Source organism: Mus musculus, chromosome 12 (assembly GCF_000001635.26).
Source record: "Mus musculus strain C57BL/6J chromosome 12, GRCm38.p6 C57BL/6J".
Taxonomy (NCBI): Eukaryota; Metazoa; Chordata; class Mammalia; order Rodentia; family Muridae; genus Mus; species Mus musculus.
The window spans coordinates 72743901-72815989 of NC_000078.6; the positions used below are offsets into that span (position 1 = coordinate 72743901).

General features: G+C 42.0%; 1 protein-coding gene across 2 annotated transcripts; it reads left to right on the top strand.

Annotated features, from left to right (window-relative positions):
• Positions 1 to 17310: 17310 nt before the first annotated feature.
• Ppm1a (protein phosphatase 1A, magnesium dependent, alpha isoform) lies at positions 17311 to 55919 on the top strand. Of its 2 annotated transcripts, none has more exons than NM_008910.3 (6): positions 17311 to 17731; positions 39783 to 40636; positions 42772 to 42889; positions 46733 to 46841; positions 48878 to 48935; positions 49812 to 51040. In NM_008910.3, the coding sequence occupies exons 2-6, from the start codon at positions 39803 to 39805 to the stop codon at positions 49839 to 49841; spliced, it is 1149 nt and encodes a 382-aa protein (NP_032936.1). In that variant the 5' UTR covers positions 17311 to 17731; positions 39783 to 39802; the 3' UTR covers positions 49842 to 51040. The 2 variants fall into 2 exon arrangements, with proteins under 2 accessions (NP_032936.1, XP_006515666.1); XM_006515603.3 differs by lacking the exon at positions 17311 to 17731 and adding an exon at positions 18002 to 18054 and having other exon boundaries at positions 49812 to 55919.
• Positions 55920 to 72089: the final 16170 nt, after the last annotated feature.

Sequence of the window (72089 nt, forward strand, 5' to 3'; positions counted from 1 at the left end):
AGGCCAGGGAAGTTAACTGGGGAAGGAGACAGAGGACAGGTGGGGGCGGGGAGAGAAAGTCGGGGGAGGAGAAAAAGAGGTTTAGAGACCAAAATGTCTGGATTATATAGGAAAGAGTCTGTGGGGCAGAAGGGGAGCCCACCTCCTGGGTTGGGAAGGTCAGGGTGGAAGATTGGATAAACCAAGTACAGGCTGAGGGAAGCTGAGGAGGCCCAGAGGTCAGGTCTGCTTCAGTAAGTAAGATATGTGCTTCATTCAGCCCTCATCTCAGTCTGAAACCCAACAACCAACCAGGCATGCGTGGCGGCACAGCTCTGTAATGCTAGCACTTGGAAGGGGGAGCAAGAGGTTCAAGGGTCAAGCTCAGCTACAGAGTGATTTGAGGTCATAAACAAACATACAATATGGCATATGCAGGAAAAGTGGAAACCGTTATGTTAAAAACTGAATAAGCCAGACTGAAAAAGACAAGCGCCACATACTTTCTCTCATATGTGGAGGTTCTATATATAAATGTACGTATTATATATATATGTGTCTGCATTTATGTCTCTAGACTCTGGAGCTAGAAAAGGGATCATGAGAATGGGAGAAAGATGTTAAGGAAGGTGATGTGTGGGGTAATGAAGGACAGGGAAGAAGGAAGCTGGGCTGGGCTGTCTTGGGCTTGGAAAGGTGGCACCTGGGGCATGGGGAATAAAGGAGACCAAAGCATAAAGATGCAAAACCTCTGAAGGCTTGAGATGTTGTTCATTACGTTTAACAACAGAGACAGCGTGAGAGACAGGTACCTCTTAAAAGCAAGGTAGAAACAAAGAGCAACCTTGATGTTGCATAAAATAATACTCAAACGAAGGGAAAGAGGCTCGGCATGGCAACTCCTCTTGTAAAAAGTATGCACCAGAGCCTAAGCCAGGCTTGGGAGAACAAGGGGGCCAAAATGCCTTCCTTCTTTTATCCCTAAAGGAGATGGTATCTGAGTCTCCCTCCATTGAAGGAAGCGCCACTTCACGATCTGAGGTGATTGGCTAACGTAGCAAAAGGGAAGGGGAAGGAAATACAAGCCCTTGCCAGGCTTGCTACCTTTGATAAGGAAAACGGTTTCTCACCGTGAGCTTTATATTTCTATATAGCTGAGCTATAACAGGGCCCCTGTGAAAGGTCAAGTGTGAGTTCCTGTTTTAAGAGCTAATCTTTAGCGAAGTCATTACAAATGGAAATGTCTTATAAAAGTGAGAAAATCCTGTTTTGTAAGTCAATAGTGTGCTGGCCCGGGAAATTCTTTAGCAGATCCCAGCAGGTCCCGATGACTCAGGAAATCTCATAATCACATTTTTTTGGCCCAGTTTTTCTCAGGGAATACAGATGGTATCAGGGTCCCCCTTTCCGCTAGGCTTTATTTTCATGGGCTGTGTAAATGTTTTCCTCTGATGAAGAGTTCTGTGGATTACTAGAGTGGAAAGAGTGGATCGGAAAGGAGGAAGTGGCAAGATCAGTGGACAAATGAGAATCTCACTTGAGAAAACTCAAGATTTCCCCAGAGTTACCTTTAGTTACGTTAGGTTAGTTATCGTAACCTTTAGTTACGATACAGCCTCCAAAAGTTTGAATTAATGGCCTATGGTTATTTTGATCGTTTCCAAACACTAATTTTTGTAAATTGCAATTGTGTCATCTTTGTTAGGGACCAGCGGCCGAGGCGTCTATTAACATATCAAAGCAGCGACTGCTGGCTTCCGGGCTGCGGCACCTTCCTGAGCATCTCATCCTACTCCCTACCTTTCACTCCCAGGGGCGGTGCTTCCGCTTCTCGTCCTCCAGCCTGACACTGTATAAATTCAGCCATTTTGGTTGCCCTGCCCTCTTGGCTTCTCGGCCTGAACCACCTCTCTGGGTCAGCAGCCCTTCTCGCTCTCCCTCTACCTCCTCTCCTCTCTAAGGGTCTGGTTTAGTGGGCCAGCCATGTTTTCGCCTGGATCTTCCCTCTGCCTGCTTCCTCCTTTATATCTGCGATAAAAATCTTTATACTTCATACCTCCTGCTATTTCTGGAAGTTTTAAAATTCCAGTTAGTCTGCCCATTTTGGATCTTTGATTCTGTTACCTAGGACTTCTAATTTGGTGCAGGGAGGGGGGAAGAAAACTTGCTTGAGTTTTAAAATTTTCTTCATTTTTTTTTTTTTTTTTTAAGACTTGGAAATTGAGTTACTGTAACTACACAATGTAAAACCGGCTGGGTACCACCTCTTCCCCACTGTACCTCAAGTGTATCCTGTACATTTATGGAACCTGAGGGATTGTTCCCTTTTGTATATCTTCCTGACTAACCCAATTCAAGGAGGAAATACATTGTCTTAAAGCCATCGCACATCTTGGATAGACCTCCTGACATCTCTAACCAGTTAGACTGAAGTATCTCTTATCTTTGGTGTCTTTATGATCAGGCATTCAGAATCGATAATCTTTATCTACATCAAACAGGAGAAGAGAAAGGAAAAATGAAGGACTAAATATCAGGTATAGTGGGAGGGAAAAGCCAAATGCTATTGAAATGCTATTATCTGAAAACAAATGAAAGGGGTTTCAAACAGCTAGCTCAGAATAAACAAATGAGGTGAGACTTTTCTTTAAGAAATCCACATGTGGGCTGGAGAGAGGGCTCAGCGGTTATGAGCACGGACTGCTCTTCCAAAGGTCCTGAGTTCAAATCCCAGCAACCACATGGTGGCTCACAACCATCTGTAATGGGATCAATGCCCTCTTATGGAGTGACTGAAGATAGCTACAGTGTACTCACATATAATAAATAAAGAAGTCTTTAAAAGAGGGGAAAAAAAAGGATTAGCTTTAAAAAAAGAAAGAAAAGAAATCCACACACATTTCTTACTTTCTGAGCACCTCTTAACTCTCATGCTTAAGTCTGTATTAAAATATTGGTATTAAGCCCCAGCTCTTACTAAAAGGAATGAATGAACCAGTGGGCCATCAGTTGAGACAACAGGGGGGTCTGGGTCCTATAAAGAAGTCACTGATATTCACTTGAAAAGACAGTGTGTATGGCTGGACAGACAAGGCTTGCATTGGTACCTGGCACCAGTATGAGTAACTCTTCTAATGGGATGGGCTGTCCTCAGGGCCCACATTGGCACCACAGGTGATTCAAAACATGGTGATTCAGAGGTACTTTATTCAGAGCCAAATGGCTTAGGAAGCATTGCCCGAATTAATGTGCTCCAATGCAGAAGCAGTTGCTTGAACTTGCAAAAGAAAGAAACAAAAGAAAGACATGAATCAGGGGGACCTGAGAGATGGCTTGGTCAGCAATGCTTGCTGTGCAGGCAAGAGGACCTCAGTTCATATCCCCTGCACCTCCATAAAAAGACGAGTGAGGATTGCCAGGTGTGGTGCCCATGACTTAGTGCCAGCACTCAAGACGCAGATCTCTGAGTCCAGACCAACCTGCTCTATATATTGAGTTTCTAGGCCAACCTGGTCTACATATGGAGTTCCAAGCCAGCCAGGGATACATAGTGAGACCCTAAAAGGCTAGGTTAGTTTTCGTTTGTTTTAAAGGATGTGGCAATATGTTCCTGTAACTCTCCAAAGCCAGTGAGACAGACAGAAGAATCCCTGGGGCTCATTGCTAGTCAGCCTAGGTAAGCCCCATTCAATAAGAGCTCCTGTCTCAAAACAGTAAGGAGGAGAGCAACTGAAGAAGAGACCCAGTTTTTGACCTCTGGCTGCTACATACACAAAGGCACCCATGTATGTATATCAACATAAATAAGGAAAGACAAAAAGGAAGGAAGAGATGAAGGAAAAGAGAAAGACATTTACCAAATAACTCAATGAGGACATTGGAAAGGTGGGTTACAAGGATGGAGAGAAGGCTCAATGACTAAGAACACTTGCTACTCCTCCAGAGGACCCGAGTTCGATTCTTAGCACCTACATGGCAGCTCACAATTAACTTTAACTCCAGTTCCAGGAATCTTTTTGTTTTGTTTTGTTTATTTGTTTTATTTGTTTGTTTGTTTTTGGAGACAGGGTTTCTCTGTATAGCCCGTATAGCCCTGGCTATCCTGGAACTCACTTTGTAGACCAGGCTGGCCTCGAACTCAGAAATCCACCTGCCTCTGCCTCCCAAGTGCTGGGATTAAAGGCGTGCACCACCACGCCCGGCCCCTATTCACTTTATTTATTTTTTTTTTTAAAGACTTTTTATTTATGTATGTATATATATATTTATGTATATATGTAAGTACACTGTAGCTGTCTTCAGACACACCAGAAGAGGGAGTCAGATCTTGTTACGGATGGTTGTGAGCCACCATGTGGTTGCTGGGATTTGAACTCTGGACCTTCGGAAGAGCAGTCGGGTGCTCTTACCCACCGAGCCATCTCACCAGCCCCCCTATTCACTTTAAATCTTGATTTACTCTCTTGCTTTACAGAGTTGACAGGTGGCTTCTCGTTGCCATTTATAAAGCAGAAGTAACAACAACACTTACTTTGCATAGTTATTGGCACAATTAAGTAAATGATCCATAAAGATTCTTAAGTTCTGACAGGCAGGAAGTGGTCACGGGTTTGTACTGTCATGGTGTGCATGGTGTTTAGCCTAATTCATCTCAGATGTCAAGGACTGTGACTCACATGACCTCAAACCTTTCATAGAGGACTCGCTTTGTAGTCTTTTACTTGATATGAAATAGACAAAAGGATCTAAGATGTCATGGAACATCATGGCTTTTACTTTTGTTACATGGTGTGTGTGTGTGCATGGGTGCTTGTGTGGGGTGTGAGGGTGCGTGCATAGATCAGAGGACAACTTATGGAAACTGATTTTCTCCCTTCTACCTCATGGATCCCAACCATCAAACTCAGTTCTTCAGACTTGTCAACGGGGACCTTTGCCCGCTGAGCCACCATGCAGGTCACTTAGTGTGGCTTTTAAATACCTTTTCCTAACAGTGCCTTTGAGAAGCTCAGTGAAAGGCAAGAGAAGTTTTACAGCCTGTCTGGGGTGTGCGTTGCATGTATTTCAGTTTCAGGAGGAATGGATCTGTGATGATGGTCTGACCGCCCCCGAACCAGTGTTTATGGGTACATAATCCAGATATGACACATGACTCACCAGGCAGTATAAGTCACTGGGACTCTGTTGAGCCAAACTGAGCCAAAACTTTTCTTTTGGCATTGCATGCCCCAAGGACTCACACTGTTCCCTCTGGCCTTTCTAAGCTCTTGTGATTGACGACACAAAAGAGTGGTGTGTGTGTGTGTGTGTGTGTGTGTGTGTGTGTGTGTGTGTGTGTTGCCTACTTGGACAAAGATCAGTTCTTTTGCTGCCTTCCTGGCTGGTATAGAAGTAGTTTAAAGAAAAGTTCAGATTCCTATACTTTACTAAATATTCAAGAATTTGGAATTGGAAAAAAAAAAAAACAGCAATAGCATTGATGAGGCTAAAGCGTGATTTAAAAAAGGGCATTACAGTATATTTGTGTATCCTTTCCTATTTAATGGTGTTTGACCCATAGGCGCTTAGTCAGTGCTTGATTTAAACAAGAGATCATTCTTCCTAGAGTGAAATACTTATTAGTGACACTACCTGTTGTGTTGGCTGAGCTTAATCCAGGATTCCACAGAACAGCTCTACTGATTCTATTGTGAAATATATCTTGGCTGATTTTAATGACTAACTATAAAAGGTCTAATAATCATAGTTTTTACCCACATGGCGGAGGGCAATGTTTTGTATTGCTTTGCTTTGAAGCAGATGTTCTCTATTGCATCTCTGGCTGGCCTCAAACTCACCCTGTAGTCTATGTTGGCCTTGAACTTGAATCCTCTTGTCTCAGCCTCCTGATGCTGGAATTACAGGCCTGGCTGTAGAGTAAAATTTCATCACTAAATTGGATGAAGGCGACAAGGCACACACACATGACTGTTCTGTCCTGGGCTCCTCAGACTGTTACTGAGGTTTGTGCTTGAGGTTTGTTTTTTGTTTGTTTGTTTGCTTTGACATATTTCAACAACACATGCCAAGGCAACTTGCTTCCCATGGGTTAAAGCTTTTCCTTCCACAGGGTCTTGTGTGAGGACAGCTTCGGTATCATCCTCACTAGAGAGCATGAGATAGAAATTAACCGGCAAATAATTTTCTTCAGCCATCAGGTTTATATTGAGAGCAAATGTAAACGGTCTAAGTAGTGAGATTGTTGCAAGAATAAGCAGCTGAACTCCTCAAGTGTGCCTCTGCCTTCTCTATACTTAACCCGGCATTTCCTAGGAGGTACTCATCCTTGCTACATTTTGCTAGTTTCCTAAGAAAGGTTACTTGATGAGTCATTGGCAGAAGTATCCAAATATAGCTTCCAGAAAATAGAATCCTGAGCCCCGGTAAAACAGAGCTTTGAAAAGGCTACAGCCTCACAGCCAAAGTGCGATCACTTCCTGCAGGAAACTATTTTCTCCTTTTCTTTAATGACAAATAGAATTGACATTAAAAGATTTTTTTTCCTTTGTGCTTTTGCTTTTGTTTTCCTAAAGATCTATTTCCTATGATACAGGAGAGCAAAATAGAAGTTGGATCATGCCATCCCTCAAAAGCAAAAACAAACAACACCCCCCAAAACCAAAAAACAAGAAATCACAAAAACAAAACCACCACCACCACCACCACCACCAACAACAACAACAAAACACCCTAACACCCCTAAAGTGATTCCTATGGGAAACTTTTTATTATTGCCCCTTTGCCCCCATCTATCACCACATACATACTCCTTCCATCAGCGTGCCCCAGACATCCCAGACTGGCATCTATTCCTGGACATGCCAAATTCACTCCCACTCCTGGGCCTTTGACCTTGTTGAGATAGTTCCTCCAGACATCACATGGCTGCTTTCCTCTGTCATTCAGGCCAGCTCAGCTGCCAGCCTCCTCCTCTGACAGACATACTCTGACTATCCATGCCAAGTAACCTGTCCTTTGTTCCTTCATCGACCCTGACTCTGTGTGGGCCTACTTTGCTCTGTTTATAGTGCTATCTATCTCCTTCTGCATTGACCCTGATTATTTTCTCTTGATCTAGGTAATGCTGAAATCTATTTCCCTTTACTGAGTGACCTGGAGTATCTAGGAGTCTAAAGTTTAGACCCAAAACCAAATGGGACCTTTGATACAGATGGCACAAAGGGGAAAACACAAACGTGGGCCAGTAGTGGTGGGGTAAGTGGAGGTCTACAGAACGCTCACTCCATGGGCCTTCACTAAGCTAAAGAGCCTTGCAAAGAGTGATTTGGGTCCTCTACCTGGCAGCTGCAATGGGACTTACAATAGAGGATCTTCGCTTTATCATGCTATCGCTGTTATTTAAAATGTCCCATTCACATGAGCTTAAAATAGCAATTCTACCTCCCAGCTCTCAGATCAGGTACAATGTGGTAGGATCTTATCTGTGACCAGAGGACTAATCTCTGTTCCAGATGAGGACATCGGGCTTGAGAAAGGTTAAACAACTTGTCCACCCCTAGTCACATCAGAGGTGGCCCTTGAACTCAGATCTCTTATGGTGGACAAGATGTAGCCTTTCTGACTCCAATACGTTTAAAAGGCTTTTGAATGGCAGTTTTTAGAATCCCCACCATTCTCTACTGTGTTACACTCAGTTTGATGTAACTAACACTGCTCCAGTCTGGCCTCTTCTCCAAGTGCTTGAGTTTTCTGGGGTTTTAAAAGTTGACTTAGTTTCATGTAGTGCCAGGAACGGACCCCAGCCTCAAGCAGGCAGGACAAGTCCCACCCCAGCCTTGAGCTTTCACTCTCTGATCCTAACCTGAATTCCTCCCACTACCTCCTGCTTTCTGTAGAGGCTCCTGCTGTGGTTCCCTCCCTTAAGTTCCAGCCTGAACATGGAAGAAACATGGGTGTTGCTTTTTTTTTTGTCTTATAAGAGTTGCAAGTATGTGGAAAAGAAACAGGAGAGAAGTCTTCCTGTGTGGAGAGACAAGAATGAACAGATGGCTGAAGGCAAAATTCTAGGAACAGCGACAAGTTTGCACGGGCCAGGAGAGGTTTTGCTGTGTAATGGACACCTCTTCCTTCTCCCCAACGCCGGGTTGGTGAAGATAGATACGGTCAGGATTGCCCCGGCATTTGCCGTTGTATCTGAGGGCTTGGTGAAGATATGGTCAGGATTGCCCCGGCATTTGCCGTTGTATCTGAGGGCTTGATGTTTTGTTTGAGGGCCTGTTCAGTCTTATTGTTTGCAAAATCTGAAAAGAGTCAAAAGGAGAAAGCAAGCCATTCTAAGAAATCCCGACTAGCTTTGTGACAGCAACTGTGACTAGAAAATCAAGTTGTCCTGTGTTTGCAAAGAAGCTCTTTCTCCTGACATTCTCTTTTGTACATATGTACAAATACATCTGTACATATGGTATGTATGTGTGTGTGTGTGTATATATATATATATGTGTGTATATATATATATATATAAATTTTTTTCTTGGCAAAGTTATGAAAATTAAATTTGATCACACTCATAAAGGGGCCTATTTTGAAGCATGTTATGGTCTAGGCCAAGTTCTGTCTGTTTCCTATATTGAAAGGAGATCCCACCCCCGACCTCTCTGGATTTTTTTTTTTAGACAAGGTTTCTCTGTATAGCCCTGGCTGTCCTGGAACTCACTTTGTAGACCAGGCTGGCCTCGAACTCAGAAATCCGCCTGCCTCTGCCTCCGGAGTGCTGGGATTAAAGGCATGCGCCACCACGCCCGGTTGTGGATTTTTTTTTGAAACAGGGTTTCCCTATCTATATAGCTCGGCCTACCCCAAAACTATGTAGACCAGGCTTCCCTCAAATTATGAGATCCACCTGCCTCAGCCTCTTGACAGCTGGGATTGAAGGCCTGCACCACAACATTCAGCTGGAAATTCTCAGTATTTGGTTCTGAATATATTCTGCAAAATGTAGTGACTCAGAGACTTTATACATCAAAAGGTTGCATTTGTTCAAGTCCTTCAAGAGAAAATGTATGTCTCTGCATTTAATTGTTCTAAATTTTAAATGACTTTGCTCTGTAATTACCATTTCACCAGACAATTAAAAACAAAAACAAACCTGAAAGATTTAAAGTGAATCTACAGTGAACAAAAATTCTTCAGATATTTAAGAGATAGGATCGGTGACCACCCGACTAAGGTACTGTTCCCAAAGGCAAAGGACCTGGTGTGCAGACTGACTTCATGACCTTCTGCCACATGCCACAGAAGAGCCGGTGCTCTTGCTGTGTGTACTTGAGTGCTCATAGTTATGAATAACCAAGTACAAAACCCAAAGTGGTTTTTATCAGTAAGAAGCATTGAACATCCCCTCTTCTGAGTCTGGCATGGTGGCACACGTACATCTTTAATCTTAGCACTCAAGAGGCAGAGGCAGGCAGATCTGAGTTCAAGGCCATTCTACCTAATCTACATAGTGCTCTAGGGCAAGCCAGGGAGGGCGATAGAGTGGGATGCTATCTGAAAGTTTACTAAATGATTAATCCCTACTTAAGGTAGGCAATTGCAGGGAGGCTGAGTGGTTTGCAGTCAGACTCATAGACTACCTATCACTCCTCTTCCCTGTGCTACTATTATCCTAGAAAATCCAGACATTCAGACTTGGACATAGACACACAACATACAACATGCCTATAGATAGCATGCTTTCCTCATGTGACTATTTTTTACAAAGCTTCCCAGATTCATCACCTCAAGATTTCTCAGGTCCTAGTGGCCATATCTATACCCCAAGTTGGTATTTCCTACCCTTTTCATGCCATGATACAACTAGACCATGCCTTCCGGATACAGAAGAGTTCCTGGATGAGGTAGCTGGCAGCTAAACTAGGAACCACTCAGGACTTGAGCATCTTAGTCTTGCTCTACTGTTCCAAGGGCTTAAGGCATCAATGCTCAGTCACACATTTTTGCCCATTTGAGGCATACCAGTGCATTCATAAATTGATATATAGTATTCATAACCTAACAATAATACTTCAGTGACAGACCACAGGTCTGGTTTTGTCTGTAATAAAGGGGACACTAAGTGGTGGTGGTGCAAACCTTTAATCCCAGGACTTGGGAGGCAGAGGCAGGCATATCTCTGAGTTCAAGACTAGCCTGGTCTAAAGAGTGAGTTCCAGGATAGCCAGAGCTACACAGAGAAACTGTCTCAAAACCATCAACAAGTATAGAGAATCCAGCAATATGGCTGCTTTGGCAAGAGATCACATCCAAAGATCTTCTATATCTATTTGATCCTGCTGGAATGCAGATATGCCCTGGATTACAGTATGATCTGGCTGGAATAAGACACATCCTTAGTGCATGCTTTTAATCCCTAACAGTTTGTTGAGTACATACACTTCAATACAGTTCAGACAATCCAGTGGAGTTCAGCTGAATGCAGTAGAGTTGAGTTTGTTTGTGGCACTTGTGCAGAGATAGTTGAAGTCAGAGAATAAGAAAGAGACAGAAGATTGTAACAAATTGCCAGAGTTAGTTTGAGGCCAAGCAGAGTAATTCAGTCAGAAGCCAAGGGAAGCCGGGTTAAACCAGTAAGCTTGGAAAGAAATTTGGGTCAGAACATCTGAGTTAAACCTCCCTGTCCCCAGCCAGAGTTCAGAAAGAGCTAGAAAGAGTATTAAGCTTCTAAGACAACAATTATATCAGGTGAATAAAAGATACATTTACAAATGTCTTAGGGTTTTTACTGCTGTGAACAGACACCATGACCAACTCAACTCTTATAAGGACAACATTTAATTGGGGCTGGCTTACAAGTTCAGAGGTTCACTCCATTATGAACAAGGTGGGAACATGGCAGGATCCAGGCAGGCCTGGTGCAGTAGGAGCTGAGAGTTCTACATCTTCATCTGAAGGCTGCTAGCAGAATACTGACTTCCAGGCATCTAGAATGGGGGTCTTAAAGCTCACACCCACAGTGACACACCTACTCCAACAAGGCCAGACCTACTCCAGCAAGGGCCACACCTTCTAATAATGCCACACCCTGAGTTAAGCATATACAAACCATCACAACATAGGAACAAAAATAACAACAAAAAATTATAAAAGGGCTAAAAAATTCATACTATCTCCAACATTATAGCTGTGATGACATCCTTGTATCACATATGACTCCTGTTTGAGGTAATGCCGGTATAAACGTATTGTCCTGTCAGCAATATAAAATAAGTATAGCAATATAATCATGGGCAGCATATAGTAACTGAAAACGGTGATAAAAATTGTTATTACTTTGTATGCTTTAATTTTAATTTTTTAATATATGCTTACATATAAAAAAAAGTCTGCTATGAAACACTGCCAGGATATTCTGGTGGTAACCTCCAATGTGTCCTGTTTCCCACATATCTGGATTGCATCAAGGCATGGAGTGACTGAACTTCGGCAGTTAGGTTTACAAAAGTACTCACACAGTGATGAGTGCAAACAGTTCTCAAAAAGCATCTCCAGACATTTAAGAGAGTGATGACTGAGGGCTGGAGAGGTGGCTCAGTGGTTAAGAGAACGCAGAGCCCCAAGGTTCTAGCCCCAGGGCTCACCATGTGGCTCACAACTGTAAACTCCAAGGTGAGTATCTGATGCCCACTTCTGGCCTCAAAAGCACCAAGTCTGTAGGTGTACTCTGTAGTGTACAGACATACAAATAGGCAAAAATATAAAGTAAGAAGCCAGGTAGTGGTGGTGGTGCACACCTTTAATCCAGCATTAGGGAAGCAGATGCAGGCAGGTCTATGGAGCTAGTTTCTGGGTGACCAGAGCTACACAGAGAAACCTTGCCTTCAAAGAGACGGGGTGGGCAGAGGAGAGGTAGGCATGACTGTACTCTGGTTTAAGACACTAAGATACAAAGGAGGAGATATCATATATCCATATACAAACTCTGAGAGAAAAAGCTGCCAATAGCGAGGAAGTTGTTTCTAGTGGGTACCGCCAACAATGTTAATCATGTTTGCCAAAGCACTTGATCAGACCTCTCTTAACCCTTTTGGTTTGGAAGGAAGCATCTGTGGAGGAGGAAACAGACGTTAATGATTTAAATGATTTACTTACGTTTAGTAATGTGGAGGCAACTTAGTTTAATCACGTGTAATCTTCATTTAAATGGACCTAACTGCATGCTAACAGTTAATTTGTAAATAATGGTTATGTTTAGCAAACAGCTCCCAACTTCTGTAACTTTGAGAATGCAGATTAGCTGTGCACAGCACTGCCTGACAGCAAGACCAGTGTGCTTTAGCTGTGCACAGCACTGCCTGACAGCAAGACCAGTGTGCTTTAGCTGTGCACAGCACTGCCTGAGAGTGTGCTTTAGCCCTCCTTCTTTGCTGTGTGTGTAACTGTTATGTAGAGTGGTGATCACCACCCAGAGACAGTCCTGCATCCTCCTAGCCATTGCTTTCTGTGGCCCTGAGTAATTGCTACCTCTCTGGAGATTGGTTTTCTCTTCTGTAAGGGAGGAGTACCATAGTCCTTGGCCTGCTCACTCGCAGAGTTTGACAGAATTACGCTGACAGGTCTCTGACTATGCTGATAAAAGACTTCATTGTGATGGTCATTTATTTCATCACTCCTTTCCAACCAAGCTGTCATTGGTGAGGATGAAAACTGTTGCCACTTCACTTCCAAGGATGTGGTTTAGTTTAGGATCTCGCACAACGCCAGGAATAGATGAGAAACACCAAGGTGAATTGTTTTCAAGGAGTCCCCTTAAAATTTGCTAGTAGTAACTAATTAAAAATAGTTCTCCAGGGCTGGGAAAATGGCTCAATCTGTAAAGTGCTTGGCTATGCAAGCGTGAGGTGCTGATTTCAGATTCTCCATATACATCTAAAAAAGCCAGGTGTGCCAGGCTTATACTAGCCAGGTGTAATCCTAGTATAGGGGAGATGGAGCCAGGAGGCAGCGGATAGAGGCTTCCACACATGCATGTGGCTGCACACCCACATATACGTACATACACATCCACTGCCCTCAGTTACCCAGCTACCTCCCATCCCCCTTTACTAAGCTTTCTTCTCACTCTAACATTTGTTTTCAAGTCACCTCCTCCACCATGGCACCTCATTTTATTTATTTACTCTTTGTGAATGTCCCTCATTATAAGGCCAGTTTGTGGGGGCAGGGACCATTCTTATTGATGTCACTGACCACAGGATCCAGCCCAGTGCCTGGCACACAATGACTATCTGTCAAACAGAGGCACTTATCTGATAAGAGCTAGTGTTAAGCCACCCGCTGGGTCGAGGGGAAACCTTTCACCAGGACTTGGCTGGTAGCGCTCACACTTCACATGTTTCTCAGGGACCAGGAGGCACAGAGGCAGCAGAAGATGGCTGGCTACCCCGCCCCCCACCTCAGTGGTGATGTCACACAGGGCATTGAGTCTAATCATTCCCACTCTTTAACAGTCCTGTAGACAGCTGTTTTTCATTACCATGATATGGTGAGGGGGGAGAGGGAGGGAGGGGATGGGGTGGGGTACCCCATCCCTGAATGAGATCAGTTTAGGGCTATCTCATATGTTCAAGTTCAGGAGAAAGTGGGTAACAGAAACTGCATTTTGGATTAAACTATTCAAATCAAGAAAGAGAAAAATGAGGGCAAGAAAGGAAAAGGAAATAAAAGGAGTACAGAAGAAAGGGAGAAGAGAGTCAAGAAGAAAGCAGACAAGAGGATACATGAAGTGGCTATGGGAGAAACAAAAGCCCAAACCAGGTAGTGAAGCAGACAGAGGAAAGGACAGATGGATCTCTGGCCTACTTGGCTTTGTGCTTGGGTAGTGCTCAGCTTGCTGTGGAAGGATGGTTGGCTGGCTGGGGGAGGGGGCTTCTCAGGCATCCTGGAGGATCATTTACATGCGGGGTGGGGGTGGGGGAGCACTCTGAGAGGCCTGGGTTAGGCCACCTCAGGACTGAGCCTCTGGATGCATCCATCATAGTTATTCAATAAGAATGTAACCCCCCAAATTTTTTCTTTTAAAATCAGGATTGTAGAGGAAAGGGAGAGAGTACTGAGTTTAAATTAAATACCTCATCTTTAATAACGGAGAGAGTATTGAGTATACTAGGCTTTAATTTCATATATTAATAGTTTTAGGGGTTTGTTTGTTTTTATTTTTTGAGACAGGGTTTCTCTGTATAGCCCAGGCTATCCTGAAGCTCACTCTGTAGACCAGGCTGGCGTCTCACAGAGATCTGCTGGCCTCTGTCTCCTGAGTGCTGGGATTACAGGTGTGTGCCAGCACTGGCCTACCCTAATAGTTCATGTTTCGTATTAAGTGTATTGGGCTTTAGCTTCCCTGTGTCTTTGCCTCAAGTCTCTCAAGTCCTAGGCAACGGGAACACAGTAAGTTCAGAACTTTGACACTTTACCTTTTGACTTCCTTTCTCTGTGTGTGTGTGTGTGTGTGTGTGTGTGTATACATATATATGCAGAATATGATGGTTTTAGATATGTAAAATGATCAAACTGATATTTAACCAAGACTTCAACAGGGGTTAGAGGATTAATTAAAGTCTTACAGTTAAAACCTGAAAAACAGTTATCCCTCTTATTTCCAAAGTCCCTTTCCTCATGGTGGTCGCATCTACAATCCCAGCACTCAGAAGGCTGAGGAAAGTGTGAGTTTCAGGACAGCCAGGGCTATGTGTTTCTGAGGTAATATGTGCATATTGTGTCTAAGTGTTAGAAATTCAGAGACTTAATCTTGGTGACTTGAGACTGGTCATAAAGGAAGAACTAACACCTGGGAAGTAGCAAACACAACAGATAAAGGCTTGGCTGTGCCTTCTTGTCTGAATGTAAGAATGGGATTGAGAAAGGCTTCCTGTAGGAACTAAGAACTTCCTGTAGGAACTGGGCGTGCCACATCTTTGACTTTTACTTGGCTGTTTATTTTTGAGACCCTGTTTCAACACCACCACCAAAAATTTGATAATAGAAGGGAATATCAAAATCAAATAACTTTCATTAGACAATATTAATGTCTAATTCCGAGTTCCTAAATGTTAAATTTATGGCCCACAAGTTTCCTCATTCACACTACAAATGGTGTCCAGAGACACAACTGACTGGCTGTCTGTGATATACTGACTGGTCAGACTCCTGGAAAAAGAAATCTCATCATTATATTTTATATATTACATACTATATCAAATTGTATTTTTTCTTACCTCTTCTGTTACTCAAGTTTTCTTACAAAGATAGGACAGAGAGACTACAGGAATGTAAACCTAAAAACCCAGACAAAAACCTCCCAATTTCCTATCATGTGTACTGCCACAGATGACTCAGCTCTTCAACGAGAAAATGTATTGTTTAAGAGCACTGTAGACAGGTGTGGTGGTAGGGATGTGGAAGCAGGAGGACCAGTTAAAGTAATCCTCAGTTTCACAAGAGTCAGCCTGGGAAAGCCAAGACTCTGTACACACACAGACAGACACACAGACACACAGAGCACTAAATGGTGGCTGTCACAACATGACTTTTGTATGCCCATCGTGCAGTAACTTGTTTTAAGTATTAATAGTAGTACTAAGAATTGAGTCAGGTATGGTGGCACATGCTTGTACTATCAGCAATCCAGAGGCAGTCTGGGAGGATCCTTGTATGTTTGAGGCCAGCAAGCACTACATAGAGACCTTGTCTCAAAAACAAAACAAGCACATAACAAAAACCCTAACCAGGGCTGAGGACAGAGCTTAATGGTTGAGGACTTGACATGGTTTTAATCCTCAGCATCCCCACTTAACAAAACCTAAACAACATATTGTATATAATAATAAAACAGCATTTCATTAAAAGATTTCGCACCTAATTTCATTTATTTCTGCACTTGTATAGAAAAGAATTAAGAACTGTATAGTGAATTTTATTTTTACTTTATATACCTGGAGGTGCTACAAATTCATCGTATTCCCAAAATACTGAGTGATTTGGAGGGTCAGTGAAGATAGTGTCTGCTGGGAATTGGCAGTCTCACATGTGGTCCTGCCATTGATGTCAGGTGTAAAAGTGAAGAAAAGGGAATCATCTTCCATAAGTCGTGGTGAAAATATCAGAAATGGTTACCACAACATCCAAAATAGAGAAATAGTTTGCGGGATGACAGCCGGCAAAAGCAGGTTGTATTTGATCTAAGAGTCAAGACAATGGAGTGGTTTATAAGAGACACGAAGTAGCGGGGTGGCAAACTGCAGTAAGCACCAGAGAAAAGGGGAAGGCCTTACTGAAATTAATCTTGTTACTGGTCTGAACTCAATTTGGCTAATAGTTTTAGTATTTTTTTTTTTAAAGCATTAGCCTATTTCAGCGGAATATATGCTTTTTCTTTGTATTATATCAGAATCTCTCTTAAACTTCTATTCCTGCGAATTTGGTTGTAAGGGTTAAGCTGGTGACTGAAAAGCTGGGAAGGCACACCCAACCAATGGGAACTCATACTGGTGATGTACTGCTTTCCAGCTCTGATTCATTGGCTGCCTAGGGTTTGTCATTCTATCCCGGCGTCGGCAAGCAGCGTGGGTCGGGTTTTCTGTGGTCGAGCTAGCTAAACTGGATTTTGGCCGCCTGCACGTGCAGTTACCTTTTGCTCATCTCTAGCTCTCCGTGAAAGCAGCTGTCACGTTTCTGATTATCCTCTAGATTTTGAAAAACCCTCGGTTCCATTAGCCCCACTGGAGGTCTTTGGAGGTGCCCGTTGAGCCCGAATCACGTGACCCCGTAACGTGCACATAAATACAATTCGGAATCCCTGCAGGGACTCGGGGACAACCCGCGAGAAGCTCTAGCTAGGCACGTGTCCCAAGGCGTGAACGGTTTGCACACGCACGTCTGCGGTATGGCCGCGGCACTCGTGTGCGCCTCGTGGGGTCGAAGGGGCAGGCTGAGTCCCCTGTGCCGGGCGCTAACCGAGACTGCACCTGGAGACCGGCGTCCGTAGGCAGGTGTAAGAGTCGGGTGCGGACGACGACGACAGCCGGGTTTGGAGAGGCCCTCTGCGCCCTAGCGCGAAGGCCGCGCGCCTGGCTCGCACCCAGGACGTCCACGCTCCCTAGGGATCGGCCCGCGGCAGCGACCTGAGGAGCAGCGCAGGGCAGTGACGTCACCGCCGCCCCTCCCCCGCCCAAGCCGCAGTTCCGGCCCTCCCACATCCGGGTCTCTCCAGCCCATGGGCCGCGCCGCAGCTGCAGGGCCGGGGGTGGGGGAAACGGCGGCGCGGGGCGGGGCGGGGCCGGGCGAGGGGCAGCGGTGTCGAGAGCGCGCGTGCGCGGGGCCGCGCTAGAGGCGGCGGCGGTGGCGGCGCTAGGGGCGGGAGCGCGCGCAGGAGCTAGAACGCCGTGGTCTCCGCGCCGGCCGGGTCCGCAGCTCGGGATCGGGTGGCTGGGGCGGGGGGAGGGGGGCCCAGGCAGGTGGGGCGGAAAGCGATGAGTCCTCGGCGCCTCCTCCGCCTCCCGCGGGCCCCGCTCTCTGCCTCCCGCTCCGACGCCCGGATGATCTGAGCCGCGAGGGCTCCGAGAGCCGGGGGCCCGGACCCAGCCCGGCTCCTCCCCTCCTCCGCCCGGGCCCGGCCGCCGTCGCGGGACCCCGTGCCCGGCCGCCGTCGCCACCGCCGCCCCGGCCGACCGAGGGACCCGCCCGCCCGCGGCTGCTCCGGGTAAGCGCGGCGCGAGGGCGAGGAAGAGGGCGAGGGCGGGCGGGCGGAGGGCCTGTGCGGCGGCGGCCAGGCCTGGGGCCTGTAAACAAGCCGGGCGTCTGCCCGGGCGATCCCGGGAGGAGACGCGACAACTCCACCCCCTGGGCGGCCTCCTCCCCGAGCCCGCGCCGGGTGGCGAGGGGTTAACACGCGGCGGGGGCGGAGGCGGGGTGTGTGCGGCGGCTGGGAGGGGGCGCGACCCTCGGCCGGGCGGGGCGGACACTGGCGGCCGCGGAACTTTCGGGGAGCCTGCAGCGGGGTCTCCCCTTGAAGCAGATCAGCCCGTGAGTTCACTGGATTTGGAGACTCACCCGCTGGGTTGAAAGTGAGGCCCCCAACTCAGTAGTGATGCCTCCATTTCATTCATTATTCCGGCTTGGAGCAAACCCATTGAAGTAAACTACAGGTTTTGCATCATTTTGGCCTGATATATTGGAGGAAAGTTCTTTATGTTAGAGTTTAGTTTAGGCTTGGCTCCCTTCTGCTTGTAGGTTGTAAACACACTCGGATCCCCTTCTTGAAAGACAGCTGGCTGTGGAGAGCCTTCTGCCAACTGGAGTTTTAGATCTTTTGCAAATTTCATCATCCAAAGTGTTTTTCTCTTTTCTCAAACACTACACGATACTTAGAAATCCACAAAGGTCAGAGTCTAAGCAATCTACGATGCCGCCCCCACCCCAAGTTTCCTGATAGTTGGAATAATGCTCCTGGTATATTTTTAACCGCGCGGTTAGAGTATAAGGAGATTGGCATTGTTTGAGAAGAATAAATGATTTTGACGTTACGAAAATGAGTAGTTTTCCACGGTTCAGAGAAAAAAACAAAAACAATCTTTTTAAACCCTGGCTTTCAGATTTCAAACATGACTACTACTGGATGGAGGAGAAGCCTGCTGAAGAATCATAGAACTTAAATGATTGTTTTCTGGGCCTTAGGATTTTAGGGTTTCTGAGGGCTCACTACATAGTGCTTGGTTCTCACCTCCCTTTAACCTTTTCTGTATTCTGGGCCTTTGCCAAAGATTATTTCTGTAGTTACAGATGAGGAAACTAAGGACCAGAAAGATAGTGAGCACACACCCACATACTTATCTTCAATACCGCCTTTATTGCCTTAATGTCTGCTTGACTGTTTAATAATTTGAAGCACAAAGCAGATCATCTTCCCAGTGCTACAGTTCTGGGCTGCATTTTTGTGTGTGTGTGTGTTTGTTTGTTTTGCATTGCTGGGGATAGATTTAGCTCGGGGCCTCTTGAATGGTGCAAGACCAAGTTCTCCTCACTTGTCTTGTATATACCTGATTGAACAGTCAGCTATGTTGGGATGACTGCTTTTAACCTAGAAGCTTACAGCAGTAATACCTTGAAATTATAATGAACTATATGTGCAAGTTTCTTCAAACATTTGTATTAATACTAAACACTTTTACATCTGGGGAGTAATTATGTTGGTGGTATCAAATATTAAGATGGATAATGTTTTATATTAGTTGTAATACATGTTTGAAAAATAGTAAAATTGGCCACTGGAAGCATCAAGTTGCTTCTTGCAGGGTTTGTGTCCCTATTTTTCACATGGAATGAATGACTACATTTCAGTATGAAGGGCTGTAGTGACCAGCCATAATTATAGTATAACCTGTTGTAAGGAATGGTGCTCTGCCAGAAATGTGCTCGAAAATATCTGTGCCCAGGGACAAGGCATTTGACCCTTTGAGCTTTGGAATCAGTAATGCCAAGGGGTAGATTACATCATCACATGTATATTTATTATTATTCTTTTGCCATTCTGTGACTGTTGAACATACCTTTAACAACTACATACCTGATAGACCTGCTACTTAGATGTTTTACCATTTTGAAGTTGTTTTTCTTTCTGGGCTCTGTTCTATTGAGTTTGTGGCCCGGCTTTAGGGAACCTTCCTGTAGTGGCCTTCACTGATCTTTCTTTCTCTTGCCATTGGGAAGCCTAGAAGATGTCCTGGGACATCTTTGGGGACAGCATGCACCTGAGACAGCATGTTTGAAGAAGCTGGGGTCCTCAGTGGTTGGATATGATGAGCATTATAAGAATACATTGTGAGCTTCTTTGTGTCTATGTGTCCGTGTGTCTGTGTATTTTGGTTCAAGCCAAGTGTTGTTGATCTTGTCTTAACTTAAACTTTTGTTTGGAAATTCACCTAATATCTAGTTGTCATCTTCCCCACCCCCCTACCAAAATGTATAGCATCCTCTTTTGTTGCCTTGTAAATATTGCTAAGTGCTTACTAAATGTCTGCATCTTTCTAATTTTTTCAAACCTCACCTTGGCTGTTTACTTTATGGCCAGTAGAATGTATTGCTGTTCTTAGTCTATACTGATACAAAAATAATTCTGATATATATTTGATGTTCCTTTCAAACAATCATCTATTGTCTGAGTAGTACCCGTGAGTGCTTTTCATCTTTAATCAAATTAAAAGACAGTTTAAAAAAAAAAAAACCGGGCTCAAGGGGAGTTGACACAGTTAAACTAAGCCTTGGCCCTGTGACATATGCAGGATGGCCCTCAGGAGAGCAGAAGCACAAATGTGCGGCTGTTAGATTTCCTGTATTGTTGTCATGCTTGCCCTGTCTTCAGGTAACACAAATACTTATCAATTCAGTGGCCTCATGGGTTACTTTGTTGTTTTTAGCAAGAATGTATGTATTTTTTGGCATGTTATAAACCATTCTCATTTAAGAAGCTTGGATTAATGTATAAAGAAAGGCTGACTATATTCTTTATTTTTTCTTTCTTCATGCTTTCTAATGTTTCATGTTCTGCATATTATATGACATCTAAAATTATTCATTTATCTATTTATTTATTTTGAGTTTTTTCGAGACAGGGTTTCTCTGTGTAGCCTGGAACTCACTTTGTAGACCAGGCTGGCCTCAAACTCAGAAAACCACCTGCCTCTGCCTCCTGAGTGCTGGGATTAAAGGTGTGCGCCACCATGCCCAGCTCTATTTATTTTTTGGGACAGGGTCTTACTACATAGCCTTGGCTGGCTTAGGATTCGCTATGTAGACAGGCTGGCCTTAAGCTCACAGAGATCCATCTTGTCTTGATGCTTGTCTCCCAGTACTGGGATCGAAGGCACATGCCACCACACTCAGCTATAAGTAACACCTTTTTGCTTCATTATGTGTTTACAGAATGAATGAATGAATGAATGAATGAATAAAAAAATATATATAATGATTGTAATCTTTATATTGCCTGTCTGAATACTACCAAGGCAAGAAGAGCCAGAGAAAGTATTGAGTGTGATAAGCTCTATCTACCTTTACATAAACATTTTTTTTATGTATACAAGCATACTGTAGCTGTCCTCAGACACACCAGAAGAGGGCATCAGATCCCATTACAGATGGCTGTGGTTGCTGGGAATTGAACTCTTGACCCACAAGAGCGAGCAGTTAACTGCTGAACTCTCTCTCCAGCTCATGACTTGACAAATGTTACAAGAAACTAAGAAGTGCAAATTTATATATGTTGAAAAACCTGGCTACGAACATTTGTTGTTTTTTTTTTTTCTTTTTTCTTTTTCTTTTTTTTTTTCAGTAAAGAACTGAGATTTGATTTCCAGCATATTATGGCTCATAACCATCAGTTCTAGTTCCAGGAAATCTGATGCCTTCTGATCTCCGCAAGCTGTGGTAATATAGGCACACATGTAGGCAAATACATACATACATATAAAACACAAGCTGTGGTATGTAGACACACATGTAGGCAAATACATAGATACATACATACATACATACATACATACAAAATAAAAAGGTAAATTGGACTGTAGATACTGTGTTCTTAATATCAATATTTTTTTTAAGGTTTCACTTTGTTTTTTATTTTAAGATTTATTTATTATACACTGTATAATTTATTGTATACTGTAGCTGTCTTCAGACACTCCAGAGGAGAGCGCCAGATCTTGTTACGGATGGTTGTGAGCCGCCATGTGGTTGCTGGGATTTGAACTCAGGACCTTCAGAAGAGCAGAAGCGCTCTTAACCCCTAAGCCAACTCTCCAGCCCAATATCAATATTTTAAGCACTGAGTGAGTGATAAGGAAGGAACTCCAGTTTTCATAATCATTAATTTTTTTATTTGCAACCCATTGATTTAAGTGTATTTGTTATTAATATTTAGGATCTGAATTAAAATTCATTAGTTTTTGTGGCAGGTAATAATTTGAAAATCATGACACATTATTTTATTTATCTTCAGGATAAAAAAGGGAAGTAATAAATTATTACGTACACCGCAATGGTGGTGCATTCCTTTACAGGCAGATCTCTGTTAGTTCAAGGCCATCCTCATCTACAGAGTTCCAGGACAGACAAGGCTACACAGAGAAACCTTGTCTCGAAAAAGACAAAAGGCCCCTATCCTTTATTGACTCTGTATTTGTGTAAAGCTTTCATTTTTTCACAACAGCCTTCTGAAATAGGTGATGATCCTTTCTCTGACAATTAGTTTTCCACCTCTCGCTTCAATCAACCTAGAGTTAAACTTTTTAAAAATTGCCTATGTTTCTAAACATTTATAGACTTTCTTGTATTTATTCTCTAAACCATATAGTTTAATTTACACAGTATTTCTATTATATTTGATATTAAAGTGATCTAAAGGTGATTTGAAGTGTGCAGTGGGTGAGATAGGTTACGTACAGCAGCTACACTATTTTAAATGAGAGACATGTGGAATCATACACAAATCCCTTGTTAGCAGCCATTGGATAGCTATATATGGGCTTAGTGAACCTAAATGACATTGCAGAATCATGTCAATAGATTTAAAAATAGTCTTTAAAAGGTCCTGAGTGGATTGTTTCAATTAAAAGAGCCTTGTTCCTGGAACCAGAATTTTAAAAGCTCACTGTTAGGGTTTCTGAAATGTAGCGTTCTGCCGTCGAAATGCATGCCTGTAAGTGTACACAGTTGTCTTCATCTGCAAGAATCTGTAGAGGTTCTGCCTCCCAGCCCCATGCTCCTAAAAATAAGACCCAGACTCAAAATATATTTACAGGTATCTTGGCCATATAGCTAGGTTCTACTCAGGCTAGATCATAACTAAAATACCCATTTATTTAATCTACCTTCTGTTATGTGGCTGCTTACCTGTGCTCAGGTACCATGCCTTCCATCTCTTCACAGCTTCTCAGGTCAATCTCAAGCACCTGGATCTATCCCAGAATTCTTTCTGTCTCCCAGATGTCCCACCTGCCTGCCTAAGCTATAAGGTCATAGGTTTTTTTAACTGACAGGTGATGCATCCATACAGTATACAAGGTTTTCCTTGTGTATTGAAGGGATATACAAGAATCCCTTCAGAAAGGATTATGATGATGCTTTTCCCCCCATTTCTAGGGCTTTAGAAGTTAAATCAAAAAAATTTGCCTTGGCTCACCACCTTTGAGATTGAGGTGTAGAGCTTATATTCATAAATGGTTGAGGGCCTTAGTGTAGAACCTGAGGACCTGAGTAGATGAGACCAATGCAGCCTCAGAGGAGGATCCATAAAGAAGTATAACACAACTATCCCTCAAAAGCTAGAGCTCAGCCCCCGCTTTCCTACATACAGGAGGTAGTCTTGGCTAATTTACTTGATTTCTCAGTTTTCCTTACCTGTCACATGGAAATGTCTCTTATGTGAGTGTCTTAAAGATTTGGTAGAAAAATTATATCAAGACATGTATTGGGCATGGTGGCCCACACAGCATGTGATGTGATCTCTTGAGTTTCATGCCAACCTGGTCTATATAGGGAGCTCAAGGCCTGCCAAGGCTACATACTTAGCAAGACCTTGTCTCAAAAAGAGGGGTGGGCCACTTGACATTTTCCATCAAAAGGAAAGTACCAAATAAATGGTAGCTATTGTTACTAAGTTTATGGGATCTTAAGATACTTGGGGGTTTGGGGTATGCTGGAGAGATGGCTCAGAGATTAAAAGCACTGACAGCTCTTCCAAAGGTCCTGAGTTCAATTCCCAGCAATCACATAGTGGGTCACAACCATCTGTAATGGGAACCAATGCCCTTTTCTGGTGTGTCTGAAGACAGCTACAGTGTATTCATATACATAAGATAAAATTAAAAAAAAACTACTTGGGGGAAATACTGACCAATAGTGAGTAAAAAATTGAGAACAGGTAAAGACTTGGTATATAAAGTTTGCATATGCACAGAATGAAAGTCAATCAAGACAAAGATTAAGTATGAGCATTTACTTGGCTTTCTGGAGTTGGAAGGGTCACGCCTCGGTTTGGAGTTGGTGATTAAGCAATAGTAGGTGGTAAACTTGGTGATAAAGAAGAGCAGTAATAGAGCAAAGGTGAGACGGGCCAGTAAGTAGGGAAGAGTTGACCTGGTATTTCGTAGAGCTAAATTTCATGGTTAGAAAAGAAGAATAAAGAAACCACATTATTCTACTGTTTTTACAAACTTGCCTTTGTAATGGATATTACGTTTCGTGCTTGTTCTGGGTTGTTGAAGGCTTACTACCTCTATCTACAGAGAGCAGTTCCAGTGCTCTACATGGAACTCTCCCATCCTGCACCCTGGAATTGGCCATAGTTCCCTCCCTTTAAATCAAAGCTCATTTTCAGTGGCATACCTGCATTTTTATGATTTGAAATCATGTATTTTACTTCTAGGCATGTATGCTAATTATGCTTAATTCTGAAAGAGGAAGTACAACAACTACTTCCTGAGGCCTACCACAGTGCTTATGGATAGTGGACACGAAGGTATTTGGTAAGGATAAGCACACTGTACCTGGCAGTGGGCATTAACTGCTGTGGGATAGCGGACATTTGTGTAAGTGTGAGGTTATACACATCTGAAATGGAGCAAGAGTGTTCCCTTGGTGTGGAGCTTAGGTTGGCTGGTTGTGGGCTCCACTCTTACTTCTTATCTTTTGGCTTTGAGGGTTAATAGGATATTTATAATCACATTTCTTTTCAGAGTAGCTGACATTGCAAATATTATTATTTCATAGTTATTCTTGTAATCATAGGGGAATTATGTAGTCACAGGAATTTGACAGTGCATTAATTAAAGAAGAGCTACCAACAAATTTAATCTGAACCAGATTGCTAATATCTACCTAGTCTGTTCATATACACCTCTAAGGTAGACTTTATAGCTGATCCCAAAATACTTAAGCTATTTCTAGTATTTAGAAAATAAGTTAATATTCTGTTACTAGATTTTAAGTGGATAATTTCTTGTAACTAGTTACTTAAATTCTTGGACTATAATGCTAGTGAGGTCAGAGCCATGAATTGGATCTTCATGTGCCTCTTTCTTTCCTGACCTTGACGAGGACTGTAACAACAAGCATTTTATATAACAGGTACTAGTACCTGAAGATATTTAAATTGTCTTCAAAACTTTGCAACATTCCTATCAGTTAGATAGCATTATTAGTTATATCCTAACAAATGAGAAAATTGAGACAGATTTACAGCTGGTAAATCCAAATGCATGTTCTGGGACTTTTGAAAGTAATTCTAAATGCAAATCAATGCCTTTCTTTTTCTTTTTCTTTTTCTTTTTTTTTTTTTTTCAAACTCTCTATTGATTCATCATATCATACACGCCAGGGAGTTCATCTCCCTGTCTCCTCATGTCTGCCTTTCATCTTTGCAACCTTCACCCAAAATTAAAACACACACACAAAGCATAGAGAATATGTCATTGTGGAGCTTGTAGTATGTCACAGTGTGTCCCCCAATGTGCAACATGTTCGTCACAGTGAGTGTTTGGTCTGACTTAGATCTCTGGCTTCTGTAACACCATCCATGGTGTATCCTCACCTAGACTCCTCCAGATCATTCTTTGCTGCCCTATGTCATGAGGTCCTGCAGCTTTAGGAAGCAGAACTGGCCCTTACACGCATCCCAACCATTCACAGATGATAAGATGTTGGGATGGGTCGACTCAGAGCCCTGGATCTGGGCCTAGGTGGCAGCTGAGCTGATTGGCACACCTGCTGTCCCTTATCCACACCAAACAGGGTGAGCTCTCCAGTACTACTCTAGCTAGGCCACCTAATACTATAGTCAGCAGGAGGCAGAGCTAGCTCCACTGTGCTGCCTAGTCAAGGCATGAGGTGCACTCTTCCAAGGCCCACTCTTCCAAGTGTTGCAGCCTGTGAGGTGGGACAGCTCTCCCATGCTCATACCCTGGGCTCATCTACATCTTCATAAGTGTCCGCTCTACTGTGTTGCCCAAGCGAGGTGCAGGGTCAGCTCTCTCAAATCATTGTGAGGAGCATTTGGGGGGAGGGCATCACCGCCACACCCATGCAGATAAGTGGTGAAGTCAGCTCTCCTGTGCCCTTGGGGTTTCTCCACCAGGGCTAGCTCTACTGATTGTACTTCTGTTGCTGTTGCTGACAGTCTAGTGGTGGTAGTGACATTTTAGTCTTTGTATACAAAGGGCATGACTTCAGTTCTATTGTATCCAGAGTGTGACTCTTGTAGTGAGTTGGAATCTAATGGCAGTGTATAAAGCATGTGAAAAACATATCTACTTACGTTTCCTTTAGAACTTTTCACCAGGCAGAGTTATATATATATATATATATATATATATATATATATATATATATATGTGTGTGTGTGTGTGTGTGTGTGTGTGTGTGCGCGCGCGCACACACACACACACAATTCTGGGGCTATGGTACAAAAGAAAGTCCTTGGAAACTGGGGCCTTGCTTCACTTACTGGAAATAGTTTCTCAGTGTGTGCCTATTTAATTGTTTCATTCTCTTTTGGTTTCTGATCACATGACAATAAATTAAATGTGAGCCAGAAATATGTCAGACTATGAGAAAGTATAGGTCATGTGCACTTCAGTTTAAATTTAGACTGGTACTTTGCATTTATCTGTCATCTCCAGCAGAGATGGGGGAAATCATTTTTACCCTTGCTATGTATATTTTAATTATTTTAGTGAATGTATGAAGTATATGTTCTGTTTCAAAGACTAACATAATTGATTACCAGCTTTGAATTCTTGGTGCTGCTTTCTGTAGTATGACTGGTAGAAACTTTCATCAGAGTTGTTATTACATCTATAGGATATGGTTTGCCTTCCATTGTTAACAGAATTCAGAAGCGAAAAATAAGGAAACCATAACTATGTATTTTGTCTTGTTCTTGTTTTCTGTGCAAAAATGTCAGAACTTGCCAGGCTTTAGAAAAGCATCTTTGCAGCCCCCAGAATTGGGGAGTGGAGAGGGGGGAGGGAGAGGAGTGCCCTGCCCTGGCTTGGAATATATTAGAGCCTTCCCACTGAGGTACAGAAGGCATGGATGTCTTCCAAGTGCTAGCAGCCTTTCCATGGTCAGTCCACAGCTTAGCCTATGTGAGACAGCTCTGTGATGTGTCTGCAAACATGATTCCTGTGCTGTGGGTCATTCAGCATGTATCCAGTTAAAGGACTGCTGGCCCTGCACTGGCTGTGGGCAATAGGAAAGTAGCTCTTGTACTACAGCTTCCATACTGTGTCAGAAGGGGCTCCCGCTCCCATAGTTAGTCCTTGTCATGTCTGAATTGCCTTATTCTTGGCTTTTCATAAAAAAATTTTTTTTCAGAGTTGTATTATGTAGGCAGTGTTCTGCCTGCATATATGCCTGCATACCAGAAGAGGGCACCAAATCTCATTGCAGATGGTTGTGAGCCGCCATGTGGTTGCTGGGAATGGAACTCTGGACCTCTGGAAGAGCAGTCAGTGCTCAACCTGTGAGCCATCTCTGCAGCCCATGAGAAGAATTTTTAATGACCACATCTATAGCTCTCTAGTTTGATGTTTTCCTGGGGTGGGGATCTATTAGGCTGCCCAGGCTGCTCTAAACAACTCCTCAGAAGGTGCCGCCGCCCTACTCATCTTCCCCACTTCATATGCATACTGCCATGCCCAGCTCAATGTTTTCCTATTTATTTGTGTTGCATTGAAACTGAGTGAACTATGCATTCTACAGGATAAACAGGATGGAAACGGTAAGACATGGTTTGCTGGCAGGTCAGCTTCCAGGAGAGTGTCTTCCTTTGTAGAGCAGATTCACTGCTGACAATGGGAAAGTCAAGATGGCAGCTGCCACTCATTTCCTCCACATGTACCCTATTCAGTGTTATCCTGTGCTAAATACTGGCCCCAGAGTCGTCTTCATGAATCTTAAATATAGAGACTGCTCTGACAGTAAGTGCCTCTCTGAGCGTGGTGGCTGATGTCAGACCCGTCTCCTGAGACAGGGAAAGTGGTGTGGGGACTTGGTGTTCCTTTGGGCCATGTCATTGAAGTGAAGCTATTCAAATATATGAGGCAGTTGGATGTAATTTTTTTCATCTTAAGTTTTTATTCCTTTCCCTGCATCCCTGTGCTACATTGGAATTCTCTGTGTCAGTGTATAGATTTCGTTTGTGCTGTTTGTTTTGGAAGACACATCTCTCAAGTCTTGTTAGAGCAGCTGCTTTTGGCTGTCTTTCCTAGAGGACACAATTATATGTAAAATATTTAGAATCCCCATGTATTCGTTGTGTTGATGAAGAATGTCTCACCTTAAGTGTTAAATAAGTTACATTTCTCCCTTCTTTTGACTTAAGTACACAAGGTTTTTAGCAAATGTTTAAGGTGTTCAGTTGAGGGGCTTGTTTTTCAGCAAAAGAAGAAAGAAAGCCCGCAAAGTCAGCTATTGGATTCCATTCTGAAGCAAGGATTAAAAATTAGAAAACCGGGCTGGTGAGGTGGCTCACTGGTTAAGAGTGCCAACTGCTCTTCCAAAGGTCCCGAGTTCAAATCCCAGCAACCACATGGTGGCTCACAATCATCCATAACGAAATCTGATGCTCTCTTCTGGAGTGTCTGAAGACAGCTACAGCGTACTTACATATAATAAATAAATAAACAAACAAACAAACAATTTAAAAACCTCGGGATTAGCTATTTTTTAAAAATTTGTAGTTATTATTCAAAAGTGATTAATTTGAATCTGCATATGAGGATACTTGAGATTAATCAACATTCTTAGAGAAGTTAACAGAGGAAGTAGCTCTATGCCATTTAAGTCGGGACTATAATCCTTAGAGAAAATGTGTTAGTCTCTAATTTTTAGAGTCACTAGATAGAGCCCTTCAACTAAATTTAGCTCAGATATTTTTTCAAGCAGTTATTTGGTTCTTGTAAAATTTCCTTTAAAAAATTGTGTGAGACACTTGTAACAGTTGTGTCAGTTACCTTATACACTCGCAATGCAAATCCCAGCAGGCCTAGAGGATGAAGATAGCTTTTAACGCATTAGGAAACACAGGCATTAACTCTATTATGCACGCTGACACTGAGGCCAACATCTGGACAAACTGATTGGCTGGAATACCTGTAAATTTTTACCGGCCTGGCAAGAACTAATTCTCTCAATAATTTAGGGGTTAGAAAAATAACCTTTAGCATAGTAGACCTTTGTCGTATTTTGATTGGTTTAATGAGTTGATTCTAGTTGCATTTTAAAACTTTTTAGAGCTTCTATCTGGGGACATATTTGATGCAGGGGTTCATTTGCATTAGAATTCTTTGAAGCTTTGTTGTTGAAGGAAGGTGTAAATAAAGATTTAATTGAAAAGTAAACATTTAGTGAGGCTATACAGTGAACGATTGGGCAACTGAGGAATTTTCCAGTAATTTGCTTCTCCTTTAGAAAAACAACTACAGATCTTTTCCATATTAGTATGTCTAGTCTTATGGCCATTTTTTTTAAAGCCAGTTTATGTAAAATAAAATGCAGAAAAACTGATAGTCTTTGTTTTTTGTTTTTTTGAGACAGGGTTTCTCTGTGTAGCCCTGGCTGTCCTGGAACTCACTTTGTAGACCAGGCTGGCCCCGAACTCAGGATTCCACCTGCGTTCCAGGACAGCCAGAGCTATACAGAGAAACCCTGTCTCAAAAAAAAAAAACCAAAAACCAAAACCAAAAAAAAAAAAAGAAATCCACCTTCCTCTGCCTCCTGAGTGCCCAGCGATTTTTTTTTTTTTAAACCATTGAAAACATCATTAATGCTCAAAAGAGAACAAGTTTTAGGTAAGATTATCCAACTAACAACTGCTTCTTTCCTGTCTGACTAGGGGGAAAACATACGCTAATTCAAAGTGTCCAAATTAAATTGAGAATGGAACTTGTCTCTAGCATAACTGAATGTGTGCATTAGCCTCTAGGGCTTCTTGATGGTCACTCACTGCGGGATTCCTCGCCTTTTAAAAATGCTACCATTTTGGTCTTGGTGGGGCTTTTGTCTTGTTTTCCCCCTCCTACTTCTGCTACCCAGGCTTTGCTAAGTTTCACCGAAGTGTTTGTCTCTGTGGCTGTCAGGCTTGGATTCAGGGGCTCCTTTCTGCCCAAGCTGAGAAAGGCGGACTTGAAAGCAAGACGTGGAGGAGGAGCATTGCTTGAGGTGTGGCTGAGTAGAGTGGTGAGCACAGGATTGCAGTGGCTTTCAGATTGCAGTGACACTGGGTTTTGGACAATAGAACGCAAGCGAGGTTGTTGAAGAGAAAAGCAAAGCTAGGCCATCTGGGGCACACCTATAATCCCAGCACTCAGGAGGCAGAGAGGCAAAGGCCAGCCTGGTCTATACCACAGGTTCCAGACTAGTCAGGGCTACATAGTGAGACCCTGAGAGAAATGGGGGGGGGGGGGTCAGAGGAACACTTGAGACAAAGATGTAGTGTGAAAAGGGGTAAAAAAAGAAGGGTGAATTTAAAAAATAACTCTGCTGTATGAAAATCATACTTCAGTGATAAACCAAATAAGTTTCTGATACTTAGTTCCCTTAAAATTTCTTTTTCTAAAATCTTGTGTAGAAATTTTGAAAATGAACAGTAGTCTTATCCAAGATACTCAGGTTGGAACCATGGAAGAGTAGTAAAGACATATAGTAAACTTGAAATAGGTTCTTGGAAAAGTCTCCCAGAGGGCTCAATAGCAGCATCCTTCTGGGTTTCCATATTAGAGGAAGCCTAGTCTGGATGCTGCTGTCCATACTGTGTTGGGAATCTGCTCATTGTGAGAAATAAGGTCTGTATATTTTATGTGTATGAGTGTTTAGTCTGCTTGTATGTCTGTATGTGGGGGTGTCAGATCTTGGAGTTCAACAGACAGTTGTGAACTGCCATGTGGGTGCTCTGCAAGAGCACTCAGTTCTCTTGACTACTAAGCCATCTCCTAACAAGGGGTCTTAAATGCCAAGACTTCTCTTATTTTCTTAGAGCAAATGGGGTTTGTTTTTGAGGTTCATTATTTTAACATTTCAAGTTGCCTGATTAATTGAGCTTGTAATAGAAACAGATTTATAATGTGTATACTATTTGTTGATACTTGGTAACCCTCTCCAGGCTGTCCTGGAACTCACTTTGTAGACCAGCTGGCCTCGAACTCAGAAATCCACCTGCCTCTGCCTCTGGAGTGCTGGGATTAAAGGTGTGCACCACCACGCCCGGCTTGGAAGTGGCTTTTTATACTTAGAAAAAGTTCATAAACCTGTAAGGGGAGTGTTTAGTGGTGTGTACTTCTGAGACAGGAGGGTCACACATTGAGGACAGCAAGACCCTATCTCAAAAACAAAATAACAGAACAGCAACACCAACAAAAAAAATCCTGAAAGATAGGCAATTTTAAGTACCTGCAATATATGAGACAAAAACACTTCAAAGGCCCTTTGAAGACAAAAACTACTGAGTTATCATTTTCAGACTGAGTCTACCATATCCAGGGCTCTGGAGCTGGCTGGGGCCTAAGCAGCTTAACGGCCTAATCCTCCAACATGCACCCCAAGGAAGAACACAAATTTCAAAGAAAAGGAAATGGATAAAGGATGACAGGCTGGTGAGATGGCTCAGCAGGTAAGAGAACTGAGTGTTCTTCAGAAGTTCAGATCCCAGCAACAACATGGTGGCTCACAACCACACTGTACTCATACATAAATAAATCTTAAAAAAAAAGAATACGAACAGGCAATTAAATGAATAAATAAGACAAATAGATAATAAACACATGGAGCAATGACCAACCTCACTAGTTATTACACAAACATATTTTTCACATATTGCCTTCTTTGTTTGTACAGGTGTTTTGTCTGAATGTATGCATGTGCACCACTTGTGTGTTCAGTGCTCTTGGAGGTCAGCATAAGAGGGTGTCAATCCCTTGCCTGAGTTCTTGGGGTGACCCAAGCCCAAGCATCTTACCTGAGCCATCTAACTACAGGCAAATGAGTTTCGGGTTTTTTTGTTTTTAAGTATTTCATACAGATAGACTGGGATGAATCATTCTTAAGGATATACAAGCTAAATTAATGACTAACAAACAATCTGCAGCTACCGACAGGCTCAAAGGAATGTTGGGTGCAGGTATATTAACTCCCTATGCTTCTGTGTTCCCGGGCTTGAGGCGACAGCAGAGGTCTCTAGAATGATTTGTTGTACAGACGCTCAAAGCCAGCAAAGCGTGCTGCCTCATCCACAGTGAGCCAAATCTCATTCAGCAAATGTTCTAATAGCTCTCAATACTTTATATCAAAGAGAAATCTGTGCCACCATATCCCCTGGAACTGGAGTTACAGAAGACTGTGAGTCGCCACGTGGATGCTGGGCACACCTGTGTTAGTAACAGACTTTCCTGCATGGTCTATTAGTTGGCAGTTTACAAAGCCAATGTTTTAGGATGTGACACTAATTTCCTTCTCAGATTTATATTCTCAGATTTCTCTTGACTTAATTATTATTTTAAAACAAAAAAAGAAAGCCGGGCGGTGGCGCGCACCTTTAATCCCAGCACTCGGGAGGCAGAGGCAGATGGATTTCTGAGTTTGAGGACAGCCTGGTCTACAAAGATCTGAAAGAGCCAAGGAAGATGCGTGGGACCCCGAAGAGTCTCTGAAACTCAGTTAAGCCTGGACTCTTGCTCTCACAAGAGGGTTTATCATAGGCAAGAAACAGCCTATTTGAAAAGAAATACGTGAGGCAGAATGAGTTCTGGAAGGAGTTTAATACCGTTTGCCGATCACCACTCCCATGTCATCTCCATTGTAACTCTTAGTTTTATATTTTTTTCATTTCTAGAAAACTGTCTCAGTATGCCTTTTTAAAAATGTCAGCATTGTTCAGTGTCTTCCTGTCTTGATGGGTAGGTTCTGATTTATAGTTATTACAATCTACTTTTTTAAACTTTTAAAAAAAGATTTATTTACTTATTACATGTAAGTACACTGTAGCTGTCTTCAGACACACCAGAAGAGGGCATCAGATCTCATTACGGGTGGTTGTGATGTGGTTGCTGGGATTTGAACTTCGGACCTTCGGAAGAGCAGTTGGGTGCTCTTACCCACTGAGCCATCTCACCAGCCCTTGACTTTTTTTTTTTTTTTTTTAAACTTGGTTTTTTGAGACAGGGTTTCTCTGTCCTGGAACTCACTCTGTCTGCCTCTGCCTCCCAAGTGCTGGGATTAAAGGCGTGAGCCACCACAGCCTGGCTTTTTTGACTCTTGATGAAAGACACAACCTTTTATGTATAAGGTGCTACACATTTGTGTGGTGTATATACATGTGTCCTTTAATAATAATTTTAGTTTTTTCCCCTCTTGGCAGTAGAGGTATTTAAGAAATGATGCAGACTTGTAGGCAGTGAACAATGTTAACTCTGAAGGAAGCTGGTTTTTGTTGTTGTATGTGTTCTCTCAGAACCTTGAGCACTTCCTGTTGTCTTTAACAGGCCTGCAACCCTTCATTTCCACGTGTATGTGGTAGCCACGTGCATGTGATGGCGTGTAGAATTGGAGTGTCCATCTAGAAATCTGGATCCCCATCTCAGCCTTACCTCTATTTTCCTGTGCCGCCTTGTTTTTGAAATAGTCTTTGACAGCTTACTTCTGTATTTATATCAGAATTATATTTGTAAATATAGATGTATTTCAGTTTTATATTCTCCTTGTAAGGTCTTTACTCCCAATTTGCTTTAGTTTTTTTTTAATTTGTTTACGTACTCCCCCCCCCCCTTCATTTCTATGGATGACCTTGAGGGAGCTGCCTTAATTAATCATGGCTTGGGAAATTAAAAAGTTCTTTGTGTGGTTTAAATTATGCTTTTTAGAGATGTGACTGTAAGCAGTGTGTGTTGCTTCACTGAACTGCAGCTGTTCATGTGTTAATACTATTCAGCATATACTCCAGAAACCAGCTGACCCTTCGAGGACAAAATTCATCTAGACATAAGCACGGATGAGCTATGTAAAATTTAAAAATCTGATGGCACTAGTACATTTTTATTTTGCATCCCCCTGCATACAGCTCAGATTTGCGGTGTTGTGCATTGCTTCCTATGCCTTTAGTAGGTGTTCCCCCATCACCCCCACTCTTTCCCTGAGAAACTTCTTGCCTCTTAACTATGTGCACTTCTTCTCTCTGTGAAGTTTCTTTCTACCTTTAGGTTGCTCTCATAGGCAGATCTGTTTCAGATATCCCCGTTTTTCTAACCATATCTATTTGAATGCTCATCAGAGGCCTCTGCTTTTTCCTGAAGTGCTAGGAACCAAGCCCAGGACCTGGCTTCCTGTGGCAGTGCCAGTTAAGCAGTGAATCTCATGCTTAAATGTCCTTGAATCTCACCAAACCCCACCATAAACTAAACTAAATAGTGCTGCACAGAGCAAGCAGGGCTTGACATAAAAGCATTATGTGGTGTCATTTGCTAAGAGCATCGTTTTCCTCACAGTGTTTGTGTAAGTCTATTTGGCATAGAGACTTGGGGAGTTGTATTAGACTGTGTCTACAGGCAAACAAATGTAGTTTGATTCAATTTTTTTTAAAGACTGCCCAAAATGGATAATACTTTGTTATTTAGGGACTAATATGAGGTCTTATACGTTCAGTATAGTGTAGTATAGTATAAATAGTATCCACTTCTTTATTCTACCTTTTGATGAGTAGTCAAGTTATTTCCGTGTTTGCTATTACACTTCTTATAAGGCCAACAGTAAAGGATAAGAAGCTTGTTACAATTCCTAGTCAGTTTGGTTCTTAGTGGATTAAGCCTCATGACTAGTAGATAATTACAGTAGCTTCACCTAGTGACAGGGACAAACTGAGGAATTAGGAATATAGTTTTGCTATAGACTGTGTGATATACATACACTAGGTCCTGGACTTGGTTTTTAGCACTGCAAGAAAAAGCAGACAGTGGAAAGTTCTCAATTTAGAGGTTGGTTTCATTTTAAAGGACTCAAAATGTTCACTGTAGCCCTTTGTTTTAAAATTTAGATCAGCTGCTAATACTTGTGATAAGTCTCAGCATGTACCCAAGTAGATGTTAGACCCAGAAGCTTACCTCCCCACCCCACCCCCACACCCCTGTTCATTTAATGATTGGACTAAGTAAAATAGTGTTTAGCCATCAATGTATGCAGTAGTCTTATGAAGACTTTCTGACATGACAGTTCCATGGTCAGCTGCCCGAGTTTTATATACCATAGAGTTGCCTACTCCCCTAGGTTTCTGTAAATCATGCAGACTCTAAGTAAGATTTCTGAATTGCCTACTTTCATTTTGAGGAATTCATTTAATTGGCAGCTTCTAGGTATATCTGGTAAATAAGTGGGGCACTTGTTTTGAAAGGATAGAGCAAGGCAACATCAACATCTATACGTGATCTCTTAGTAGGAATGTAGTAGCAATTAAAGAGTGACATTTTGCCCAGTGCCTCCATTTTGCCAGGGTCTCTGACTGACTTGCAATATCCTCCAGAAGGTCAGTATTGATATATCCATTGTACAGGTGGAGAAACTGAGGGATGCTAGTCTGAAGAGTCATCCAACTCATCGTAATCATGATTCACACATCCAGCTAGCTAGGCAGACTAGCTACGGGAATTAACATCCAGGTGAGGCAAGTTGCTCTTGGCCTTGAGTAGGTATTAACTTAGTGGCTCAGATTGTTAGTAAGGTAGGGGTATAATATGCCAACATTGGCATAAAGATGTGAAGATGTTAATACATTCATTAAACTGGTAAATAGTGCTTAGTTGGTACCACTCCCCCACATGCACCCAATAAACATGAGATGTTTCTTGGGGTGGGGGGGAGGGGGGTCTTGCTTTTTAAGGACAGGGTTATCTGCGTAACACTCACCGTCCTGGAACCAACTGTAGACTAGGCTGGCCTCGAACTCCTAGAGATTCTCCTGTCTCTGCCTCCTGAGTGCTGGGATCAAAGGCATATACCACCACTTGGCACCATTTTACTTCTAAGCTTGTAATAACTCACTAATATCTTATTTAGTTGCTGAGAGGTGAGGGTGTAGGCTGTAGGTTACTTTTTAAGAGAATCCCACTTGCTTTTAAAAACATGTCTTGGGTTGGTTTTCTTTGGACTTGTTGGTAACTGTAAGAGTTGAATATACTTCAGAGGAAGCAGTTGTTCCTCAAATCCCCATTGTCCCTTCAGTAGAGCCAGACTTGCTCCCTAAACCCATACTGTCTCCTCTTCCCAGAGAGAAACTAATACCCACTGTAATGTGCTATTGCGTTTCTGCTGTTAGGCTCTGAGTGCTGGAGTGCACAATGACTAAGCCCCGCACTCCTGGGTTTGCAGCCCTGTCCTTGCTGATAACCATAACGCTGTACATAGAACTGCTTTGCTGCACTACTCAAGATACTGCCTTGTGATAGACTCATGCCTGTTGTTGAGTGCTAGCCCTTGACTATGTGTTCTGCCTTTTCAGAAGCAGGTTACTTCCGAGGTCTGCTATTATAGCTTAGAAGCGGTCACTGTACACACCATCTTTGTCAGATGTCATCTTTTCTTTAAGATGATGTATTCTCAGTTCTTCAGCTGACTATAGTAAGAATCCTGGTGTATGCAATCGAGCTTGTTAATGTATGTATGCATCTGGAACATTTGCTTGGAGTAATGGTATTCGCTTACCTTTGTTGCTTTACTCCAGCTTGTAAGATGCAGGACAGACAACCACAAAGGTGACTCTATAACCTGGGCATTGCCTGCCGTTATTAGCACATTGCTCTGGACTAGGTCACTAGGATCACTGAGCTGGCATATATACATTTTCTAGCTTTTGCTGTTAGTAAAATCACAATAGTTTCTCTTTTCCTCACATTCTTTTCAACATTTGATATTGTCAGCTAGGTAGAAATGACTTCTCTTTAATTGCCCCCCCTTTACTATTAATGTATTAAAGTATGGTTTAAAGTGTATTACACAGGGATAAGTGTGTAGTTTATGAGTACTTAACCTAGCACGAGGCTCTGAGTTCATTCAGTTTCTACCACCCCCAATATATATATATATATATATATGTGTGTGTATATATATATATATATATATAAAATAATGTTCAGGCTTTTTGCTAAGTGGCAGACAAATCTGTTCTCCAGGAGAAACATCATTCTAGCTGATTCCTTCTACTGGTGGAAAAACAATACTATAAGCACTGTATAGTAGTGTATGCAGTGTAATACAACGGCTATACTATATTAAGTGTTTATAGTGTGTTAGAAATGATGCTAACTGCCCTGGACATTTAGTACTTGTAAGAATCCCATAAGATCAGTACCTAAAGCTAAGCATGATGGTGCACACCTCTAATCCCAGCACTCCAGGAGCTGAGGCAGGTGGATCTCAGGAATTTCAGACTAGCCAGAGCTACACAGTGAGACCCTGTCTTTTAAGGAGGTGGGGGGAGAAAAAAGAAAAGAAAGATTAACACCTTATTGCACAGATGAAGAAAACAATTCAGAAAAGTTAATGGTCTCACACTTACTGTGGTCACACTTTTACTAAGAAGTAAGCCAGAGTTTTACATAGCAGTCTAATGTCAGAGCTTGTGTTTTTTAAGGCTTGATGTTGTTGGGAAAAATCTTAGGGCAGGAGTAAGTGGTTGCTAGTTTTTCTTGTTGGTTTGTCTATTAAATGAACTTCAATTTGAGCTCTCCCCACCCCCAGTGATAGACTTCTTTCTTATTATTCCTAGTTGTAGGTTTGAGCCGATTTTTCTTTTTGGCTCTTATCCACTAGCTTCTTTTCCTGTAATATTTTTTGCAGGGGATGAGGGGCTCACCTGCCTCTACTGGGATTATAGGCATGAGGTGCAGACCTGGCTTTTAACTAATCCATTATACCTCATGTACTCCATCTAATTCCTCCTCCCACCCCTGATTTGCAACTTTGATATGCCTTATAAATCACATGGACATTTTTTAAATTTAATCTTTTGGATTTTACATATGTGTATGTGTGCACACAAGACATTAGTTCAGTTTTCTCTCCCTGTGTGGGTGAGTTGGTCAGCAAAAAGAAATGGTGGGGGTGGTGATTGCTGCAAAATGAAATTCCTTACTTCTTCTTTAAGGGGTTTTCCATACCATTTCTCTGAGTTTATCACTTACTGGTTCTTGAATCCACAAGTTTGCGAACTTCATGCTTATTGACCTGGATACTGTCTTTCACCCTTATTATACACAGCTCCTCAACCTCCTCTCTCTCTCTTCGGTATTATATTCTACTTGAAGATTTTCTTTAGTGTGTGACTCATTTGATTACTTGCATCAAGTCTGTTGCTTGAGCAAGGAGCAGCCTAAATCTTGATCTCCTGTGTCTGCCTATGTGAGTCCATTCCAGACCATGGCAAAGGATTAGATGAGCTGACCTAGATAGACCCTTAGAATCTCTTTTATGATTTATTCCTAGGGTCTTCAGAGCATAATAATGACGCATGTTATTACTACTAGTTTAATTATCAGATTAACTTTGTTACATTCTGTATAGTAAAATTTGTCCTCTAATGTAAGTTGAAAATTGTAATGCAAGTTGAAAATTGAAGCTGACTCCTTTAATAATTGACTGATCTTGTCAAAGACTGACAAGCATGATGCAGGAAGTAGAATCTGAAGTAGGCGTTAAAGGATAGACACAGGTGTAGCTTTCCTGGTAGTGAAGAGCTTTGCCAGGGGATTCTAGCTAAGGGGGATGAATGTGCAAGGGTTGAAACAGAAACACTGAAAAAAAGACCAGTGTGAGTAATTGCTTTTTTGCTTTTACTGAGGTTTCTAATTTTGGAAACAAAACTAAATAGCTTGGAATCAAACTCTGATAATTCGGCCAAGGTTCCCGCAGTAGTAGATACTTGTATGTTCTATGAAGTGATTTGTCTTTTTCTTTTCTTTTTTTAAAGACATATTTATTTATTTTTATTTGATGTATGAGCGCATATGCATCCACAGGCCAGAAGAGGGCATCAGATTCTCTTACAGATGGTCATGAGCCACCATGTGGTTGCTGGGAATTGAACTCAGGACCTCTGGAAGAGCAGTCAGAGCAGTTTTTTTTTTTTTTTTTTAAAGATTTATTTATTTATTATATGTAAGTACACAGTAGCTGTCTTCAGACACTCCAGAAGAGGGCATCAGATTTCGTTATGGATGGTTGTGAGCCACCATGTGGTTGCTGGGATTTGAACTCAGGACCTTTGGAAGAGCAGTCGGTGCTTTTGACCCAACCGAGCCATCTCTCGCCAGCTCCCGTCAGAGCAGTCTTAACTGCTGAGACATCTCTCCATCCCCAATTTGTCTTTTTCTTGATTGACAAAAAGTAATTGCAAGACTGTGCATCTTGAGTGCATGCTGAAATCTTGCTGGTTCATGTAAGTTGATGGTCACTGCTGGGTCTCCTTGGGAATCACAGAGAGGCATACAGGCTCTCCCCTCCCTGCTGATTCAGTTCCCTCTGCTTGTCTAGTTGAGCCATCTTGGTCAGCCTTTCCCTTTCTTGTTAATCTCCACATTCTAGTTAGCAACACAATGCTTGTAGGTATAGCCTGTGAGTTTTTCCAGCTTCCTTGTATCTTATAGATTCTGGGTAAAGAGTGTTGGACATGTTTTGTTTCAAAGGCAATCACTTATTTTCTTATTTCTCTTCCTTTACAGACCTAGAGGATCAAGTCATAATGGGAGCATTTTTAGACAAGCCAAAGATGGAGAAGCATAATGCCCAGGGGCAGGGGAATGGGTTACGATACGGCCTAAGCAGCATGCAAGGTTGGCGAGTTGAAATGGAGGACGCACACACGGCTGTGATCGGTTTGCCAAGTGGACTTGAGACATGGTCATTCTTTGCTGTATATGATGGGCATGCTGGTTCTCAGGTTGCCAAATACTGCTGTGAGCACTTGTTAGATCACATCACCAATAACCAGGATTTCAGAGGATCTGCAGGAGCACCTTCTGTGGAGAACGTAAAGAATGGAATCAGAACAGGGTTTCTGGAGATTGATGAACACATGAGAGTTATGTCAGAGAAGAAACATGGTGCAGATAGAAGCGGGTCAACAGCTGTGGGCGTCTTAATCTCTCCCCAACATACTTATTTCATTAACTGTGGAGACTCGAGAGGTTTACTTTGTAGGAATAGAAAAGTTCACTTCTTCACACAAGACCATAAACCAAGTAACCCGCTGGAAAAAGAACGAATTCAGAATGCAGGGGGCTCGGTGATGATTCAGCGTGTCAATGGCTCTCTGGCTGTATCGAGGGCCCTTGGGGATTTCGATTACAAATGTGTCCATGGAAAAGGTCCCACAGAGCAGCTTGTCTCCCCAGAGCCCGAAGTCCATGATATTGAAAGGTCTGAAGAAGATGACCAGTTCATCATCCTTGCATGCGATGGCATCTGGGACGTCATGGGGAACGAAGAGCTCTGTGACTTTGTGAGATCCAGACTTGAAGTCACTGATGACCTTGAGAAAGTTTGCAATGAAGTAGTCGACACCTGCTTGTATAAGGTAGCCAGATGTTTTTCTTCAGTCAACTTTGTACCATTAGTTACTATTCCACTTTAATCATCTTGGAGCCTGGAGATCTCAAAAACAATTTTTTGACACAAATATAGGATATTCTTTACCAACTAAAAATAAAGGGATAGTTTAGAAATTAGCCAGTTACTACCGTGTGTGTGCAAGAGTTGCATCTACTGTGTGTGTGTGTGTGTGTGTGTGTGTGTTCATTCATTCTCTTCTCATGCACACCAGAAAGAGAATCACATTACAGGGACTACAGCAGATGATTGTGAGCCATGTGGTTGCTGGGAATTGAACTCAGGACTTCTGGAAGAGCAGCCAGCGCTCTTTACCGCTGAGCCATGTCTCCAGCCCCCAAGTACTTAGGCTTTATAGCACTACAGAAGAATATTAGAGATTCTATCCACGTGCATGAGAGAGAGGGTGGGAAAGTTTGTGACTCAGTATTGTACGTCCTAGAAGTGCTTTGGAACTCTAGTTCAGCAAGTGGAGCATCCATACAAAAGAACTGAATGAATATTGGGTATGGTGCAGTACAAAATAGTCTTGGATGAGGAGTCAAAAGGACTTGGTATGAGAACCCATGACTTGAGGTAAGCTTTTGTTTGTTATATAAAAAGAACAGAGATGACCCTGTCTGGGGCTGTTGACTATTAGGAGGGTACAGTGGAAACGCGTACATAGATAAGCTGGTTGAGCCCCTTTATATAAAAGATAAGGAGGCTGAAGCCTGAGAAGGTTCTGTGGACTTAAGAGTCAAGAGTCAAGGCCTACCTCTGTTACTTTTGTACTCTTCAGTCTTAAATTGCTCAACCTCTTCTAGAAGGCTGTATAATATAGATATCTATATTATATAGATATTTGTGTGTATATGTGTGTACTCTGGACTGATAGATGATAAATCCATAGTCAAAACATGCTTGTAACTTGCCTGGAGGACTCGGCACTCTCTTCTAAGTGGGTCCTTGACTTTGGCCCATTGTCTCTGCCATGCTGTTCTACTTTGCCAGTGCTGTTCCATGACTCACTACTGGAAAACAGACTTTATGTATCCGTAAAACCTTAATTCCGCCAAAAGGAAAGTTGATGTAGCATCCAGCCTGTGAGGTTTCAAAGGGCAGCAGAGTGACAGCCTGCTAGTGTGCCTTGGGGACCTGAGCAACAGCAAGGTGCAATAGCAGAGAGCAAAGTGCATGAAGAACAAGGTGCATGCAGACTTTGTCGCACTCAGTGTATGGCCCAGCAGCCTTTCACTAGGTTCCCTGGAGAGTGCTGTAGAGTTAAGTGACAGACACTAGCTAAATAAAAACCTGGTGAATTGTTAAATTTGGATAGTAATAAGTTACTGAAATTATACTTTTTTTCTATGCCATTTCAGAATAGTGCAGTATCTTAGCATTTGCCATATTTACAACTTTCCTCATAAGAGTCTGTCTTTGAAATTAAAATTTGTTTAATATATATAAGATCAGTTTTTCCATATAGCTAAATAAAATATTAAAAGCAAAGACAGTGTAAGGCTATCAGTTCTGGCACAGCGACTTGAATAATTTAGAGTCACTTTCTAAATTTATTTTTTATTATACAAGATATATAATATAGATTATAAATGTATAAAGTTTGGGTCGGGCATGGTGGCACACAGCTTTTAATCTCAGCACAAGGCAGAAGTAGGCGGATCTCTGAGTTTGAGGCCAGACTGGTATACAGAGTGAGTTCCAGGACAAGCAAATCTCTGTTAAAACTTGATCTAGTTTCCTTTTGAGTGGGTATTTGTACTTCAGAACATGCTTTAAGCCAATACCAGTGTACATTTGTGAAACTTGTAAAGACCAGCACTTTCGGTCTCTGTCCTGTTTCATGGCGTGTGTGGCTGTATGATACGCATGTGGGTAGGTAGCACAAGTGGCCACCAAAGAATACCTCCACATTGGATGTAACCTGGAACGGATTCCTCTGGGGTGCTGGTGATAGTTAAATGGAGGCACCTGACCTCCCACATACCTGCCTATTCTCCTTACAAATAAACAAAGTAGTTATGATTGGCAAGTTATAAAAATAATCAAGGTTTTAAAAAAATAGAAGGAAAATCAAATACTTTCTTGACCTTTTCTTTCCAGGGAAGTCGAGACAACATGAGTGTGATTTTGATCTGTTTTCCAAGTGCACCCAAAGTCTCGGCAGAGGCGGTGAAGAAGGAGGCGGAGCTGGACAAGTACCTGGAGAGCAGAGTAGAAGGTGGATCATTAACAAAAATAAATAAGTAGCTTTCTTTCAAAACAAAACCTTCCACACAAAGTCTAACCTTTTAGAAAGGTTTTAGTCCATTACATGCCTTTAGCATGTAGTACTAGTGTGGAAAGGACGTTCTGTAGTAACCATTTGTTTAGCTGTGTTCCCTGGGCCCTGTGCACTATGGTTAGGAAACTTCCAAGTGACTGAAGCATGGCTCTAAGATTCTTGCTAAACCCACTGGCATGTGTAATGTCATGCCAGGCAAGCCTGAGTATCCTCCTCTGAAAAGACGTACTGCAAGTCTCTGGAATATTTTTAATTACCTGTGTTTGGTTGGTTGGATTTTGGGTGGTTTTGTTTTGTTGGTTTTGGTTTTGAGAACGTGAAGGTCAAATGTTTAGCAACAACTGTCGGGTCCCACAGCTTTGAAACTCTGCTTTCAGCTGGTTCACGGCTTTCCTCCTGAGCCATGAGCAGTTTGAGCTTACAACACAGACCTGGCAGGAATTCCCAGATGAATCAAGAAAGTAGCTTGCAACCCCAGGAGTGTGAATCTGATGTCTCTGCAGATCACTTTAGAGTAGAACAAATGGAAAGTGTTTGTACCTCAAAAAAAAAAAAAAAAAAAAAGCAATGCATTTAAGTATTTGGAGAAATTAATCTTTTGTTGGTGGGGTTTGGTTACTTGGTTGTGGAACTTGGGACCAAATCTAAGGTTTTTTGCACAGAAGGGAAGTATTTCCCTCTGTGGCACACCTCGGCCCTTACGTGATCTTTGATAATGCTGTTCACCACGCATAAAATAAGCATTGTCTCCCCTGTGCGTACACACAATGCATATGGATCATGTAGGCCCTATAAGCAGAAACACTTCCATGTAAAAAGTGTGTTTGACTCTTCTGATACCATAATTGGCATGCAAGCTTCAATCTGCCATGTCCTTGCATCTCATTGTGTCTTCATTATTAAAATTAGTGTGCATCTTAATTTTATTTTCTCCATTTCAGTTGCTTGATTTCATTTGTAATCTGCCTATTAGCATCATGTTTGGTTTTGGTTGTCAGTGTTTCTAGAGACCGGAGACGGTCTTGTTCTTCTTACCCCCTCCCTCCTTGTATGGTAATGTCTGTGTTTGTACTGTTTAGTATTTCATTCATTGAGTGTACTAGTCAGTGCATTTTTTCTCACTATTTTAAGGTTCTTGTAACTTTTTATATCTTAAGTAATTTCAATATGTTATTTGTAGATAAAACAGTAAAGTTAAAAATACTTAGAATGTTACAGGGTGAGTGGTCTAAATTGCTGATCGGTAGAAAAATATGCAGCCAAAAAATATGTATAGGGTTAAGTTCCTATTGATGTCTTGGCACTTTAACCTGGGCATATGTTTTATTGGTATAAAGAATTAATAAATACCTTAGTATTTTTACTGTGAAGTGATATCCAGTTTTTGGAATGAATTGCTATTTTTCTCTTTAAGCGTGCTTTATTTTAAAGTAAATTTTTGGTGGAATTATCAAACATTCACTACATACATATAACTTTATAAGTTTTATATTTCATACTATCAAGTGAGAGTTGCCATCTGGGCAGAGTTTACATTAGTAGTCAATATTTTTGCTATATTCAAGTGTTTTAACATGCAGTTGGAGGTAATGTCATAAATTAAGATGCAACTAGAGAGAAAATGATGTTCGGTAAAGCTGCTGCTATTTAAAGGCATAGAATGTGACTTTGCACTGTAAATGATGTATGTCTTAAATGAAGATACACAGCTTCTAAAGCAGGCACCAAATACCTTTTTAAATACATGCCTTGACTAAGTTGTTGTGGCCCTACTAAGCCTCATTGATTTGCTGTCGACCGTTTTGGCCTGTGTGACTCCACCATTGGGAAGGATAATGCTTCCCTCCTGCTGCTGTGTCCGCCTTCACTGAAGGCTGCTTGTCCTTATGAAGGCGGAGTGCTGCTGTGCTGCGGTCCTTGGGCCCTTTAAGGTCATGCTTACCTGCGTGACCTTCCCACCACTGCTACTCACCTGGCTCCCTGAAAAGTTGCTAATGTGAGGGAGCACTTTATTAAGGAAGGTGTGGGGGGGGATTATGTTTGTGTCTGTGTTCATGAAACATAAGAGAATTTCGTGGCATACATATTCTTTATGAAGGTATCAAGTCTTTTACAGTCTGTTAAATTGTATAGTCCAAGAACAATTAAAAGAATTTCCTTCTCATTCAATATTTTCTAGAAGCCAAAGGAAGAGGGAGGGATAGTGTAATTGTTCAGTTTAAATGATTGTCCCACATCAAATAAGAGATTCTAATTGTTTCTAAAGCTTTTATTATTCATAAAATATTTTTCCTGTATTCTTCACAATTAAAATATCCTAACATTTTCGTGAAGATGTAAGCTACATCAGATACAGTGGGGTTTTTACTTAGGACTGAAACCATCATTGGTTAAATTTATCATCAGTGTTCATTTCTCTTGTATCTAGAGCTCTAATCAAATGATTGTATTAGCTTAGTAGACACTGTGTTGTGTGTTACAGTGTTAGATTGTGAACTTGTGTAGCTTAGGTAAGCATCAAACCCCTTTATTTTTGTATAGTAGATTTTCAGCACTAGAACCATGTAGAAAATCAATATGCCAAAATGTTAAAGATTACACAATAAAGGAACTTGGCAAACCAAATCTGAGATCCTTGCTTTTTGTTCAGATTTAAGACTGCTTTATTTTGTTTTGTTTTTGTTTTAAGGAAAAGAAGGCATACAATAATTTAACACATGGTAAAATTTGGCTTTTATTTTAGAAAGACAATTTTGAACCATTTAAAGAGATTTTATGGGTAGCAGTGTCTGTTTAACTTGTGCTTCAATTGTGAAGTAATTAGAGGCTTGGTCAGAATGAAAAGTTTTCATGTGCATTGTTAATTTCAAAGGTGCTTACACTTGGAGAACTAAAATGATAATTTCTTGCCTGGGCAGCAAAGAAAATTTCTTAATGTAAATATTGAGAAACAAAAAAGTTGCAAATGCCTTTAGCTGAAATTTGCACTGAAAATAAATATGCTAAGTTTCCAATGATGCCTTGTACTTAGTTTAGAGCTGGGCTAAGGCTCTTTGTTTACAACTTGGGATGTTTTGTGATAAGAGTAACACTGCATCAGTAGTGCATACCTAGTGACTGGATGCTTTGAAACTAATTTTAAATGCATCTGTACAGCTTTATTTTTGTCATGAAATTTAGACCTTTTTCATTTAAAGCCTTGCTTAAATAACAAGGGAAGGGAATGGTGTTTGTGTCTATGTGTCATTTAAAGATATAGTAGAGGAAAATGGGTCTGCAGAGTGATGCTCAGGTATATAATTTGCATGCTATTTAAGTCATGTTGCAACTATAAAGATATAGGTTAAAATAATAGCGACAAATATGTAAATTGCTCTTATTTAATTTTATATGTGCAATGTATTATATTGGGTAAAGTACAGAAAACTTGTATTCAGTGTAAGGCAGGAGTTGACCTCCTCAGCAGCACCTGGTCAGCATCTTGGAAAAGGGATCCTTATTTGTACACACAAGTCAGAACAAGTTAATAACTAAAGAGTACTTTCTCTTTTCACATTTTTGTCCTATTTTTATTCATTGAAGTAAATAGTTTGTCTTTTTCTGCATCCTTTTGTTCTTTTATTTTTGAGGATCAGTGATTAATTTTATCCTAGTTCAGAAAATCTCAAGCTCGTGTAGTCAAAGTAAATAATGTCTGTGATAACCTAAGATACTTTAATTTCAGTGTTTTAAAAATTGAGTTTTGATAACACTTACAAAAAAAGTACTTCTGATTCCCAGAAATCATAAAGAAGCAGGTGGAAGGCGTCCCTGACTTAGTCCACGTGATGCGCACGTTAGCCAGTGAGAACATCCCCAGCCTCCCACCAGGGGGTGAATTGGCAAGCAAGTGAGTATGCCGTGCATGCCCTTGGCTGTTGTGTGTAGATAACTGCGAATGCTCCTAATCTCGGAAGCCTCTTCACTGTTGGGAACTAGGCTTGTTGGGGATCAGTACTTGAATGTCAGTTACTGTTTGTGACTGAGCATCCTTAGTGGAAGCTTGGGGAACAAAGAATAACTGAGATAATATTGTGAAAGGATATTTTAAATGAAATTAAATGACACTACAAAAAGTGTAATTGGGTATAGTAACAGTGGTGGTAAGATTTCCTTTAATGGTTATAACACTTTAAGGATTGTCTTCAATCTGGGCAATGTTTTCTACATGTCCTTATTTTCCAGTATTTTATTGTTGACTAGTGGATACTGTCAGAAAGGGTAGACAGACACTTCCCTTCCTATTGCTTCATAGAACCATACTAACTTGAGGTAGCTATTATATTAAGTGTATATATCTGTAGTTAACAATATACATTGTGGAATTTAAGGTGGTTTTTTCTTTCTTATTTTAGTGCTTGGCACAGAGGGATATTGTGATCATTTCTTTAATCTTCCGTAGTTTGCACATTAGCTATAGTTTTTGTGATCTTTTCACCAGGGATTGCAAAGCCTCCTACTCAGACTTGTATTTTTTGAAAACTTTTCATTCCATGACCATCTCCAACTAAGACTGTCTGTAAAGTTGCTTCCAGTCAATTTTAGAAGGAGGATATAACATGTGTGTGTGTGTGCGTGCGTGGGCGGGCACGTACATGTGTGTGGGTGGATGTGGGTGTGTGTTTGTGCGGGCTTGCTAGGCAAGTACTTTGTCATTTAAGTATCAAAGGGTTATCCTTGTTTTTTTTTTGTTTTGTTTTGTTTTGTTTTTTGTTCCTTGTTTTTGTTTTGTTTTTTGAGATATGGTATAGTCCTTGTATATATAGTCCAGGCTGTCTCCTACCTCAGGTAATCTTGCCTCAGCTGCACATGCTGAGATTCTAGGCCTGTGCTACTACACAAAGCCAGATTATTAAAATAAAATAAAAATAAAAACTAATTCCTATACTTGTTATAGAAGTATTCAACATTTTAGGGTTTTTTTTTTGGTAGGAGTTTTTTTTAAGGGATGTTAAGAAAAGCAAAGACAATATATACGATAGATTATTATAGCATGTTAAAGTTGCTTCTACTCTGAAAGTACGGTCTTACCTTTAACCAGAATGTCTTAAGATTGGTATTGGTGTTGCGCACTTGTAGCTCAAATTGAAGTAGGGGCACACACACACACAGACTTTTGAGTGTGTGCGCATGTGTACATGCATGTGTTTGAGTACATGGATGCAGAGGCCAGACGTTACATGCGGTAGACAACCTCTTCCTCTGCTGTCCTACTTATGTTTGACATTGGGACTCTCACTGACCCCAGAACCCAATCGCTAGCTGACCAGTAAGGGCCAGGGTTCTCCAGGCCTCTGCCTCTCCGCTAGTGCCAAAGTTACAGACACAGGCCACCGTGTGGATGCTGGCATCCCGGTGCAGGCCTGCTCTTGTGAGATACACTTTTTTTTTTTTTTTTTTTTGCCAGCTGATCTGTTAACTCCCTAAGGTTATTCTGTCCCTCTCCCTCTCCTCTCTCCCTCTCTGCCCCCCACCACTCCCCCTCATTGTGTAAAGGCACCTAAGCCAAGCCTAATGGCCTGCCTTTTAAACCCTCTGGAACCCATATCGTAAAAATCGAGGAATTCCTGCAAACTGTCCTCTGACCTCTCGTTTGCATGTGCACACAGTAAGTAAATGAATGTTAGAGAAAGACCAGCTGGTGGTTTGTTAAAATAAATATTTGTATGTTAAACTGCTTTCTGCTCTAGTATTCTCTAGAGCAGTTGGGAACATATATTCTGCTTTACAGTAATGGTGCCTCTGCACCAGGACACAGGTGTCTTAGACAGGCTTGGTGTTGTCAGCAGAGGCTCAAAGTGCAAGATTATTTTTTGGAGTTCTAATGAGCACCAAGCTAGGGGTTACTTTCTGAAGGATTGACTTTGTGTGTTTTTTAACATTTAGGCGGAATGTAATTGAAGCCGTTTACAATAGACTGAACCCTTACAAAAATGACGACACTGTGAGTAGCGTTCTCGCCCGCCCTGCTTTTCTCTCCCTGTGCTCAGTGCACACACCCTTCCCTGTGAGGCTGTTCTAGCCACAGACTGAATGAGTACTGTGAATTCTGCTTGCTCCAGTTCTTGCATATAGCAGTGGCTGAGGATATAAGCATGGTGAGTGGCACCTCTCACGCCAAAAAAGAAAATCTCTATCATCGATCAACTCCAGAAGACCTACCTTCACCATTTTTATTTAAGTTAGGAATCTCTTCACTCAGAATCTTGGATTATTCTGAGTTTCATGCGGAGTAGCAGTGGAATTGTGAGTGTTCATCTCCATGAAGTGTTTTTATGCTTACAAAGATCTTTGCCACAGGTCCTGAGGCTGTGCTAGAGAAGCCCTGCCAATAAGTCTTAGCATGGCAGAGTGTTGTGGTCTCTTAGCTGTTAACTTGGAGTCACTGAGAGCAGCTCTCACACATTCTGCAGCATAGCAAAGCTCACCAATGCCGTTTTCCTCCCACAATGCAATAAATTTAATGAAAAAAATGAACTTTTAAAATAACATAGGTGACACTTTATAATAATTCTCTTGGTTTAATGATATATTTATCCATCCTCACAGTGTTTTTCTAAATCAACGGGTTTATTTGTTTGCTTATGGAAAATGTTGGTGGGTGGGGCCAGGCCAAAACAAGTTTTAATTTTTTTTTAGTCAAACAGATTAAATATTAGTATTTCATATATGTATAAACATAAACTTTAAAAACCAAGTAAGTTCTGGAGATGAGTGTTATAGAGCTTGTCTTTCTGCATTAGTGTCTTTCTGAAGTGTACATTTTAGCATCTGGAAGATTTCCTTTAATGCCTTGTTTTGTTTGTTTTCCTATGTGAAGGATTCTGCGTCAACCGATGATATGTGGTAAAGCCGCTCACCCAGCCGTGGACTCACCTTCGCCTGCAAAGGGGAAGCCAGCTCATCCTTGCCGAGCCTTTACCATCCATCACCGACTTCACAGGAGGGTCTGACACGGGTGAGGACTGCAGCTTCAGCGATGGAACAGCTAGCCCAGAATGGATTTTCTTTTTTTATTGTAAATTTGAGACTTATGTAAGCGTGATTTCAAACCGTAATTCATGTTGTAAATCAGACTCCAGCAATTTTTGTTGTATGATTTTGGTTTTTGTAAAGTGTAATTGTCCTTGTACAAAGTGCTCATATTTAATTATGAACTGCTTTAAAATCACTATCAGTGAATGATAAAGGAAATTTGGCTTGTTGTGTGACACAACAGACATAGTCATGCTGTGTCTGGACTCGGTTGGGATAGGGAAAGCGGCAGCCACATAGCTGCATGCTACGTGCACACGATTAGGAAGAATTCCAAAAGCTTACACAGCTGTCACCCAGGCTCATGGAAACTGTCTCTGTTCCGGCGAGGACTGGCTCACTGATACAGCCATCGCTCTCACCTGTCTCTAGGATGTCCTCTCCTCGTAGCCAAGATATTGCAGCTGATCCTGTATATTCATGAGAGTATCTATCAATTTTGGGCTAACATGCCTTGATTCTCTTGCACCTCTTTATGAGTTCTTACATTTAATTACTAATTGGTAAGCAGCAGCTTCCTACACAGTAGGAGACTGCCACATTTTTTTCCTATCATGACTGGCTGGGCCTGCTGCTGTTCCTAGTAAGATATTCCGAATTCCATTTTATCAATAAAGCTTGGTTTAACAAACAAGACATGTAATCATGTATGCGTGATTCCTCGGTCACCCCGGCTTCAGACCCCACTCGGGGAGAGAAAGATGTCATGTTTCCTTAAACTGGATGATGGTGTTAGCATCCAGGTGCAGGTGGATCGGAAGATTGACGTCTGCTGTCTCCTAATCTGTTTTAATTGCGTTTCTTCCAGGCTGCTTACTTCTCATTAAGATGTGTGTCAGCTTGACTTTACCTACTGTTAATTAAAGTAATTGTCAAAGTTTGACAACCCTAACCCTGTGATAGATGTGTGTGTGTTGAATGTGTGTTTGCCTGTAACTTTTAATTGACCCACGTCTTTAGAATCTAAGAGGTTAAGATACATTTGTGATTTGAAATAAAAGCATGTTGATAATATTTAGCTGTTGGCCTTTAAAAATACATTTCACAGCTTGAGGAATTGTAGATATAAAACATGATTTAATTTTAGGCTTAACTCCCTCTGACTAAGCATGTAAGTTTTCCCGTCTGTCACATTATAGAGACTACTGTTCTGTACCTTCTGTGTCTCCGTCTCCTTAGGTGCTGTATTATCACCATGCGATCCATTCGGTTATAGGCAGATCCCAATAGGAAACGATCAAAGTACATCAGATACAAAGTCACAACTTTATGTATAAAAGTTAGCATAAGACATTTTGTTCTATTTGTTTCTTTTCCCCAAAACTTGGAAATAAACATGTTTATAATATACAGCCTTAAAGACAGTGTAAGGTTGAGGACGTATAGGAAAACACTGTGAAGTGTCGCAGACTCCAGTAGCTACAGCACCAGCTGGCTCCTCAGTATCCCTCTTACTTGTGAGGTGAATAAATGTAACTTAATTGTATTTAATTGATACTATAGTCCAGCATGAAGAAAATCTGAAGTACTCTTTATATTTGGAAATTCATAGCAGCCAGAATACAGAACCAATCCCAAACTTACAATAAATGCTTGATGTCTAAACCTGTGATAGAGTTGGGAGTATGGTAATATTCTAAGCTGTGGCTTTGCAGAGCTGTAAACGTGCATTGTATGAAACCCTGTGCTTCTGGTACAGACTGGCCGCTTGGCTGACAGCCGAAGCTGAGATCCTAACAGGCCTTCGTTCTACTGGGAAACCTTCAGTTTTTGAGATTGAAGCTTTCATGATGGAAAGCTGTGTATCACACTATAGCAGCTTGGTTAGAGCCTTGATATCAGAGAGTCTCAACAACAACAACAAAAAGGAAGTTAGAATATTCCTCTGGTGTCATTGACACCAAAGGTTGGAGTAAGGACCATGTGACCTGATGTGACTAGATCTTTCCACAAGAGTTGGCGTCATAGAACTACAGGAAGGAGGTGTGCATCATAAAAGCAGGTATGCTGGAAAGATGCCATCCTCTTTCCTGATAATTACCATCTCAGGACACAAATGCCTCAAATGTTTTGGAAGTTTGGCTTTTTTGGGGGCTTTGCTTTTTTTTTTTTTTTTTGGGAGGGAAAAAGAAGTTCTTGTGTGGTGGTAATGTAATATTCAGAGTATACTTTAATGTTAGTGAGAAATTCAGTTCTGCATAGCAGGCTTTTGCTAACTTACCTCTTGAAAGTTTTGTGTCTCTGGGCAGTGGTGGCGAACGCCTTTAATCCCAGCATCCGCAGGCAGAGGCAGGCGGATCTGTTGAGTTGGATGCCAGCCAGGGCTCCAGAGACACTGTTTGATCTCTTCACTTCAGAGCACTTCTCAGACATCATTACTTACTGTGCATTCACTTGACCCTAGGCCGTTATGTGGCTGTCCCTGCTGAACTTCTTAGGCCATGTAGTAGTAGAAGTAGGGGTGGGGCAGCCAGGTGTGGGGGTGTGCCTGTGGTCCTAGCACCCGAGAGGCTGCAGCAGGAGGATCATGGGCTTAAGAATAAACTGGGCCACAAAGTGACACCCTGTTTGGAAGGATTTTTTTTTAAAAGAAATTGACAATGAGTTATGTTGATACAAATTGTTTGAATTAGCTACTTACAATGTAAGTTTGAGCAGGTAAACCAGCCAAGCTCAGCTTTCCACAATGTAAAGTGTTCCCAAAGCACTGTTCTAGGTTAAGTGCGCCCCCGCCCCGGCACTGTAGAGAGAGACTGTAGGTCCTTGTTCTCAGGGAGTCCACCTTTGAGCAGAATTTAGAATCTACTGTATGTATTGTAAGTGGAGCATTCGAATAAATGAAGAAAACTATGGTGCCCACCTCCACCTCGCCCAGCACTTTCTTCAGCGAAGTAGGTCACCCAGAAGACTTAGTTTATCTCTTCATTTCCCAGAATGATTTAGTTGCTTCTCCCCAAAAGTTGAATACCATTCAATAGAAAATCACACCCAGCAGAAGAGTAAAGTGGACTGCTGAGGTGTCTTAGTGTCTATTCAGAGGACTCAGTTATCTGTAATAAATGACTCTTCCAACAGCAGCAAGTCACAAGTAATGGCTGTCCCAGGTTCCTTGGCATCCAGGAGGGACCTAGCGCAGGGCCTCCTGTAGGCTCACAGTACTTGGGTAAGTGGTCTCCACAGCACAGCATCGGTGTTCACAGGAAGCTGTTGGACTCTTCAGTGTGCTAGTATTCACAGTGGGCCATGCTGCCCTCCTTTCTGAACAAATTACTGGAGAATTTAACAAGTAGATTCCAAAGATGCTCATGTTTTGCTTTGACTTTTAATTTCAGACCTCTAATTCAGACTTTACTGATTTTACAATATAGAATTTGGTATTTGAAGAGTTGTAAATATTTTAGCATATAAATGTTTCTCATGGAGATTTTTCTTTGGAGGGACCTTCAAGGATATTATATATTCTCACTGATATAATAATGAAATGACCATTTTACATTTACTAGTCTTCTAACTAGTTTTAGGCATTTGAATGTCTTTAATTTTAGAAGCCTGGTTTTACATTATATCCTACAATAATGTGCTGTGTGTTTTGGTTTGCAGTTCTTTTAAATTATATAGTATTTCAGAATATGCTTAAAATATTTAAGAACCTGTTTTCTAAATGTATAGTACTTTATTGTTGTGTTGATCAGTCGCTCAGCTAAATGGTATTATTAGAATGCTCTGCAGTCGATGAACCTTGGCTCTGCCATATTGTCAAATGAGCATCTACCATTTAGGGTCAACTCAACACATCTCCTCCCTCTTGTCTCTGTATTCTGTTACTGACATGTGCTTTCTTCCTATCCAGTTAACCAGCAGGGTGGAGTATCAGAAAAACCCAGATTTTCAGTACTGCACAGCAGACTTTTGCTAACTTACCATTAAAAAATCTTATGTCCCTTAACAGGTGATTGTTAAAAAAAAAAAAAGAAAAAAAAAAAAAACCAATAAACTGGGCATTGGTGGTGAACACCTTTAAACCTAGCTCTTGGGAGGCAGAAGCAATCTGATCTCTGAGCTCAATCAAGGGCAGCCAGGGCAACACAGAAAAATCCTGTCTCAATTTCCCACACCACCAAAAGAGAAAAACTCAGATAGTATTCAAATTACATTTGCTTTTATGAGATGAGGAGATGTAGTTTAAGTTGAAATAATAAATGACCATTTTCCTTATCCTTCATAAAATATATCACCCTGACCTCCACTTCCTCTTCTCTCTTCCCATTCTTAAATAGAGAGAGCCCAATTTCATTCTGTTGAACAAGAAAGGCCATGTATTAACTGATCAAGACCAAGTCATACTGTGTTGCATTGAGCTTAAAGCAAGAAAACTTGGGATTTGGAGTAAGGGGGCCGGCAAAGATCACTGATGGCTTTAAAATCTGTAGAATGGTCTTTTTGAACCTGGCTGTCAGAACATCGCTGGTTTGTTTTCTACTTTGGCGATAGTCAGCACAAGACTGAGGCAAATTCAGTCTTATTTGCCATTTGCCACTTCTTTGGTCCAAACCCAATTTCCACTGGCAGCTTTCTCATTAAACTAAATGTTTAGGAAGATTGTTCATTTTATATAGTCCTGACGGATGAAAGACTCAGTAGTGTTGGTGTCTGTGTGGTCCTATTTGTATACAAGATCGTGTGGCTGTAAAGCAAAGTTGGATCTTGATTTTATACTTCAAACAGCACGGGTTTGTTCTTCAGGGGCTGCTTAAGCTTGCGGGGTTCACACCTTTGAGATGTGAATTTGAGGGACTGCACATAGGAAAATGCATACGGATGTATAAAACTCACCAAGAATGTCTTTCTGGCCTGCTCAAGACCCTCTGTTACAATGTAGGGCTACACAGACAAAACTTCCTTCTCCAACAAAGCTCCAGATACTCCAAGAGCATTAAAAATCTATCAGAAGGAATTGTTTGTTTCACTTTGGAAACAGTAGGGAGGCAGGTGGGCACCTGGCTTGAATCTGGTATTAAAGTTGGTTTGGTTTGTTTTTTTCTGAGGTCCTGGGTTGTGAATACCTATTTGTAAAGGTGGGGAAGCTAGTAACGGAGGTTGACACTAAGGTTTGCCATTCCTGAAATTCAACAACGGAAAGTGAAGTAGAAATGAGCTGTTTGTGGAGTGCTGCTGACCCTCTGTAGTGTTTGTACAGTGTATTATACATTAGCTTTCAGGGCTCACTCAGGTTCTAAGACTCCTTAACTACTAACTTAATTCAGATAGTTTAAAACAGGTGTTGTCTATCAGTGTAGAAGATTAACTATTGCTACAGAAGTTTCCATAATTCCATTGAAAAATAATTGTTAAATTTGTTGCCAAAATTTCATGCTAGGTTCTGGCTTGATTTATGTTTGTGGGAGTAAAAACAGAATTCATTGTTTTACCTGACCAGCCCATTGCTAACTCCATAGCACATGCACGGGAAGATACCGTGGCGCGCCGATGCTCAGCTGTGATCACTTCATTTCTAAGTGTTTTAAGTGGGGAGCAAAGTACATGTTAAAAGCATGTTGCATTAGATATAAATTCAGTTTTTTAAACTCTTACCAATGTAAGAACTGCAGAAATATTTTTCTTAAACCTAATATGTAACAGAGTCCTCCACTCTGCAGTTTATGTGACCCACAGTTTTAAAGCAATTCCATAAATGTATATTTTGTATTATGTACTGTTTCCTGGTCCAAAGAAAAATCTGTGAACTCAGTTCTAATTTTAAGGATGTACTTTTTGTTTTCTAGTTCTTTGAAAAATTGCATTCAGCCTGTGAATGGTTACAGATTGTATGTGAGATGAAAAGTCGAGCTCTCTGGTTTGCAAAATCGGTGCCGAAATAAAGCAGGCAAGTGCATCATGTGTGTGCTTATGATTGTTTGACTCTGCAAGGAGCGTGCTTGCTGTACCGAGGAATCTTAGAACTCTGGGAATTAGTTATTGAGTAATCTTAAGGGAATTTTTCCCCTAGTAGAACTCGGTAAATTGGATGATCAGATAAATCAAGTCATAATTTGACCTAGAGTTGTTTCTAATTTTAGGGAGGTAACTGGTAGCCACAAAGTGTGGGTTAATAGTTATTTTTATGAAAAGACTCCATAAATACAGAGAAGCCAGTAGTTACTCTTCTTGGGCAAGAAGAATGGTAACTGAGGATTGGAACTGGTCTGAGGAAGGACTGTCAGCCAATAGTAGCCTGGATGTGGGTGTGTGGAGGGGTGTTTGTGTGTGTGCTCGGTTGGATGTTGTGGTGTATGTGGTGTGGGTGGGTGGGTAGGGAAGGAAGGCTTCAGAAGGGAGGTGCTTGCATGGTTCTCCTGACAACTGGCCATAGCTGATCTGTCACTCTGTCATGTGTTTACCCGTGTCTCAAGATGACCTATAGATTTTCAAGTCTGCTCTTCACTTGCTACAAGTAGAGATTTGAAAACTGGTCAGATGATTAAGTGGAAACCAAAGTCAGCTCCCAGCTGCTTTCCTCAGTGCTCACCAAAAGTCTAGTATTACAAAATGTTCTATTGCTCAGTAGCTCAGACAGAGCTTGCTGTCAAATGTGCTGCATTACAGAACATAAAGTTTGCCACAACCCACCATGTGGCCAGATATAAGATTTTGCTTTGCTGGTTCCCTGGAGTCAGCATGAGATTCATGTGTGTTTCTGTTCTAAGATTCATGGTAATAGTTGTGGTGTTGCCTATACACAATAGTTATGCCCAGAATGCCGTGGTTGTAGTTTTTAGGCACAGGCTTGAATCTTCCAGACCAAAGCACTCTATCCACAGTTATCCCTGCAGTCACATACAAAGTATCTTTCAGAAGTTAGTTTCCACCAGGATTTCCAATATTTGACCATTATTGATCTACAGTGATCATTTTAAATTCTTCAATTTGATACCCTTTGAAATCGTCTTAAAACAACCAGAGTATCAGTAGTTGGTATTTCTCCATACATATCCATATACAGGTACATATATTTGCAAGGATGGCGTTCATAATAGGCTAAGTTTACATGGTGTGGTAGTATCCAGTCAACATAAACTGCTTAGCTGTCAATCTGTGAGGAGATTTTTTTTTTCAACAGTGTTGATGGAAAGGAGATGGTGCCATGCTGAAATGGTCAAAGCAATGTTCTACATGGACAGTAAACTGGAAATAGGAAGATATTTTGGGATCAAATCACTTATGAGGTAAAGGCACTATGCAAGCCTGGTAACCTGGGTTCAATCCTGGGGACCTATAGGAAGAGAGCTGACATCAGAGTTGTCCTATAGGAAGAGAGCTGACATCAGAGTTGTCCTATAGGAAGAGAGCTGACATCAGAGTTGTCCTATAGGAAGAGAACTGACATCAGAGTTGTCCTATAGGAAGAGAGCTGACATCAGAGTTGTCCTATAGGAAGAGAGCTGACATCAGAGTTGTCCTATAGGAAGAGAGCTGACATCAGAGTTGTCCTATAGGAAGAGAGCTGACATCAGAGTTGTCCTATAGGAAGAGAGCTGACATCAGAGTTGTCCTCTGACCTCCACACACCTTGCCACATGTGCAGCCCCTAACACACATCATGCACAGAAACAAAGTAGTAACTTTCATACCTGAGGCAAATGCCTGAGGTGCCTAGTTAACATCTAAGTGGACCTGTCTTCTAAGTTTTCCCAGCATCCTTCAGTCCCCACCTGTTACATGTGGCATACCTTGCTCTACCCAGTCCAGAGGCTGGGCTGTCCTTCCCCAGGAGCTCCTTCCTAAATAATCCAGACATTCTGGTTACCCAACCCTTGAATACAGTTGGCATCTTAGCTGCTGCACTGTTCCTGTCTCCCCCCCCCCCCACCCCCCATGGCCCAGCTCAGCCTGGTCATGTCCTTGCCACTACCCATGCTCTCTCTTATTTACAGTAAACTTTCTCCTCCACAATCCCTAGAAGTCATGTCTTTTCCTTTTTTATTTTATTTTTTCATTTACACAACAGTATATATCTTTAAAGGATTTGTTTTGAAATGCATGACAAGAGCTGGAGAGATGGCTTAGTGGTTAAGAGCACTGCCTGCTCTTCCAGAGGTTCTGAGTTCAATTCCTAGCAACCACATGGTGGCTCACAACCATCTGTAATAGGATCTGATGCCCTCTTCTGATGTGTCTGAAGACAGCTACAGTAAACTCATATATATATATATATATATATATATTTTAAAAATATTTAAATACAAGAAGTAAAAAAAGAAAAGAAAATATTGAAATGCACGACTGAAATGAAGTGACCATTCTTTTTAGTATTGGATCAGTGTTGGGAATCCAGTACAGTCTTAGAAAAATTCTGTGAAAATAATTGTTCTCTAAATAAATTCAGTTTTTATTCTGGAAGGGAAACTAATTTAGACTGTGGCTATCCTATTGCCTTCTAAAAATCTTTTAAACTTGCAGTTTACTATTATGTTTGAAATGACTGGCAACATTGTGTAGAAATTTTTTTTTTAAAACAATCAAAGGATTTGCCAGTTTGTGGCTTTTGTGGTTCAGAGGGAGTTTTCATGTGCCTTCTCTGTGTATATACCATTCCGGGGTATCTGCTCGTGTATCAAGCAGTCTTGAATGTACATTTGACTTTGTGTAACAAAAGAGTTTTTGAAATGTTCATTGTTTATTATGCTAAGGACATAGTTCTTTTTAATTATTTAACTCTTAACTACCAAGAACTGTAGAAACTATTTTGTTTTTTTGCAACATAGTTTCTTTGTGTAGCCCTGGAACTTGCACTGTAGACCAGGCTGGCCTTGAACTCATGGAGATCTACCTGCCTCTGCCTCCGCCTCCTGAGTGCCACCACTCAGGCTGTGGAAACCCTTTTAAACTAACAGTTTCAAGAACATTTCTAAAATAAGTACACACTTTTGCATTTGGGGTGATTGTAGATATAGTATAGTCCGGACTTATAGGAAGTGATTTTTTTTAAACTCCTCATAAGGCAAAGTAAGAGAATATCCGTGTAATTGATGCAAATCCCACCCATCGCTGCCTTTCTTCAGGCACCTGGCTGCAGAGATCCTCAGAATAAAAGCAGCCCTAGCATTTCCTGAATACGCTGGAACTGCTTTTGTGTGCTTCGCAGAAAGGAGGTTGACTTGGCAGTCTTTTTAAATGTTTATTTGCAATCTAGAGGCAAAGTCCTTGCCTTCCCTCCACCATCTCTTGTTTTTAGTTTATATACACACATTTTCAGACTCCACTCCGCTTTAGGACTTCCATGAGAAGCCCAGAGAATTCTAAAATCAAATCTGCATCCTTACACACCCCTGGGCTCTTTTTTTGCCTTGTGTTACGATTTTTGCAACACCGTAGACACTGCAGCTGAACAGTTTGAAGTGTGTTACGTGTGCTGATATTCTTGTTCAAAGTCAGGTTCCCAGTCACCCTGACCTTCAGAGAGGCTCGGAGAGCAGATGGACCTAGCACCTAACTGGACCATGGTATTGGTAAAAAGCTTCAGCCTGGGACAATCAGGGTTTCACAGAGGGACTTGTGCAGAGCAAGTCTCCAGAGTGAGCTAAGAATGGAGTGTTGGGTTTTAAAGATTACAGGGTTGGTTCTTTTGGAACTGCTTATATTCGGATTTCCTGGACTGAATGTCAAGTTTGTTTAAAGAACATTTGTTCAGGCATAAAAATTGTTTGTTTGTGTGTTTGTTTGTGGGGGAAATGATTGTACCCTGGACATGAAGTTATTGAATGAAGTTGACATTTTCCTGTTGGATCTCAAAGAGAGAAAAGGCAGTAGAGTAAGGGAGGCTGGTAGATGGTTGTACACTGTAGCTGCCTGCAGATGCACCAGAAAAGGGGTCAGATCTCGTGAGTCACCTTGTGGTTGCTGGGATTTGAACTCAGGACCTTGAAAGAGCAGTTAGTGCTCTTACCTCCTGAGCCATCTTGCCAGCTCCAATTGAAACTTTTAAGATTATAGATGTCCCTCTGTTACTACACTCCCAGAAGCAATAATCAGCACCTGACCAACAATGACCTGAAGGTTTAGAGAACACTTTGAAATGAATATTAGGTTGGAAAGTTCCCATTGAAATTTAAAACTCCTACCCAGGGAATCCTGCACCCTCCCTTGTCACTTCTTGGCTGGGATGAAGGCACACTCATAATCTTAGCCCTTAGGGCGGGGAAGCAAGAGGAGTAGAAGATTGAGGTCCTCTGATACATACACCTGGATTCATGGGGACCCTGTCCCTGTTCCTCTGTGATGCCTCTAATGTCTGGACCCTGTGACTGTCCAGACTCACCTTCCTCTCCTGTTTTGGCCACACACACATCTGGCTAACCCCAGAATGGACCTGTCTTACTCAAACCCTTGATCTTACAGATATTTGCTCTTGATGTTACCTTTTTCTGGATCATTTCATTGGTCAAAGCAAGTCACAAGAGATGCTGAAAGAACAAATCCTGACCTTTTCTGATGGATCCAGTTTGCATTTGATCGAACAGGAGATTTGTCTTCTGTGTGCCAAGGACACTGTCCGTCCCCTACTGTGCTATTTATGGGGTTTTCACTATATAATTCTGTGTGGCCTAGAACTATATAAACCTGGCCGTACACTCACAGACATCTGCCTACCTCTGCCTCCCCAAGGGCTGGAATTGATGGTGTGCACCACCATGACAGTGATTCTCTATCCTATTACTATATCCCCCCTTTCTTCTTCTCATCCTTTCTCCTCACTTTTCCCCAACACTAAGTAAAAGACAAAGAAGGATAGAGGAAACAAAAAGAGGAAAAAGAAACCCCTAAATCTAACTCCTGAATCCCTTATTGTGTTTTCTCCCTGCCCAAGACCATAACTTGTAACTATGCCCCTTAAATGATAAGCATCCATTATCCATTGGATGACAAAAGTCCGCCCACCCCCATCTCTTGGGAATGGGGGTGTCACTCTCTTAAAATTGCTCATGCTGTCTGGGAGCACCTTTTTCCTTTTTGGGCAGGGATGGTCTAAGAAAATTGGGTTATTGGTTAGTCTTAACAAAGCTGGCTTTAGCTGGGCAGTGGTGGTGCATGCCTTTAATTAATCCCAGCTCTTGGGAGGCAGAGGCAGGTGGACTTCTGAGTGTGAGGCCATCCTGGTCTACAGAGTGAGTTCCAGGACAGCCAGGGCTACACAAAGAAATCCTGTCTCAAAAAACCATAAGAAGAGAGAGAGAGAGAGAGAGAGAGAGAGAGAGAGAGAGAGAGAGAGAGAGAGAGAGAGAGAGAGAGAGAGAGAGAGAGAAGAAACAAACAAACAAACAAAGCTGGCTTTAACATTTGCTATCCAGCTTCTGCATGCTGAGAACGTTCAAGGCTTAACTGAAGTCCTGAGTGATCTAGCTGGCCATTTAGAAATTGTCCTGGATTTTGAGGAAACATCATTGAGGCAGTCTTGGGTAGGATCAAACAGGATGCTGGAATAAATATGTTGCAGTGTCTCAGTGTCCTTGAGGGTGAATCTTGTCAGGGCTTTCTAAGTCCATTGGTATCTGTAAGCATATAAACTTTCACAAGTAATATGCATTTCTGCCGTAGTATATGTATGGAATGTGGGATGTGCACAATTCAGTTAAAGATGATTCTCGGCTCTCTGTTCAAGCAGGTAAGCCATCTGTCTTTATAAATTAGTTTGGACTGTATAACCAAACTGTAATATAAATTTCTATCTATGCCACTTGAAAGGATGGCACGATAAATTCGGAGGATTTTGTAGCCAACAAGATTTTTGGCCATGTATCGGTGAAGCTTTGGCCGGAGACATTTTCATGTCTCAGCCAGCCTCAGAGCTGTTCCCAAGTAGAAGGACCAATACAAGTTGCCTGTTTTGTTGATCTTCATGATTTCTTTCTTTCTGTTTGCAGGGTCTTCCCCTGTCAAATCTGATTTTTATCAATTTGTCTGGTTTTATGTGTCAGCTTGGCACAAGCTGGAGTTATCACAGAGAAAGGGCTCTCCTGTAAGGAAATGTCTCCATGAGATCTAGCTGTAAAGCATTTTTGCAGTTAGTAATTGAGGGTGGAAGGGCCCTTTTTGGGTGGTGCCATCCCTGGCCTGGTAGTCCTGAGTTCTATTGACTTGGCTTTAAGTACAATGATTATCAAAGATCAGTCCAGTTTTTGCTGCTGTGTCAGTATGATACTTTTTTTTCAGTCTTAAATATGCTTTGTTTTAAATAAGGAAGAGAGAGAGAGAGAGAGAGAGAGAGAGAGAGAGAGAGAGAGAGAGAGAGAGAGAGAGAGAACATGCAAGCCGAGCAAGCTAGGGGAAGCAAGCCAGTAACTCACATCCCGCCATGGCCTCTGCATCAGCTCCTGCTTCCTGACCTGCTTAGTTCAGTCCTGACTTCCTTTGGTGATGAACATTAATGCGGAAGTGTAAGCTGAATAAACCCTTTCCTCCCCAGCTTGCTTCTCAGTCGTGGTGTTTTGTGCAGGAATAGAAACCCTGACTAAGACAGAAGGAATCTGCAGGTTATCCTCCTATTGAAACAAGAGCATGCTCTTCTCCCCAGTGCAACATACTACCTGCCTTCCATTGTGAGGTTAGGACATCCTTAATATAAACAGGATGGTTTAGTTCAGTAGTTTCCCCTCATAATCCAGTGTCTCTCAGTTGCTGTTGGTTTTTGTTCATTAGCATTCAAAAAAGTTAATAAAGCACAATGTAATATATCTCTGGGGCCTTTGTTACCGCTTTTTGTTTGTTAAGCACCTCCTTTAAAGTAAGACTAGCGCTCTTCCAACTGCCTGTCCTGCAGGATTGTAAGATATGTCTGTAACATGTTTTCTGCCATAATGTCTAAAAAACTCTTGTATTCTAATGGAGGTATATATAAAAACATCATCAGTTTCAATCTGCGATGGCATTTCCAAGATAGCCACCATTGCACTTCACTTCCTGATATGTGCAAGCTCAGGATTAGACTTCTCATATTTATATTCTGAATGTGTACCAGTATGGCGCATCAGCATGTGAACATATTTTAATTCTCCAAACTCTACAAAATGGAGAGTTTGGATATATATATTGTATGGCATTGTTCTAAGCATCAAACATAATTTGTCCTTTTAGTTCTATATACTGCATATATGTGTTGCCATTCTAATCCATCAATCCCTTAATGGATTTTACTCTTCTGGAGCTACCTATCTTACTATCATTGTAGGTTTATATTTAAAGGTTCTTTATTCTGACTTAAAGAATCATCTAACTTCTCTTCTTTGGCCTCCTATCTAGAATTTTTTTAGTCATTTCTTTCTCTAAGTCTGCTTTATCTTGATCTCTCATAAAGGGGATCTATAAAATTGTAATGATCACTGAGAAAATCGTTGTTTGCATGCTGATAAGTGAAATAGAATCAAGTGAGATCCAGGTGCATTGGGTCATTGCATTTTCCGTTTTAACACAAAATAATTTTCTTTTTAATCTCTAACTTTCTCCTTGAGGACTTCACTCTCTTATTTTCAAACTAAATATTTCCTCTCATGATTTTTTTTTTAATTCCCAGTTTCCTTTCCCTTTTTTTGTCTTCAAACATAATACCTTACCTGTTCAGAAGTTTGGGGCTTTTCAGTCCCCCCACAGCTCTGAGAAAATGTTCACCTTCTGCGTGTCTTGCAGGCTCCTCAGGCCAGCAGGTCTCTGGCGGCTGCCCTTGCAGGTTCTGGGCTGGAGTCACAGTTCATCCTTGTGTGAGAGCCAAGCCTCATACCCTCCGGTACTAGCATGGGTGCTGGGGATTTGAACTCAACTTCCTCCCATGCATAGTGTTCTTATCCACTGAGCCATCTCCCCAACACCAAGGACTACCAGCTTTATTTAGTATGGATTGGATGGCTTCCTTTCTCTTCCTGCATCACCAGCCCTGGCCAAAGATGGAGACAGGGAAGCTGAAAGGTTATTTTCTGTTGCTGTTAGTTAGATGATGGAGATCAATGGCCAATTCCTGTGATGATAATGGCTCCTGATTTCCCACTTTAATTTTCTAATTAGCCAATGAAATGAGGTCTGTGGGTCTTGTTTACTGGCCTTGTTTTCTGCTTTTCTATGCTTATCTTCTCCAAGAAAGTGATAGATGCTATGAAAATAAATCTATAAGATACCTAGCACTGGACAATGTGGGCCTTCTTATTGACTAGTTAATTTAAGGTAAGGAAAGTCTGCTAAAGGACTGAGGATATAGTTTAGTGGATAAAATACTTGCTCATCCACAAGGCTCAGGTTTGGGGTTTAGATCCCCAGAGCCTATGTAAATGGTGAGCAGACAAGGTGGCCACTTGTAATTCCAGTACAAGGACAAGCTGGCTATCTAGACTAACCAGAACTGGTGGGTCTGTATTCAGCAAGAGACCCTGCCACAATAAAGTGGAGAGTATGAACCTACAAGCATATGAATATACATACATTCATGGACACCATGCATACATGCATTTTCTAAATCCATTAGAAATTATATATACAAATATATGTGTGTATTATATATATATGCATATATATGAAGGTGTCTTAGAGTTCCTATTGCTGTAAAGAGACACACTGACCATGACAACTCCTGAAACAAAACATTTAGTTGGGGCTGGTTTACAGTTCAGAGGCTTAGTCCATTATCACATTATAGTGGAAAGCATGGAGATTTTTCTTTTCCTCGAGACAGGGTTTCTCTGTATCACCCTGGCTGTCCTGGAGCTCACTTTGTAGACCAGGCTGGCCTCGAACTCAGAAATCCGCCTGCCTCTGCCTCCCGAGTGCTGGGATTAAAGGCGTGCATCACTACACCCGACAAGCATGGAGAATTTTAATTCATCAATATGGCTGTTGGCAAGGGATCATAGCCAAAGATGTCATCCTCCGATTGGAATGCAGACACAACACACACCTTTAATCGCTCTGACTGGAATACAGACATACTTTTAGTATACACCTTTAATCCCAAACAATGATATATAATTGAGGGGCAGACAAAATAATAAATTACAGAATATTTGACAGAAAAAGTCAGATAGGATATGCCCAAATCACGGGAAAGAGAGGCTGTTTAAGAATAGTGAGGGATAGAGAGTAGAATTCAGTTCAGTTCAGAGCAGTTCAGCTTGGTGTAGCTTAATTGAGTGCAGTTTAGTTCAGAGCAGCGTAGTTGAATTTGGAGCCGTTCAGTTCATGGAATTCAGATGCAGTCCTGCAGCAATTCAGTCAGAAGCAGAGAGAAACTAATTTGAATCAGTCAGCTGGGGAGGTGTTTTAGCCAGAACTGCCTGGTGAACCAGCCAGCCAGAATCCAGAAAGCGCTAGAAAGGGTGGGTTTATTCAGCAGGAAGTCTTGGAGGCTGAAACATTCTAGGCCCAGGTCAGCATACAGAGGCTAGACACTGAGGCCTTCAAGATTTAGGCTTGAAGATTAGATTCGATGGAGGCTAGAAGCTTCCAGGCCTGGGCCTAGGGATAGTTAGAAACATTTTGGGCTCAGCTTATGCCGTGTATTTGTAAAGCCTCTTTATTTGGAGCTCATCACTTCATCTGGGGAAATAGAAGCAATATTTACACTGGGCAGTGGTGGCAGTGTGGCAGATGCCTTTAATCCCAGCACTTGGGAAGCAGAGGCAGGCAGATTTCTGAGTTCAAGGCCAGCCTGGTCTAAAGAGTGAGTTCCAGGACAGCCAGGGCTACACAGAGAAACCCTGTCTTGAAACATTTACATTTACAACATGCAGGCAGACACAGCGCTGGAGAAGGAGCTGTGAGTTTTACTTTTTTTTTTTTTTAAGATTTATTTATTATTATATGTAAGCATACTGTAGCTGTCTTCAGACACACCAGACGAGGGTGTCAGATCTCATTACAGATGGTGGTGAGCCACCATGTGGTTGCTGGGAATTGAACTCAGGACCTCTAGAAGAGCAGTCACTGCTCTTAATCGCTGAGCTATCTCTCCAGCCTGAGTTCTACATCTTATTCACAGGCAGCAGGAAGTAAATGCCACACTGGGCGTGGCTTGAGCTTCTGAGATGTCAAAGCCCAACTCTTAGAGACACACCTCCAACAAAGCCACACGGACTCCAACCAGACCGCACCTCCTAATAGTGCCACTCCCTATTGCTGAGAATTCAAACACAGGAGTCTATGGGGCCATTCCTATTTAAACCACCACACAAGGCTACAAAACGAATAGAAAATGGGTAGAGACAGGTAACTACAGCAAGGATCTGTGGTGGGCTGCAGTGGTTTGAGTGAAAATTACTCCCCCGCGTTCAGGATTTGAACTCTTGGTTTTCAGTTGTGTGACAGGGCAAGGCAGTGCAGAGGTTTCTTCATCTTGTATTCTTACTTAGGCCATTTCAGGATCAACTACAATTTGATCTCCCTAATGGAGAATCCCATGGAAAGTTACCCAGTTCTATTCTAGGACCAAAGGTCAATATGCCCCAGCTAACTTATCATAGCTTCTTCTATTAAACTGCTTGCTTGCACAGAACCCTTCCCTAACTACCAGTTTAACTTAGCATCTGTTAAGCTGCTTGGCTTGTGCAACCCCCTCCCATGCCTGCAGCTGCTGAGTGAGATATCAAAGTGTGGATTCTGCTTTTAAAAGTCCCTTGGTATAAATGCTTGGGTCTGCCAAATACCTGAGTGTAGTTTCTGCTGGCTGGAATAAAGACTTTCAATTGGCTATATGCTGTCTGGCTTCTTGCAACATTTTGGTGGCCCCAGCAAGATCTCCAGACATAAGACCCTGATGCTTAGGTGCCTCAGGAACTGTTGGAGTGGGAAGAATGTGCCTGCTGGAGAGGTCTCTTAAGGGAGTGTGCACCCTGGGATGTACAGAGTCCCGTGATGGTTCTTTGCCAAACACTCCAGAGATGCACTGACATGGTCACCTCTGGAAAGTTATCTCATCTGAGTATCTCCAGGGGTAAGTTTGATCTATAGGAGGCACCATCTAGTTAGGACACTACAGGAAAAGTCAAACATAACTCTAGACTCAGTTTCTGGGATCTGTGTGGAATGTCATTGGACTCTCCTTGTCTGTCCAGGTGTATGAATGTATGGTGGCTGCTCCTGGTTGTCTTTACTGAATCTCTCTGCATGACTGTGTGTTTGGTTTAGGGTTACTGTTGCTTTGATGAAATACCATGGCAAAAGCAACTTGAGGAGAAAAGGGTTCATCAAAAACAATGCAAGCAGGAACTCAAACAGAACCTGGAGGCAGGAGCTGATGCAGAGGCCATGGAGGAGTGCTATAGAACCCAAGACCACCAGCCAAGGGATGGCACCACCCAAAATGGCTGGGCCCTCCCCATCAATCATTAATTAAGGAAATGTTCTACAGGTTTGTCTACAGCCCTATCTTATGGAAATTTTTAAAAATATTTATTTATTTTATGTGTATAAGTATACTGTCACTGTCTTCAGACACACCAGAGGAGGGCACCATATCCCATTTTAGATGGCTGTGAGCCACCATGTAGTTGCTGGGAATTGAACCCAGGACCTCTGGAAGCACAGTTAGTCCTCTTAACCACTGAGCCATCTCTCCAGCTCTGGAAACTTTTTTTTTTTTTTAAGTTGAGATCCCTCTCCAAAGACTCTTGCTTGTGTCAAGTTGACATAAAACTATCCAGCACGTCCTGTGTATTTCTCCGTGTTTCTATCACTTCTGAGCATCAGAGAAACATTTCTAAAATTAAAGGGGAAGGGTGAGCCATCCCAAGACCACAGCCACAGCTGCCCCAAAGTGGTGCATGGTTTTCCACAAGGTTTACAAAACCACTCCAGGGCTGCCCACCCAGGCTGTGCTGTCTCCCTTCTGGGGGTGACTATGGCCAGCTATTGCTGTTGCTATGGCAATGCCTGCTGCTCCAGAACCAGCTGTAGCCACCAGTTTTACAATAGCATCTTTCTCTGGCGCAAGATACATTCAACCCCTTGGCTTAAGACCTGTTCCCTGTTATTGGGCACCCAAATCATTTTAGCCCCACCAGGTCACCCAGAGAAATCCCAACCCTTCATCCATCCTCTCGGCCCATCTGCCTCCCTTTCCAACTCCCGAGCCCGCATATCCAGCTTAGTTGTTTGAGTCCCACATAATAGAACCTGGAGCCATATGCTCTCTACCCCTTTCCTGTGCTCTGCACAGCTGGTTGCCCTGGGAAGGAGGAAGTAATTCCCTAAGTCACACCACGGAACAATTGGAAGTTCAACTTATATGTTCATGGCTGTGTCTCCTCGAACAGTGACTTTTTACATTGGAAAACCCAAACCACTCCTGTTTTGGAAAAAGCTGTAGGCCCTTATCAGCCTATTGGATACTGTTTTAATGTAAAAGGGCATTGGACTTTTTTTTTTGTCAAACATTATTGGGGGGGGGATTAAAAGAGGCAGTTAGAGGGCTGGAGAGATGACTCAGTGGTTTAGAGAACTGACTGTTCTTCCAGAGGTCCTGAGTTCAATTCCCAGAAACCACATAGTGGCTCACAACCATCTGTAATGGGGTCTGATGTACTCTTCAGGTATGTGTCTAAAGACAGCTACAGTGTACTCATATAAAGTAATAAATAAATAAATAAATAAATAAATAAATAAATCTTGAGAGAGAGAGAGAGAGTCAGAAACACATAAACTTATCCAAGGTAGGTCAGACAGCTACAATGTACTCATATAAAGTAAGAAATAAAGAAATAAATCTTGAGAGAGAGAGAGAGAGAGAGAGAGAGAGAGAGAGAGACAGAAACATAAACTTATCCAAAGTAGGTCAGGGACTCAGAGCCTTTTGGGTTTCTGGGATGCCTCTGTAACATGAAAATCAGAAAATAATTTATATTGCATTTGCCATGAAGTCGGCCCTAGACATAAGGAGAAAGCTTCAGAAATCCGAGGGATTTGAAGGTATGACTAGGTCTCTACATTTCAAAATTTCTCAGAGTTTACAACAACCAAGATTCCACTAAAGACAAGCAGGGGAAGAAACCCTGCCGAGCTGTGATTACTGCCTTTAGGGAGACAGGAAGAGAGGAAATAGGGGAGACAGACCAGGAGAAGGGGTTCAGGGGCTCACCAGCAATATTTGATGGGGCCCTGTGTGTAGAGCTGTTGGAATTTAGACAAAGATATCCACAAAACACCCTGCTGCAGTCTGTGGATGGCCTCGTAGCTCTGACCACTGAGGAGGAATGTGGACAAGAGAAGGAAGACCTTTTTAGAGTCCCTCCAAGCCGTGGCACATAGAGTCTCAGCCAAGAAGGCTCAGCTGTGTGACCCTCAGGTCATGTGCCTAGGCTACAAACGAGATAAAGAAAAGCTGAATTTCAATGCTGTATTTCAGCCATCCTGTAAATCCCTGCCCCCACATCAGAAGATTCAACTGCAGGAATACTTGGGAGTGACTATATACTACTGACAATTGATGTTGGAATTTTCTGAGATAGCCAAGCCTCTCTCAACCAGCACTGGTCGTACAGCCTTTGGAATAGACTGAGACTGAGCACAGCCTTCTAAGCCTTGAGAAAGGTCCTAGCCCTGGTCCTTCCAGACATTACTACGCCATTCCACTTGTATATGGATGAAGCCAGAGGCATGGCCTATGGGATCCTCATACAAACCCTGCACTGTGTAGAAGACCAGTGGCATATCTCTCTAAGAGACTTGACCTGACAAGAGCTGGATAGCCTGTGTGTATAAGGGCTGCCACTGCCCTGCTGATATAAGAAGCTGACAAATTAACTTTAGGACACAGACTGTTCCTGAGAGCCCCACACTACTGGGGCCCTCTTGAGGGGAGAGACGGATGTCTAATGCTCAGATGACCCAATACTAAGCCCTGCTTCTGGATAACCCCACATTTAGTTTCACAAGATGTCAGCCCTCAACCCTGCCAATCTCCTGCCAGACGAGGACCCCATGATTCTATTGAGCTGACTGACCTGACCTATTCCAGCCTATAGGACTGATCTGACTAATGTCCCATTGGCCATATCAGATGAAGTATTATTCGCAGACAGGAGAAGTTTCATCCGAGATAGGGTCAGGTACACTGGGACAGTGGTGATGACCCAAAGTTAGACTCTGGGCACAATGTTTAAGCAGGGGAACCTCAGCTTAATGAGTAGAGCCTTGTATCATTGACTCAAGTGGTGTCTGCTGGCAGGAAGACAAGGCTGTCAGCATATACACAGATAGCCGATATGCTTTTGCCATGACCCATGTTCTTGGGACTCTAATAGGGAAAGAGGATTGCTAACCACAGCAAGAAAAGATATCAAAATGGAGAAGAAATCTTAACCCTATTGGAAGCTATGTGGCTAATCAAGATGGTGGCCAAAGTCTGTTGCAAAGAACATGGAAAAGGGGATTCCCCAGAAACCAAAGACAACAGAAAAGCTGGCTTGGCCACCAGGGATTTAGCCCTAGAACCAATAAGGCCTCTCTAATACATCAGGATATACTCTGGAACAAGACTGACTGGGCAAAACAAGAAGTGGACAATCTGGATAAACAAGGATGGCTGATGCTGGAGGCTGGGACGGTTACTGCTTACAGATCTCCACCAAGCCACCCACCTAGGAGCAATCAAACTACTCATCATTCCAACTGCTGGCAAAGTAGCTTGTCTCATCCCTTGAAAAAAGGCCTCTGAGGACAATAACAGATGGACTGTCACTTGGACATCAGACCTCTTAAAGCTAAGACTAACCAGACTACTAATACTGGAAACACAATCCCTATCAACCCGGACATGGGAATTCAGCAAAATCGGGGATGGAATATCCTCTCCTTCAGGTGGACTTCTGCTCTCTTATGTCCTTTCAAGTGTGGAAAAATATGGGTCTAGGGGAGGGACAGGGGTCAGTAAATTAAGCAGTAGAGAAGGCAATAGAAAAAGGTCTTCAGGAATTAAGATTTTATACATTCTTAATTAAAATTTTATGCATTCTCTGCCAAGGACAAATTACCTGTATCATGTCCTAAATTACCCAGTTTGCTTGTATGCAAGGTTTGACTAAATGTGCCTTTCCCAACTCACTGGAACGTCACACCTTTACTCTGTGTGTACTGGTTTGTTATCTGCCAGGTAAGTGCCTATAATCAAGAAGAGAAGAGAGTTCATACTGTCTCGACTCAATGTTAGTGAAGGTCAAATGGGTCCAAATTCTGGTCTTAATCCTAGTAGAGATAGAAATACCCAGTATAACTGCCATAGACACCTCAGTCTTTATTGTTGGGACCCAAAATTTTAGGGAACTCAGTCTAAACAGACTTAGACCTAGGTCATTTAGAAAGTTTTATTTCCAGGCTAGAGAGCCGAGTAGACATCACAGAGGTAGTCCTACGGAACCAAATGAGGCTAGACCTCCTTTTTATGAAACAGAGGGCATTTTGTATGGCCTTTGAAGAAACTTGCTGTTCCTATGCCAACAAATCAGTGGTAGTTAAGGAAAACCTTGTTATGGTCAGAGAAAACCTCATAGAAAGAAGACATAGATTGTAAAAAAAATTAGTGTCAGCCTCTAATTACCTGGTCCCCATAGTTGACTACCTTCCTGTCAGCATTAGCCAGACTGCTGATTGTTATCCTGATCAGGCTAACGATGGGACCCTGCCTGCATCATCAACTGCATGGACAACTACACCAGAGAATAAACTGCGTTAGGGTACTGGTTCTTAGGACTGACTCTACCCTTAAACGGGACAAGTCAATGATTTGACTCATGCCCATGGAACCAATGAGGAATATGAAAGTACAGAGGTTCCTCCATCTTATATTCTTATGAAGGCCACTTCAGGTTTAGCTATTGTCTTAGTTAGGGTTGCCATTTCTGTGAAAAGACACCATGACCAAGACAAGTCTTCTAAATGAAAACATTTAACTGAGACGGGCTTACAGTTTCACAGGTTTAGTCTATTATTGTGATGGAAAGCATGGCAGCATACAATCAGACATGGTAATGGAGAAGCTGAAAGTTCTATATCTTGACCCAAAGGCAGCCAGGAGGAGATTCTCTTCTGTAGGCATCTA

Bases quoted from the DNA above. Each gene is read 5' to 3' on its own strand.
- Ppm1a (NM_008910.3), top strand. From the start codon at position 39,803: ATGGGAGCATTTTTAGACAAGCCAAAGATGGAGAAGCATAATGCCCAG. The intron at 42,890-46,732 runs GTGGATCATTAA...TCTGATTCCCAG, and splicing joins CCTGGAGAGCAGAGTAGAAG to AAATCATAAAGAAGCAGGTG. The intron at 46,842-48,877 runs GTGAGTATGCCG...TTTAACATTTAG, and splicing joins GGGGGTGAATTGGCAAGCAA to GCGGAATGTAATTGAAGCCG.